The sequence below is a fragment of the Quercus lobata genome, chromosome 1 (genome assembly GCF_001633185.2).
Source record: "Quercus lobata isolate SW786 chromosome 1, ValleyOak3.0 Primary Assembly, whole genome shotgun sequence".
NCBI lineage: Eukaryota > Viridiplantae > Streptophyta > Magnoliopsida > Fagales > Fagaceae > Quercus > Quercus lobata.
The window spans coordinates 6,502,923-6,575,011 of record NC_044904.1 but is presented as its reverse complement, the minus strand read 5'-3'; the positions used below and the strand labels follow the sequence as shown (position 1 = coordinate 6,575,011).

Here is a 72,089-nt window from a genome sequence, read left to right as displayed (position 1 = left end):
TCTCTACGCGTCGCCTGTGACTTCAAATGGAATGGAGGAGGACTCAGCTATCAAATGATGTACGATCCTACGCATGACACATGCACTACTTGTGTTTGGAATCTTAATCCTAAACCTAAAGGTCTTTGTTTTCAAAAACCTGGCGGCGGTGAAACCTGTGTTAAATACGATGGTTAAATGTATGTTTTTCCTTGGTGTGTTGTACGTAATAAAGAAGATTCATCTACAATAATGTTTTCCTTCTGGGTTTTAGAAGATTCATCTACATGGTGTATGATCCTACACGTGACACATGTAGTACTTGTGTTTGGATTCTTAGACCTAAACCTGGTGGTCTTTGTTTTCAAAAACCTGGCGGCGGTGAAGTGTGTTTTCCTTACGATGGTTAAATGTATGTTTTTCCTTGGTGTGTTGTACGTAATAAAGAAGATTCATCTACAATAATGTTCTCCTTCTGGGTTTTAGAAGAAAATAATAATAATATTTGGAGTATTATGAATGTACGGTCTTGTGAATTTAGACATGGCAAAACGGTCGGGTTGGGTTCGGTTCAGGTTGGGTCAATCGGATTGCTGGTCAAAATATGTCATTTTAAGTAGATTAAAAACGGATTCAGGTTAATCGGGTTGCGGGTCGGGTCGGGTTGACCCGTATTTTTCACATGAATTTTTTTATTTATTAAGAAAACAACATGTTTTTGTCATTTGGAAAGTCATGCAACAAATTATTTGATGTAAAATGTATTACTTTGAATTCACCATTTATATCAAGAATGAACTAAATTTATTAATACTTATTCAATAATTTTAAAATTATACAAATCCTAACATTGCTATCTAAAACAAAATAACACAAAGATAAGTAAAACAAATATACAAGTTTTATTTCTACACAATATCAACATCCCAAAATATAAAACAAAATTACAAATGACTTATTGGATAATTCATTCAACAAAAAATAAAAGCATATAAGAAATTTACAATCTTGAAATTTAATTTTATAATCTATTGTCAATTGTAGTGCGCACTCTATTTCAACTAGTTTGTAACCTTATGCATATACATAGATACACTTAAAAATATACAATAAGATGCATAATATGTTTACCAAAAAAAAAAAGATGCATCATATAATTCCTATATTTATAATTTAAATACTATTGATAATCATTTTTATATTTTGTTAACTCTTTAAAAAAATTTGTAAGGATATTATTAGGTATAAAATGTAAATTGTCCATGCTTTTTTTTTTTTTTTTTACGATTCATTTATTCTAGACTATTTGGTTTTTGTACTTAATAACTTACTTGAATGAATATTTATAATGTGGTCCCACATTTGATTCTAGAATTAAGAAATAAAACTATTTAAGAATAAATAATTTATGACACATGGCGCAAAATTGGAATTTTAATTTAAGTTTCTCTCAACTTCTCCTATTATTATATAAATAGATTTGAGATATACACTAAAGTTTGATTGTTTACTTATTTATACATTGTCTCTTTTATGAATATCATATCATTGTTAAGCAACACACACTTTAGAAAATATCATAATTTATTTTGAAAAGCCATTTATTTTGGACATAAATTGTTAAAAAATAGGTCTAAGCATTCGTAATTTATGTTAATTTGATACTTTGACTTCACTATTTTCACACTTGTGAATGTTTCTTACAAATGTCCACAATTTTAAATCTATGTTTTTAACTATACTGTAACCAGATTATCTTGGCATGCACTTTGTTATTTGATATCTAAAAACTTTACTCATTATAGAATGCTCAACCATTCATCTTTCAATTAATTTGCATGCAGTTATATAAATGTCTCAATTGTTTCCTTAAATCTCACAACAAACAATTAAACCTATATTGTCTTAATTTTTTTTTTTTTTACCAAAAAAAGTTTTAAAAAATGGTTCGGGTTCGGGTCGCAGTCACGGTCGGGTTGACCTGCAAAAAACACGGGTTAAGTCACGGGTCAACCCGTTTTTGCTTCGAGTAAAAAAAATGGGTTTGGGTCGAGTCAAAAAATTATGACCCGTTTTGCCATGTACCGAAACAACAATTCCAACAAGATTTTTATAAATATGTATGTTTGAGTTTGGATGAATCATATGAATAAAAGGCCTAAAATAATCGGTAGGGATTGTGCCTCGTGAAATAGTTGTCACGAATTTAAGATTGAGAAGACTAATGCATTTGCGTCTAGGCTGAGATTAGGTTGGTTTGGGTCAAGTTTACTCCCACCCGAACTTTGACCCAATAAAAATCGGGTTTGGCAGGAAGGAAACTGACCCAACCCAAATATTCGGGTATTGGGTTAGGTGATTGGGTCTCTTCTCTCCCAGCATTTTTTTTTTTTAATTTAAATTTAAGTATGTTCGGGTCTTTTCTTTCAAACTTGCCCTTTAAAATCTGTCTTTCTTTTATTATTATATTCAAACTTCCATATATTGGAAGGATCTCCACTCACTATGGTAATAAATATTAATGCATTTTTTCTTTACTAAGTTAAAGCGTGATTAGACTTTTTTTGTAGCTATTTTTATTTCAAAAACTTAACTTTTTAATTGAATGTCATTTAATTTCTAGTCTCCCTTATAAAAAGGTATAAATTTCTAAAACTACACTTAACTGTATTTATCGTTTTCAAGTACACATACACACTAGCCTCATCACACGAGCTTTGCACATGCGATGAGGCTTTTTTTATTTTTTAGGTTTCGTGAAATAATGTTTAAATGTAAGATAGAGGCAGTGTCCTAATTTTTAGGATTTTTCTCTACTTGAGAGTTGATAAAAGTTTGAAAGCCTAAAACTTAGGAAATTTTTTAAAATAGTACATTTCTCTTTTAACCAGTTTGTGTTTTTAAATTTAAAATTATCTAAGTAAAAAGATAGGGGGTATTTTAGAGAGATTAAGAATTTGTGTGAGGATATTTTAGTACGCAAAATGATGAAACCCAAATAAAAAATCCTCTTATTAGTAGTATAAATATATGTATATGTATATAAATATATATATATATATATATATCAAAAAATTGGAATACTAAATCTTCAATAACACGTACAAAAAAGCAGCTCTTAACCACAATTGACTCCTAGCATTTTTGGAATATTTTGATAAGTCAAATACAAATTTGTAACACGTCTTCTCAATCAAATTTGAAAAACTTATGTTGGTAACAGTTTTTGTTTTCTATTTTCAAAAATGTTTTTTTGGGAATATAAAGAAAAAAACAATTTTTGTGTATTTTTGAAATCAAAAAGATGTTTGGTTAGTTGAAATTAAAAAGATAGTTTTTTGAAGAAAAAATAGAAAATACTAAAATCTGTTTGTTACTAGGATTTGTACTCCAATGTTAACTCATTAAATGAGACAGATTCATTAAATTAAATGTGTATTTTTTCACTAACTTTTGAAAATTAGAAATTGAAAACAACCATTTGCATGTTTTCAGTTTCCTTCACAAATTGAGTTTTGAGAACAATTTTTGTTTTCTATCCATTTTGGGTTGCCAAACAAGTTTTTTAATCTCAAAATTAGAAAATAGTTTTTGAAAACAAAAAATAAATGGAAAAAACTGTTACCAAACATACTGTTTCTTAAAAAGTTTTTTTGAAAAACCTACTATTACCACAATACAAAAACTATTGGCTCCAAGAATTTTGAATTACTTTCAAATTCAAATACAAAATCTAGCTTATCTTTTTAATCAAATCTTAAAAAACGTAATACTTCTAAAATACAAACTTTATTGACTCCAAGCATTTTGGATTACTTTCAAATTCAACTGTAAATTCTAGCTTATCTTTTTAATCAAATCTTAAAAACCTACTACTTTCAAAATACAAACTTTATTGGCTCCAAGTTGTGATTTGGATTTATTTATTTATTTAATAAAATATTGTATTTTATTTTTAACAACTTGGTAACTGCTTTTTCCCCTTATTTTCTGTTTTCAAAAACAAATTTCTATTTTTGAGATTAAAAAACTTGTTTGGCAATACGAAATGGACAGAAAACAAAAATTGTTCTCAAAACTCAATTTGTGAAGCAAACTAAAAATATGCAAAAGGTTGTTTTTAGTTTTTAATTTTTAAAAGTCGATGAAAACAAGCATTTAATTTAATAAATCTGTCTCATTTAATGAGTTAGCATTAAAGTTCAAATCTTAGTAACAGCATATTTTAATATTTTCTATTTTTTCCTTCAGAAAACTATCTTTTTAATTTTAACTAACCAAACGTGTTTTTAATTTCAAAAATACAAGAAAATTATTTTTTCTTTATACTCCCCAAAACAAGTATTTGAAAATAGAAAACAAAAATGATTACCAAACAAAACCTTAGCTTTAGCTTCTCCAATAACACTTTTTTTTTTTTTTTTTTTTGTGCTTTGGTGGTAAAAACCTTTTTGCTAATAGTGGGCCCAACTACAAAAATGAAAAATATAATAAGTAAAAAAAATTGTTTTTTGGGCCAGAAGGGCCCGAGCCCTCTTGGGTCTGGCCCTAACTCTTGTGAAGTAACACCAAGTGTAACTTAAACCCATCTATATATATATATATAGAGAGAGAGAGAGAGAGAGAGAGAGAGAGATAGGTTCAAGTTACACCTAGTGTAACTCTCATAAAGTTACACATTTTCTAGACTGTAGATTTATAAGTGATCTAATAGCTAAAAAAAATCATTAAATGCTATTACTTTCCACCTCATTCATAATTAAGAGAAATTATTGTGTACTACCGTAATACTATAAATGCATATTCTTTTTTCTCACATGAATGGTGAATCCCACTAATTAAATTCATGGTGAGACTTACTATTTATGTGAGATAGGAAGTACGCATTTATGGTACTCCGGGAATACCTAAAAATTTTCCCATAATTAATACTAGCATTTTCTCTCTCTCTCTTGATTTATTGTTTTTCACTTGATTAAAAGGCATACTGCCATTTTTAACAACGTGCATTTCTATACTTGAAAAAAAAAAAAAAAAAAAACTATACAAGAAAAATATTTGAGATAGATAATCGGTGAGAAATAGAACAAGTTCAAAATTCTTATAAGACAAAATAAAAAATATATAAGCCAACAAACTAATATTGAAAGAAAAAATTGGGGCGGCATAGCGAATTGAATTATTGAAGAGTGAGGACCAAAGGTGAGGAAGCCATGACAAGAAGCAAAAAATAAAAAATGAAAAAAGAAAAAAGAAGTGCTGAAGTTAATTACATCACAAGTAGGAAGTGCAAGGATTGAGATCTGGTACAATTGCACAATCATGTTTGCCTCTCCCGTGAGAAGGAGAAAAAACAAAAGCAGATAGGTGTCAATTTTTTATTAGTGGTATAAGGAGTGGTGCACAATTTATGGTATAGAAATCGATGAAAATGTCCAACAATCAGTTGAACAACAGCTATGATCTCAAACGTATTCCTGTCCTTTCTCCTTTTTCTTTTTTTTTTTTTAAAAAAAATTAGATTATATAGTGCTTCTCTATTAAAAACACCTAGTGCCACACACACGCACAAAAACTAAAATTAATTATGGCATTTCAAGGCCATCCAGTCTTAGGCCTCCTAGTTCTTCTTGGCTTATTGACGAATGGTATTGCTGTTTCACCAAGCCATGGCATTGCTTCCCTCAACCGGACTAGTTTTCCCAGAGGTTTTACTTTTGGGACAGCATCAGCGGCTTATCAAGTAACTAAGTCACAATTTCCTCTATGTTTATTTATTGTATCATAGTTTTATAGCTGCAAATGTCCAGAGATGTCAAGCATATGATCAATATTATTACATGCACATATGTGCTCTTTCAAATTTCCAGTATGAAGGTGCTGTAAATGAAGATGGTAGAGGACCAAGTACGTGGGACACTTTTGCTCATAGATATACAGGTCTCTTTCTCTCTCTCTCTCTCTCTCTCTCTCCAACAATGTACAACTATCATCTCATTTAAAATTTTGAGTAACATGATTGTCTTATACACTTTTAGATTTATAAAATTTATTATGAATCATTATTATTAAAATTAAAGAAATACAGAATGAGGAGATTCTGTCATTTAAAAAATTAATAAAGGTAGGTAAATAAAGCAATGTAAATTGTGAAATTATATGGTAAAGACTACGAACACAATTCCAAAAATTGTAGGGATTTACAATTACAACAAACGTAGTGCTAGAGATATTTCAACTTTCATTATATTTAGCAAACAAACTTATATATCACTATTCACCAAAACATATTTCAAACATGACGTGGTTAAAGTCTACCGATCATATATATAGTCACATCCCTTTGTAGATTTTATGTTGTAAAAATTTTAGAACCTTTAGCATTTTCCTAAAAAAAAAAAATCACATAAACTATAGGGATTTACAGTTATAGTAATCAACTAAACTTAAGGAATGTACAACTGTTACAAATTAATTCATTGATTTGTAACGGGTGGTTTGGAGAGAATTAATGGCATGATATTTGGTAGCCCATTTTTAGCCAGTAAAGTTAATTTCGTGTACGGCCGGTATTTACCGTGCCGGAACCTTGGCCGGTACAGAAAATCTACTATTTCGTTCCGGCTAAAATACCGGCTTGTTCCGGCCATACCGGAGTAAATTCTGGATTTCGGCCGGTAATTTGATACCGGGCCGAAACCAAAACCTCCAAGGGAGGGCTTAGAAAAAGAATAACAAGAGAAGAAGAAGTTGATGCTTATTAAAATCTTTGAAAAATTTGCTCACAAGTCATTGCAGATCGGCCAAGCTGCTGCTGTTTCTCAGTTCACAGTTTCAAGTTTGTCGCCTCATCCCCATCTTTTCCTTGTTTTTTCCTTCGTGAATATCTATGCACATTTTGAAACTTGTGGTCTGATGGGAAGTGAAAGAGACTAGTCTTCTTGTACACTTTTTACCCATCCGATTGGACACGTGGCTTGGGGAGTACTTGTCTGCCCTCTGTACAATTTGAGAACAAAAGAAGTACTTACACTAGTGTGCATATTCAAAAAAATAAAAAAAAAAACAAAAACAAAAACAAAATCAAACAAACAAACTATGTTAATTGTACAATAATAATTTCTTTTTTAATGTATAAATAGTATACTTATTATTGATATTATAATTATAATTATTATATAATTAGCGATAATTTCAAAACGGTTCACCGATATTGAAATATATCATTCTATTAACAAAATCGGTATATCCTCCGATATAAAATTGACTCCCTTATTTTTAGTTGTACTTGAATTTGAATTACACTCGTTAGTCATTAGTTATCTTATTATCAAGATTGATCCTTTTCAAATGAAGAAGATCATTTTTCTTACCTCACCTCATGAACCAAACAAACAAACAGTGTGCGTGTTGATAAAAGGCTAGGAAATTGAGATAACTATGAGGATTTCAAGAGTTTAATAGGAATAAATCGAAGCATGTGGTATTAGACAAAGCAAAATAGCTGCTCAATTTTATGTACAAGTAGTGGCATTATAAAATTCTTTTTACTTCTTCCTGTTTTACACTGGCCTTAACTTTGTCTACGGAACCAACTCCAAGAGACTGGAGTATACGCTCTTGCTTGCCTGAGCTTCTATATATTGTGAAAACCTGCGGGCAAATTAGTATTGTAAACGTAATGCATATGATCATTTAGCTTGTGAAATTTTTTGTGTAATTTTTGTGTCTGAAGGTTTACTAGTATTGGAAAATGATGAAAAGAAAACTATGAACATGTCAAAATAAGTAAGAAACTTAGAAACCACCTCACACCTTTGGTGTGATAGTTACTCCACAAGTATAAGTGCTTGTGGGGTGTGATGATGAAAAGAAAACTATGAACATGTCAAAATAAGTAAGAAACTTAGAAACCACCTCACACCTTTGGTGTGATAGTTACTCCACAAGTATAAGTGCTTGTGGGGTGTGATGATGAAAAGAAAACTATGAACATGTCAAAATAAGTAAGAAACTTAAAAACCACCTCATACCTTTGGTGTGATGGTTACTCCATAAGTATAAGTGCTTGTGGGGTGTGAGGGGTAAGGGTTGGGGTTCCAGTCTCCTAGAAAGTGCTTCACTCACATATACACTTAGATTAGATTAGAGTAGAATTCTATCTATCTAAAAAATAAATAAATAAGGAGAATCCTAAATGCAAAACCCACTATTTATGTTTTACTAGAATTCATTTTAGTTCTTTAACTTTCCTTTTCATTCATTTCAGTCATCTAGATTTCAAGTTTATTCAATTAAGGCCTCTCCATCAACTTCTATTAAAATTTGTTGTTAATTGTCCAAATTTTTAATTTTTTTAACAAATTTTTTTAAATTAAAAAAATCCAATTAATAATTGAAAAATATTTTTCAGAAACTTTTTTTTAAAAAAATTTAATAAAATTTGATTGAGAGATCTTCATAGAATAAAATTGAAAAATAGAGGACTAAAATGAATGAAAGTAAAGTGAGAGGATTGAAATGAATTGCAGTAAAACTTAGAGGGTTTGTTTTGCATTTCAGCTCATGAGAAACTGCCTTCTTTTCATAGAAAAACTAGGAAAATAAAGGAGTTGAATGTTGTAACTCTTGACTAGCCATTTGGTATGGATGGTTGCCCACCTTTAAATATATAATATTTAATTTAAACCAAGAAATAATTCATTTCAATTTGGGAGAATCTTAATGAGTGTTTGGATCCGGATGAAATGCACGTTTTGCGTTTTGCATTTTACCTTTTTTTTTTTTCCCCTGCACACGTTTCTGTTTTAGGGGACAAGAGCACTATTTACGCATTGTTGAGTACTGTTCATGCATTGTTTAGCACTGTTCACGGGTTAAAAAAATATTAAAATGGGTCCCACAGTACTATTCACACATTTAAAAATTATTTTGTTACAGTGTTTTCAGTTTCAGCAAAAATAAGTTGTATCCAAACGGACCCTTAATGTTGTGAGTTTAGTTAAGACCCTTGTAATTCAATTGGTCGATACTTGCTAATGTTTTCAAATGAGATATTTAGAATTCAAATCCCCTCTCCTCCAACTGTCAAATTATCAAAATAAATAAATTTTTTATGACTGTTTATGTGTTGTAACTCGTAAACCCGATGTTGCAATTTGTCTATATTAGTATTTGTTAGTTTGTGAATAGAGTTTTTTTCTTTCTTTCTTTCTTTCTTTCTTTTGGAAGCAAACACTTTTAGTCAAAATTTTTTTTTTTTTTTTTTTAAATGGGAACTTATAATCTAATTTAGTAAGGCAATACACATGTTTTTTGGGATAAAATTTGCCTGCAAACTTGGTTATAGCCTAAAGCTATAACTCGCCTCAAAAAAATTAGCAGGCTACATGTTTTAAAAATATAACTGATAAATTGCATATTTTTATGCACTTAACACACATGTCAAATTTTGTGTCAATTAAATGTCAATTACTATTCAATCCATAAATGTATTTTTTATGCATAATTTGAAACTACACAATTTATTTTGTTTCAAAAATAGCAAAAAAAGAAGTCAAAGAAAGAAGAAGAAGAACAACAATGACAGCAAGAGCAACGACAATGTAAACAATAAACCTTCACATTCCTATTTTTTGGTATTTAATTTTCTTCATTTTCCCCTATTTCCTTCCTTTCTTCCACAACTGATCTCTAAAGCCTAAACTAGAAATAAGTGTACATGTTATGGTGATCAGGCTCAAGTACTAGTTCCATTTTTTTCTTATGGCTATAATTACTAGTTCCTAAATAGTAAAAAAGAGAAAAAAAAATCCTTACAATTAATGAAATTGCAGGTAAGATAGCGAATGGAAGCAATGGAGACATAGCTATCGATCAATATCATCGCTACAAGGTATATATGTTGTTCCACGTTCATACTAAAAATTGGAAAGAAAACCACACATATTATTCAGCTCCTAATTAACAAGAGTTTTGTAGCACAAATGCATAGTTTTGTTTCCTTTATAAAGAGAATTGGGGTTCTTTTCATCCTTTCTACCGTTGTTATATATATATATATATATATATATGTGTGTGTGTGTGTGTGTGTGTGTGTGTGTGTGTGTGTGTGTTTGCTCCTAATTTGCCATTAACTTTTGTGTTTTGACTTTTTTTACATTTAGGGCCCAAATATGTTTGCCACATGTACTAATATATAATAAAATTTTGGCACATGTTTTTTTCTAATTATTGAGCATATCTAACCAAATACAAGATAATTACAATATAAAAAATTATCATTTCAAATTTTTCTAACAAGTTATATATGCTTTGTGATTAAACATTATAGGGAGATGTTCGGATTATGAAAAAGATGGGCTTAGATGCATACAGATTCTCCATCTCATGGTCTCGAGTACTGCCAAGTAAGATTATCCTTTTCATAATCCCATAAAAGGTTAGAACCATCCAATGAGATGAACATAAAAATGGGTACATCAAGTACACATCTTAGACTGGAATGAAATGACTATTGTTTTGTGACAAATTATGTTCCTAACAATCTCCTCTTTGAGACTAATTTCAGAAGGAAAACTATCTGGAGGCGTGAATAGGGAAGGAATCAAATACTACAACAAACTAATCAATAGGCTCCTTGCCAGAGGTCATGAATGATTCTTAAATTCTATCACATGTCATCAACTTATCATGCGCTATTAATTCATTGTTGTTTGCTATGATTGAATGCAGGTATACAGCCCTTTGTGACCCTGTTGCACTTGGATCCTCCTTAGACACTAGAAGATGAGTACGGTGGTTTTTTGAGTCCTCATATTGTGTAAGTGGTTACCTTATGATTAATCATTTTATTCATCTGAATTCAAATTAGTTTACATTTCACAAATTTTATTGTGATTATGATCTCTAAAATTCAAATTGATGACCCATTTTGAAGATAAGGAATCAAACGGGGGCCCTTTTTTATTATTGTTTTTAATTAATGACTTATTTGTGAAGTTGCTAGCTCATTGTCTTTTAGAATTATTGAGTTTGATATCATTTGTTAAGAATTTATCATCGAATTTTTTTAATGTGAGACCATGATATGATACATTAACGTAATATTAACCCACAATTCCAATCCAATATGTTCCACTAAAATGAAATGCTTTTGAAAAATGAAAAATATTAAAACTAACATTGAGATTGGAAATAATTACAAAGAATGACTAAATTGAAAATATATTAAAGATAAAGGATTGAAATGAGAAACATGGAATTCACATGATTGAATTGAAAATTTGTAAAAGTTAGAAAGTGTAATTTCTATAATTTGTAATTTAGTCATTATTTATATCAATCACTTATAATAATAATAATAATAATTTGTAATTTGTAATTTGTATGTTTCCAATACAGATTGGAGACATACAAATTCAAATCTCCTTTCTCCTAACTATAGAATTATATATATATATATATATATATATATCTTAAATAAAAGATAGCTTTTGCTCTATGGATAGTTAGGCCTTCTAGATCTATAATTGAATCATGCTATAAATGACATGCTCACGTACAAATGCACAATTAATTAGTGTAATGTCAATTATTAAATAGTTTGGATACTTTTGCATGTTTATGTTTAGGAATGATTTTCGGGATTATGCTGAGCTTTGCTTTAAAGAATTTGGTGATCGTGTCAAGCATTGGATCACACTAAATGAACCATTGAGCTACACCAATGCTGGTTATGTTATGGGGACATCACCTCCAGGCCGGTGTTCTAGTTGGCAACAGTTAAATTGTACCGGTGGAGATTCTGGGACAGAACCATATTTGGTATCACATAATCAGCTTCTTGCTCATGCATCCGCGGTCAAAATTTACAAGCAAAAGTATCAGGTTCCACGCACCAAATTGCTTTTATGTTTATTTTACTACTTTTTTCTTTTGCAGTGATGATAAACTTAGATAAATTTACAAGTTCAACTTATTTTCAGTATTAGTAATTGATTAAGCATTTATCTTTCCTGTTAGTGTGCAAGTGGATTAACTCTTTGTATTGAAAACTTATGAATTAATTTGTTAAAAGTAGACAAAAATACAATTCCATTAGCTTGAGTGTGTCTTTATAAATAAGCAAGCTTTCGCTATGTGCAGCAAGTACAGAAAGGCATTATGGGTATATCCCTAAATACAGACTGGTATGTGCCATTTTCTAACGCAAGGCATGACCATGATGCTGCGCTAAGAGCCCTTGATTTCAAGTTTGGGTGGTAAGTATACTAAAACTGCTTGACTCTTTGTTTTGGACATCTATTTCACTGTTTGCTAGTCATTTACAAAGAATAGAAACACCTTTGCTAGTTTAATAAAGACTTAAAATTTTGTGGTTTGTGCTAGGTTTATGGATCCCTTAACCAATGGTGACTATCCACATAGCATGCGATCTCTAGTTGGCGACCGATTACCCAAATTCACAAAAGACCAATCCAAGCTAGTGAAAGGGTCATTGGATTTTCTAGGGCTAAACTACTATACTGCTAATTATGTAGCCGATGCACTTCACTCCAAAGTTGAACACGCAAGCTATATAACAGATTTAAGAGCTAATATTTCTTGTACGAACTCAAACATTTGGACCATGATTCTGATTTTCTTATGTAACTCATACGTACTAACAAGACCTTGCTTTTTTTTTTCTTTTCTTTTGTTGAGGCAGTTGAGTGCAATGGCATCCCATCGGTCCAAAAGTGCGTATGAAATTGAACATACATAAGATTGATACAGATCTTAAGATGATTAAACAGTTTGATTCAATTTTTTTTTCTTTTATATAATTCTTAAATAGTTTAATTTTCTCACAACTTATGGATATATATATATATATATATATAAAATAAAATAACAATTTAGTTATTTATTAGCATCCTTATCTGAGGTAGTATGATAATCAAAGAAAAGTAATTAAGTGAAACAAATGTCATTTATCAAATTTTGTGTGGTTTGCATAGATTTTTAAGATCATTGAGTTTCTAAAAATGTCACGGGTCATATATTATTAAAAATTGAAAAGAATTAAATAAATTAATAAGTCTTTTTTTTTTTTTTTTGAGAAAGAATAAAATAAGTCTTGTAATTCAACTAATTGACACATTTTAATATTTCTTGTGAAAACATCGAGAGTTCAAATGTTAACTATCAATTATAAAGCAAACAAACAAACAAACAAAAGGATTTAAAAGGGAAGATAGCTAAAAGTCTTTGAATCAAAAGGAAAGAACTATGTAATCCAACTTAGAATTTTTTTTTCCAATAAAAATATTTCTAAAATAGATCATTAATATAGGAAATTGTAAGGACACGATTCCTTTGCGGCCCATTAACATTTTTGGGCTCACACAATAAAGGTCCCTCACAATATGATTTGTAGAGAGTGGGCTTGAAAAGCTAGCCGCTGGTCAAGGGGCGATGCCCGGTCATGGTTTTAGAGGAATTCATGTAGAAAAAAGGAGTTGGGCTTGAACATTTAAGCCCTAAGGCGTCGCACCCTCTGGGATGGGACTCCTCGGAGTTGATCCGAGGATCATTGAGGTCTTATCCTGGTTACCCAACGACGGACTTTCTTCAGTGAAGTCCGGTGTTGTTGAGATGTTTTCCCCCATGTAGTCTTTCTTTTTCTGAGGTGGGATGGGACTCCCCTTCAGATTTACTTACTTTCTTCTTTTATACTAGCTTGCATTCGCTGTCCTTCGTCCACGTGTAGGGTCAATCTTTACAAGAACTGACATTTGTCCCATCAGTCCAATCCCGGAATTGTTGGGGATGGTTTGATAAAGCTAAAGAGTACGGCTCTGTCAGGGGCAGCGCATTGAATGGCAATGAGAGCAGCTTTCCCGGATATTCTTAGATTCTCTTTTAAGCTTGGCCCTATACCGGTTTTATCCTTCTTCTTTTGGTGAGGTTTTGGATCTGCCGAGGACTGAGTTGTCCTCGGCTGCACCACAAAAATGTTTGGTGCTCTGCATTGTAGAGCTTGGGCCGTAGTTCTCCTCGGCTCGGGCCTTTGGACTCTCTAAGGACAAATGGGCCTGGTCCATGAATTATTGGGCCCCACAATAGCCCCTCAAAACCCTTCTATCCGACTTCCGGGTTGGAAAGGAGGGTTTTGGCAAACCCGGACCCTTAATATGGCTTGTTTAGTTCAACCCCGCATTTATGTGAGCGGTTTTCCACCTGTCCAGGAAGTTAGCCGGTTTTCAAGGGATTTCGTTTAATCTGCTCGTGATCTACTCCTGCCGCTTGGCTGTCCCAGACGCGCCCTTAATGAATCCCCTTTACGAGGCTCATTTATGTCCGGCGGCTCATCTGATAAGGTGGGGAAATGGAACGGACGCCTCTTTTTCTTCAGATTCTTTTGGAAACTTGAATGCATTTAATACCCTCCGTTTTGCCCTTCCTATAAGAAGGCAAGCAGGAGGCCATCACTTTCGTGCAGACTCCTTTCCTTCCTTCTGAGATCTGAAACCCGTAGCCTCCTTTAGCGTCTGCTTAGCCCGTTTGTTATACACCATATCAGTATACGCCTACCATAACGAATGATGAAGGAACCATGCCCCTCCTCAAAACACCATGTTCTGATAAAGCTTGAAATGGCTCGATCAGGGCAAGGATGGCGCAGACATAAGATCTGTCCCGCCTCTCTTTCAGCCAAAATCCGAAGCAGGGGCTCGTCACGTCGAATTCTCGGCGTGACTGAGTCGAGAACACCTAATACCAGCACCACCCGGCTCCTCACGAGCGTACCTAACATGGCACCAGTGTGTTAGGAGTCAGGGCTGAGGCAGGGGCGAAGTGCTTCTGCTTCTCCCTCTCTTTGCTCACTGGTGCCCTCCTCCGCCTTCCTCTTATAGTCTTCCCAGCACCAGTTCCGCCCTGGTGCTGTCCTTCTCCCTCTTTTGCTCCTCTCTTTATCTTTTCATCTCTCCCCCTCTTCTTCTCCTCCTTCTCTTACTCATGTCCTCCATCTTCTTCATTCATCTCCTCCATCTTCTTCATTGATTTCTTCCTTACTATTTCCTTCTTCTTCATTCTTTTTTTTTTTGAAGTGAGTTCTTCTCTTAGTATGAGCAACAATGAGGCAGAGATTGGAGAGACTTTGAAGACAAGTTTAAAAGGCGCTTGACCGTTTGCTTATCTGTACTGTGGATGTTAGTGCTGCTTCGGCAGCCCCTCTTTTGTATAGGCTTGTTGAAGCCCCTTTTTGTACATTGTAATAATTTTTCATATTAATAAAAGTTGTTTCTATTTCATTTTGCATGTTTTGTCTCTGTTTTATAAATTTGCAAGCGCCGCTCGGCACAATAATATAGCATCTAGATCAATGTCAACTAAGACCAAAATACTTGATAATAAAAAGATGTCGCCATAACTCTAATAAAAATGCTTGGCATAATAAGGCCGACCAGTGAAAAGTAATAATTACCCATGCTAGCCGAGGAGAGAACTGAAGGCTTGATGCCGTGTGAGAAATAACCATTTGAAGACATATCACCCACCAGATGAACAGCCCTCTTAGGCCAATGAATACTGGGGCGTTCTAGCACCTTCCTTACACCTTCGTTGGGCCTAACCCTTTAGGGTGTTTAAGCCGTGGATGAAGTGACCTGACCTTTTTATCAAGTAGCCCATCTTGCGAAATTCAAACCTTTTCTTATCCGAGTAGTTGGTTTCCCCGTAGGCTTGGGTCCGAGGAACGTACAACGCCTTGGTTCCGTCCAAAACTTGTAGTAATAGGAATTTTTGTACTTGGTTTCCCCATAGGCTTGATTCCGAGGACCATACAAGACCTTGGTTCTGTCCAAAACTTGTAATAATAAAAAATTTTGTACTTGGTTTCCCCATAGGCTTGAGTCCGAGGACCATACAAGGCCTTGGTTCTGTCCAAAACTTGTAATAATAAAAAATTTTGTACTTGGTTTCCCCATAGGCTTGAGTCCGAGGACCATACAAGGCCTTGGTTCTGTCCAAAACTTGTAATAATAAAAATTTTTGTACTTGGTTTCCCCATAGGCTTGAGTCCGAGGACCATACAAGGCCTTGGTTCTGTCCAAAACTTGTAATAATAAAAATTTTGTACTTGGTTTCCCCATAGGCTTGAGTCCGAGGACCATACAAGGCCTTGGTTCTGTCCAAAACTTTATGCTCTTTTTACGCACTTGGTCTTTCCTCAAGTATCTCACAAGTTTCCGAGCAGGAGGTTGTCCTCGGCAACGGTTATTCCCCGGCGTGGGCCGTAGTCCGTGGGCCTCCATGTAGAACGGGCCCGGGACGCGAATTTATTAGGCCCACAGATTTAGAGGCATTTCCGTAGTCTTTGGTCACGCGGTACTTTTTGGCGTCCCGGTGTTCGAGGTGCGCCTTCACGAGGCTCCTTTAATCTCAGGGTTGCAGACGACATTGGAAATCGAGCCGGAGACATTTTGTCTGTAGCGTTCCTTGGGACGCTGCGTGAATTAAATGCCATCACCTCATCTTTTAAATAAATAGGAGAGAAAGTTGCTTTACCTTCGCACAAATCCTTCAGTCTCCTCTCCTAGTACATCATGTTTGAGGCGAGGATTGGGGCAAAGGAGCTCTCTCCGCCACAAAGGCGCCGTGTCTTCCTGAGACTCCAGATAGTGAGGTACGGGCAAAGGAGGCATAGACTCAAGAGAATATTCCAGTTCGAGAGAGGGGAAAGGATGTTTCTCCCTCTTTTAGTCAAAATCCGAAGCAGGTTCTGGTCATGCCAGATTTTTGGTATGTCCGAAGAAGGAATTTCCGCCATCAGCGCCGTCTGCCTTGTAGCAGGCAAATTTCTGCGGGGGCTTCCCAATTTCCGGCTCCCTGCATCTTTTCTGTAGATGGTGTTAGCCTGAGGTCAGGTTCTTTGGCTGCCTGAGTTATGGGCATGTAGAAGCGTCGAGGAATAGTTTCCTTAGACGACATCTTGGAACAGTAGCCAATCTCTCCTCTGAGCTATCTCCTCGGCATCATCTTCACTCTTTTGTACTTTTCTTTTGCTTACGCAGTTAACTCTAGTGTAAGCTTGTTTCAGCTTTTATTGTACATTGTACTGTTCTTTTGTCTTAATAAAAGATGTGTTTATTTCTTTATACATACTTTTCTTTTTTTTTCTTTTTTTTCTTTTTTTTTTTTTTTGCAACAACCACTTTGGGCCTGAATATTAAGTCTAAGCCTGCCTTTAACAATATTCTGGGCAGAAGAATACTTTAACACAAATCCTTACTAGTTTAAACTCGCAAATATTATCAAGTATAACAATGGTAATCCTCAATAGATTAAATTCATGGAACTAACCGGGATAGCTGTTGAGTGCTGTGCGATGCACGCTAGACCAATTCCCGAGAACGATAAACTCTAAACAATTCGTCCGAGATGATAGTCGAGTAGCGAAGGACTTTGTGCTTTCGGGTAATATGCTGTACCGTATCGCACCATTCCCTTTGGCACGGGGGATCCGAGGGTAGACCGGGGAACCCGTGCAATTAAGGGATTGACCCAACTGTTAACGAGGAGTTCTCTTCGGATGGATCTTAAGGTTTATGTGCCATAGTACTTGGTTTCCCCATAGGCTTGAGTCCGAGGACCATGCAAGGCCTTGGTTCTGTCCAAAACTTATGATCTTTCTATGTACTTGGTTTCCCCATAGGCTTGAGTCCGTGGACCATGCAAGGCCTTGGTTCTGTCCAAAACTTATGATCTTTCTACCCCATACTTGAGGTTGCAAGGACTTGTAGTCCCCATAGGCTTGAGTGGACCATGCAAGGCTTGGTTCTGTCCAAAACTTATGATCTTTTTATGTACTTGGTTTCCCCATAGGCTTGAGTCCGAGGACCATGCAAGGCCTTGGTTTCTGTCCAAAACTTGTAATTTTTATGTACTTGGTTTCCCCATAGCTTGAGTCCGAGGACCATGCAAGGCCTTGGTTCTGTCCAAAACTTATGATCTTCTTTATACTTGGTTTCCCCATAGGCTTGAGTCCGAGGACCATGCAAGGCCTTGGTTCTGTCCAAAACTTGTAAGATTTTTTTTATGTACTTGGTTTCCCCATAGGCTTGAGTCCGAGGACCATGCAAGGCCTTGGTTCTGTCCAAAACTTGTAAGATTTCTTTTATGTACTTGGTTTCCCCATAGGCTTGAGTCCGAGGACCATGCAAGGCCTTGGTTCTGTCCAAAACTTGTAAGATTTTTTTATGTACTTGGTTTCCCCATAGGCTTGAGTCCGAGGACCATGCAAGGCCTTGGTTCTGTCCAAAACTTATAAGATCTTTTTATGTACTTGGTTTCCCCATAGGCTTGAGTCCGAGGACCATGCAAGGCCTTGGTTCTGTCCAAAACTTGTAAGATTTTTTTATGTACTTGGTTTCCCCATAGGCTTGAGTCCGAGGACCATGCAAGGCCTTGGTTCTGTCCAAAACTTGTAAGATTTTTTTAGTACTTGGTTTCCCCTGAGTCCGAGGACCATGCAAGGCCTTGGTTCTGTCCAAAACTTATGATCTTTTTATGTACTTGGTTTCCCCATAGGCTTGAGTCCGAGGACCATGCAAGGCCTTGGTTCTGCCCAAAACTTATGATCTTTTTATGTACTTGGTTTCCCCATAGGCTTGAGTCCGAGGACCATGCAAGACCTTGGTTCTGTCCAAAACTTATGATCTTTTTACTTGTTTTATTTTTCAACCACCAGCCCCTACACCAGGGCGGGGACAGTTGGCCTGAGGCTGGAAGCCCCTAGAGACGCCCGCGCCCTTAGCACTGTGAGGCGTAGCCCCTAGCAGAAGTTTACGTCGGAGCAACAACTATATGTCGCCGGAGACGGAGGAGATCCCAGAAATTTCTGCTTGCCAATGAGTTGATATCACCGCCACCTGCGCCGGCGCGCAAGCCTTCCCACAGACGGCGCCAATTGTAAGGACACGATTCCTTTGCGGCCCATTAACATTTTTGGGCTCACACAATAAAGGTCCCTCACAATATGATTTGTAGAGAGTGGGCTTGAAAAGCTAGCCGCTGGTCAAGGGGCGATGCCCGGTCATGGTTTTAGAGGAATTCATGTAGAAAAAAGGAGTTGGGCTTGAACATTTAAGCCCTAAGGCGTCGCACCCTCTGGGATGGGACTCCTCGGAGTTGATCCGAGGATCATTGAGGCCTTATCCTGGTTACCCAACGACGGACTTTCTTCAGTGAAGTCCGGTGTTGTTGAGATGTTTTCCCCCATGTAGTCTTTCTTTCTCTGAGGTGGGATGGGACTCCCCTTCAGATTTACTTACTTTCTTCTTTTATACTAGCTTGCATTCGCTGTCCTTCGTCCACGTGTAGGGTCAATCTTTACAAGAACTGACATTTGTCCCATCAGTCCAATCCCGGAATTGTTGGGGATGGTTTGATAAAGCTAAAGAGTACGGCTCTGTCAGGGGCAGCACATTGAATGGCAATGAGAGCAGCTTTCCCGGATATTCTTAGATTCTCTTTTAAGCTTGGCCCTATACCGGTTTTATCCTTCTTCTTTTGGTGAGGTTTTGGATCTGCCGAGGACTGAGTTGTCCTTGGCTGCACCACAAAAATGTTTGGTGCTCTGCATTGTAGAGCTTGGGTCGTAGTTCTCCTCGGCTCGGGCCTTTGGACTCTCTAAGGGCAAATGGGCCTGGTCCATGAATTATTGGGCCCCACAGAAATTATCTTATATTGATTTTAGTTTGATTAGAAAAATCCATAAATAATTTGACAACAAATTGTAGTATTTTGTTGGATATTCTTATAACAAACTTCATTTTCTTTTAAGTGTTTAAATTCAATAAGTTTTGATTTAAATCCTCCTTTTACACCCTATAATAAAATAATGGCACATCAATTTTTTTTTTTAAATGGCAAAATTTGAAATACTACACGCATTTACAAATTACAGATGCTATAGGTTGAAACACTCTCTAAAATAATAATAATAATAATAATAATAAACCAAAAACAACCCAATGCCATAGAAATATAATTGGAGAACAAACCGGGAACGCCAGCTACTAGGAGAAGCCGCCGAAATTCTCTATAGCTCTAGATTTTGATATTAACATAAATTAACGTCTTTTCATTAATCCTAAAAATAGACACATACAGTACGAAAAATGCAACGAAATGTGAATAACTAACAATATCCCATAGCATTTGAAGAAAAAGATTTCAAAGCAAATTATGTAATCCCTAAGGGTTAACAAAAAGACATTAATTTTTTTTTTTTTTTTTCTGATATGAAAAGACATATTAATTCATGATAACTCTGAAGCTTTTGAGAATCTCCAGCTGCTTCTCCTACCGGTTGGTGCTTCTGGTCAGTTCCCTGATGGGTTCTATGGCGTTGGGGTTTTACCCTGTTCTTTCTTGTTTTTTATATTTTTATCTAAAAACTGAACAATCGAGATTAATAGGATTTTCTGTTGTTAACTTGTTATCGTGTGTGATATTCCCTATTCTCCCATTTGAAAAGAAACAAAAAAAAGATGTGGCATCATTTCATTAATTAGAGGCTGGAAAAAGAGAGTTTTATACCAAATCTTTACTGAAGTTTAACTTTTTTATTATAATCACATTCAGGCTGCTTCAGAATGGCTCCGTCTCTATCCAAAAGGAATTCGAGACCTTCTATTATACATAAAGAGAAAGTACCATGACCCACAAATTTTCATTACCGAGAATGGTAATTTTCTTTTGAACTTTTTAATTATGATCACATAAAGTTATGGTGCTAGCCATAGAAATATAAAATTTGAAAGGAATGGTAGTTTGATTTACATCTGAAACTAAAAATCTACCACAATATTATAGGAACTGATGAGTTCAATGATCCTACATTATCGCTTGAGGAAGCCCTAGCAGACAACTATAGAATTGATTATTTCTATCGCCATTTTCAGTATATTCATAGAGCTATCAAGTAAGTAAAGAAGACCGCTCTCTTTCAAATCTAACACTAATATGACTTTATTACTACTAATATCAATATGTCATATTAACAATTATGAATATTATTGTGTCTAAAGTCCAATTGATCCTTTTTTTTTCTTCTTTTTTTCTAATGTAGGGATGGTGTTAATGTGAAGGGATATTTTGCATGGTCATTATTGGACAACTTTGAATGGAATTTAGGTTACACCATTCGGTTTGGCATCAACTATGTAGACTACAAAAATGGATTGAAAAGACATCCCAAACTGTCTGCCCTCTGGTTTAAGAAATTCCTCAAGAAATAAGATGAAAAATTAATGACTATTCTCATTTCTTTTCTATCATACCATCTCCAAATATAGACTTGAAGTTCATTTCTTTTCTATCTTCTTTTTTTTTTTCTTTATTCTTTTTAAGAAATTTTTTTTCTATCTTCTATAGTGTCTGTAATTTATAATAAAAATAAAATAAAATAAATGTCTCCATTTTCAAACTCGAATGTTTCTTAATTAAATTACAACTTTAGATCATGTAAAAGTCCAATGTTGCACTTATTGTTTCCCAAATTTTTTTTTTAAAAAATATTAAATGTAATTACTTCTTTTTTTCTAGAAACTAAATGTAATTATTAAGATAGTTAGCTATAAATGAAACTTATAATAAACATTTCAATTAACTAAAAAAATTCCTCCGATTAAAATTATATTATTAAACTTTTTTTTAAAGATCTAATAAAATTTTGATTATTTACTTTTACAAATTTTTATTTTTATTTTTTTCATACTCTTAGTATTTTTCGTTCAAATTATGTGGTACTCAAAAATGTCATGTATCTTGGTATGTACGTCACTTTTTATTGTTCCTTTTATATTTTGTAGTTATAACTACGTATTTGGTCTCTATTATTTATATCAAATTTCAATCTGGTATCTAACATTTCAGTGTTGTATTTATTTAGTCCTATTGTTATTTCTTGTGATAGTTTTTAGACCCCTTAAAAACACAATTGGATAATTAACCTAGGTAATTAGCCAAGTTGTTACTTAGTCCAAATTAACAATCCTAGGTTATCACAATCAAAACAATTATATCATGCAAAGCAGCGGAAAGATAAATAATACAATGATGTGATGACCAGGAAAACCAAACCGGTAAAAAACCTAGGGAAGATTTAACCTAGTTATCCTCAAGGTAAACCTGAATCCACTATGAAAGAATCGAATTTGTTCAACAGGACTTAGACCACTAACATCCTATTGCTACCCACCAGTAAAAACTTACTAACACGACCACGTGCAAGTTCCGAAATCACGGACTTCTTCTTTCTTGGATTTTCCAACAAGTACAAGCACACTCGCTTGTGTTTCTTTAAATTCTTATGGAAGCAACTGAATGATCATCAAGCTCTTGAAGAAATCTTCTTCTTGATAATCTAAAGCTTGTGTAAAGGAAGGCTTCTCACAAATCTCACAAGAGTTTTACACAAATAGCAATATGAGTAACACTAAAACGTGGCTAGAGTTTGCCTTATATACCTAGGGCAAATTAGAAAATCCTAAACGTTTTAAAACAAAACTAGGGCTGAGTTGAAATCTGTAGAAAACGCATCTAACCTGATTTTCAATTAATTGAGCCTAAACTTCGATAGATCGAACTAGGCTGAGAAGCATAAATAAATTCAGCAACAGCTTATTCCAACTTTACATAAATGAACCAACTTTGAGCAAGTCTAAACACGACTAAATATCTTGTTTTGATCATGGTTTGCCAACAATACACATTAGAGTCTAAATACATAAAATCCTAAGTCTTTAGAATCTAACAAACTCCCCATTTGGCAATCTGTGACAAAACACAACTAGAAGCTCAAAGTTTACAAATAAAAGCCCTTTACAAAAATAATGCTCATGAAAACAAATTCAATCCTAACTACTATCCATCAGTTGCAAGTGTAGACAACCGCTCAATTGAATCAACCTGTATATTTCCTGAAACACTAAACAAAATGCATAACCGCATGTGTGGAAAATACATGTAAACAAAATAAATTCTTAATTTCAAACAACACACAATAAAGACATATATCAATGAAAAACTCATAAATATAAATCAATAAGCAATTGAAACAAGAAACATATAAAGCAATAAAACATATTTCCCCCTAACATGATATGGCAAGAGCTAAAAAGGTAAAATGCAATGTGAAGCACCTAGATACAATCTAAATTCCACAAGAAAACAAAAACTCTACAAGCTCAAATATGTACTCCCCTTTTTTGTGATGGAATGCCAAAGGGCAATCAAAATCCATCATCAAAAGGAGGTGGCGGTGAAGATCGTCGAAACTGTGCCAACTCAACGTGCAAAGCACGGATCTCAACTACAGTCCTCTGCGGTGAAGATCGTCAAACTAGGCTGAGAAGCATAACTAAATTCTGCAACAGCTTATTCCAACTTTACATAAATGAACTAACTTTGAGCAAGTCTAAACACGACTAAACATCTTGTTTTGATTATGGTTTGCCAACAATATATATTAGAGTTCTAAATATATAAAATCTTAAGTCTTTAGAATCTAACATCTTGAATGGAAATTGCTGACGTGACTAACGACTAAATTGGTCATTAATCTAACACTTTCCCTTCATGTGTGGGTCATTTGAGTTGCCATTGAGTGAGGGCCCAACAGATGGAAACTTAAATGGGAGCTAAGGTGGACATATGGGATTGAATTCATGATCTTTTGCTCTGATACTATTTTAAATTATTAATTTTTCCAAAAACTTGGGGAAATTATACCTTGGACCCCATCCCATAAATAATTTTTTAGAGAAGTAAGGGACAAAATGGCCTTATGCCCTTTTCCCCCAAATTATATAACTTTATGCCCCCCATCCCAAACTAATTAGGGAAATGCCCCTCTTTTGTAACTCAATTTTCTCAAAATCGAGTTTAAAAAAAAAAAAAAAAATTCTAGAGTCCTATAGTGACGTTTTGATTTTATGGAGCTCGAGTTACAAAATGCCACTATAGATCCTTAAAAACGTTACTTTAAGGCTTAACTCGATTTTAAAAAAGTCGAATATCAAAAAATAGGCATTTTCCTAATTAGTTTGAGAAGGGAGGTATAAGGCTATATAATTTGGATGAAAAGGGCATAAGGCAATTTTGTCCGAGAAGTAAGTGTGTATTCTCATAGTTTAGGGGATAAGTGTAAAAGTAGTATAGTTTAGGGGGGGGGGGCAAGTGAAAACTAGTATATAGTTTATGGGGGTAAAGTGTGCATTCTTATAATTTAGGGGGGTACGTGTAAAAGATTGTATAATTTAGAGGGATAAGTGTGCATTTAGATAGTTTAAAGGGATAAGTGTAATAACATGTATAATTTAAAGGAATAAAGTGTAATGGCTTAATCTATTAGTTAGGAGATAGTGAATCTATTCATTTAATCTAACACATATATTGTTTGGTTTCTCCCTCGAGCAAAGCCACGCAATCATCACTAGTAAAGAGCAATTTCACAAATTATTGTTGGGTTTTACCCTTCTAGCGGGAATGAGATTTTTTTTTTTTTTTTTTGATAAGTAGGAATGGGAATTTTAATTGTTGGTGGACAAATATGTTCAACCAAAGCATAGTATTCCATAGCTTTTATCGAACAACTTTTGATACCTTCAAGTAATTTTTATCTGTATGATTGAGGATAGCCATGGATTGAAAGTTGATCTTCATCCAAGAACGGTAAAAAGAATTTATATAAGTGAATGAGATCCAAAGGAAATTCCAGAAACAGATTGGAAAGGGCAATCTTGAATGTTAGTTTAAGACCCCTGTCAAAAACAGTAATTAACTAGTTTGAAGGCCAAGTTGTTAATTAGATCTGTTATGAAAGCCTTAGATTAAATAACAATCATCAATATCATGCAAGTGCAGAAAATTAAAAGAGACTCGATATGATCATCTAGGAAATCAATGAAACAAAACTAGTTTCTTAGGAAAAACTTAGGGGGACCAATTCCAAGATGACAAATCCACAATCAGATAGAGATTTATAGTCAGATTTAATGTTAAAATTTTTAGAATTTTGAAATATAAAAACCTGTTTTTGAGAGCGGTAGGGGGAGAAGGAAGAAAATAATAGAATTATTTTTTAATAAATATGAAAGATTAAATAAATATTATTTAATTGATATATAAGCATTTTAAAATATATATAATTTAATTTTGTTTTCTTAGACCTTAAACTCTATTGAACCGCACTCTGCCTTAGTCAAAATCTTATCATCTACCTCGCTCCTCAACCTTTAAATTATAAGAACAAATTCTAATTGACAAATCATATTCCACAGCCACCACTAAGAATCCTCTCCTTCATCTCTTAATATTCTATTCCCTCAACAACAAATCAAACAAGTTTTTGTATCGTTGGAATTTGGAAGAAAGTGGGGGTACAATGATTTTGGTTGACAAACAGAGGAGCAAAGCATCTTTGGGGGACACTAAGGGAGTCCTGCCTTTAGATGGAATAATAATGTAAGAACTCTTTTTGGAACTTGTACACTCACAGCTAGGCCTATAAATATGCTAGCAATGTGGCACAGACATAAATGAATTATAGGAAATCAAATTTTCCCTGATCAAAATCATTCGTTCAAGTGTCTTGCTCTTGCATGAAGGAGATAGAGAGTGGATTTGAGCCAAGTATGACTTACCGCCATTTGCTTTCTACAAAGCAAAATGCCCACACTATACTGTATCTTGCGGGAAGTCATCGTTGACTCACTTTCGTTCCCTTTTCTAATCAGACACAGTTAATGACCAAGACCATGGTGAATGCATTATTGCGAGATCCAAGTGTCTACGGAAGATTTGTTGCGTTAGGTCATATGTTTTAGTCTTGACAAACCAATAACCATAACATGTGTCAAATTATGAACCTAGTCATGAGTTTAGATGTGTTGATTGTTCAAAACTGTTGGGTGCACGTGACCGTTAGTTTCCAGCAAACACAAGTCAAGAGCTCATTTAATGCTTGTCACTCTTGTCTACCAAGACTTTTGAGAAGTCTGATTTCTCATTTATTGAGAAATGACTTTGGGCGTGTCTAACACGCTAAGAGCTGAAGCAAAAAGAGGCCATTCGGCCAGTGTGTGTGTTTCGCAGAGTGAGCAAGAAACACAGAGAAAGTGTTTCAGGAGGAGAGGCGCAGTCCGAATAGAGAGAAACACAGTAAGAGTGTAAGAAAGTGAAAAAAAAAAAAAAAAAAAAAAAAAGGGAGATATTTTTCTTTACTTTAAGTTACATACAAAGAAAATAAATCAGTAGAGTTTTCTTGGAGATTTTGAGTGCTACATCTCTGGAAAGTTGAAGTGTTCAGAAGAATGATTTTCTTATTAACTTTATGGTGAGATTGTATTTATTTTTTAAGATTTATTTGTTGTATATTCAATTTATTGAAACTCAAGTTTAACATAAATTTGAGAATTGTAAATTCTATTTTATAGCGAATATTTTTTGAAGCTACTCATGGTTTTTTCCTCTGCAATGGAGGATTTTTCACGTAAAATTGATGTTTTTTTCTATTAGTGCTTGTTGAAATTTTTGTTTCCATATATATATATATATATATGTATGACGAAATCTAATTACGGTGTCTTAATTGCTGTTTTTTAGGGTTTTTTTTTTTAAAATTCAGCCAGTAATTATTTAAGTAAAAAATACATTTTCATCCCATAAGAAATTTACGTGACAAAATTTATCTTATAAGGATAATTTAAAAAACAACAGCAGCTAAATACTTATATATATTTTGCTTAATAGTTATATATTTTAATTCACAGGGGATTTAGGATTTTTTTTCCCAACAAGAACAGCTTAAGAAAAATGAAGTTTCAAGAGCTCGACTCTACCCTCGACTCTCTTGATTGATCAAGCCTCGGAAGTGAAGTTTATGTTTCCTCAACTGCTGGTGGATTTATTGAGGTGCATAATTTAACAAATATGAACAATGCAAAAAAGCCCATAACTATTCATTTAAAGCCTGTTTTGAACCCTATTTGTTGTGTTATTTAAAGGACATAAGCCATCCCTAGAGAGGGTTACATGATAGAAAAAAGCTTTGTTTGTCAAAGATCAACAGAGAAAGAAGATAATGGTTAAACGACAGCCGTGTAGTCTTTTCCTTACTTAAATTCTTTGTAGTTTTAGATTTATTTATCCTACAGGTGAGAGGCACATGTTATATTAATAGTTTAATACCCGTGGTTCTAGGCTGTTAAATTTGTTAGGATTTGCTGTTTGTAACAGCTTAGAGAGATAATCAGGGTTTGCTCTGTTTTCATTGTATATAAACAAAATCTTTGTACAGACTAATTAATCAATTTATTCAGTTAGAGTAATTTTCTCAGTCTTATGGATTTTGACAGGGGAGAATCTATTTTGGGCGATGTCAAACAGTCAGTTGAAGGACAACTATGATGACTAACAAATTGACCAACGGATTGCTCTGGATTTTTTTTTTTTTATCATCTCTGTGTTTATCTTTTCTAAATAAATCAGATTATGCAGTGCTCCTCTGAAAAAAAAAACTGGCAGATTATACCTTTTTTTTTTTCTTTTTTTTTTCTTTTGAGAAATAACTGGCAGATTCTAACTAGTGCTACACACCCAAAATCAATTATGGCGTTTCAAGGCTATCTAGTCTTAGGCCTCCTGGTTCTTCTTGACTTATTGACTAATGGCATTGCTGTTTCACCAAGCCATGACACTGCTTCACTCAACCGGACCAGTTTTCCAAAAGATTTTATTTTTGGGACAGCATCAGCGGCTTATCAGGTAACTAAAAGTCACAATTTCCTCTATGTAAATTTGTATCATAGTTTTACTGCAAATGTCATATGATTAATATTATTACGTAAACATGTGTGTTTTCTCAAATTTCCAGTATGAAGGTGCTGCAAAAGAAGGTGGTAGAGGACCAAGTACATGGGACATTTTCACTCATAGATATCCAGGTCTCTCTCTCTCTCTCTCCATCAATGTACAAGCTGCCATGCTATTTAAAATTTTGAGTAACATGATAGTCTAAACACTTTTAGATTTAAAAAATTTGTTATGAATCATTATTATTAAATTTAAAGGAATACAAAATCAGGAGATTGTGTCATTTAAAATAATAGTAGATAATAAAGTGATACAAGTGGTGGATTTAGATGAAAATTTGTAATATCTTACCTTCTTGGTTTCCTTGTGAAATTGTATAGTATATATTAGATATAAAATTCCCTAAATTATAAGGATTTACAATTTCAACAAAAGTAATGCTAAGGATACTGCAACTTTTTTTTGTTAGGGTTGAAATCTACTGTTTATTGGTGTATCTGGGTTCGGAGTCAGCTATGCCTCCAAGAATTGGGAAAAGAAAAAGAAAGACTGTATTTAGATTCACAATTTGCTTAGTTGACCATTGTACAACTCCTTGGTCTTTTGAACCACACCTCACAGCTGTCACCCCACTAGTCTCTGTAACTAATTACACTGCTAACTCAACTGCCCTTGCACAGTTTCCTAACCACTGTCACTAACCCACCCGTATACTCTACACCTGATATGCCAGCCTTATAGGAATTTTTTACAATAATAACAAATCAACTAAACCTAAGGAATGTACAACTATTACAAGTTAAATTATTGATTTGGTGGCCTATTTTTAGCTGTATTTGAATTTGGATTGGACTCATTAATTGTTGTATTTGAATTTGAATTGGACTCATTAAACATCTTATTATCAAAATTGATCCATTTAAAATGAAGATCATTTTTCTTATTGAAGAACCAAAAACAAACAAACAAACACTGTGCGTGTTGATTCAAAGCTGAAAAATTGAGATAATTTCAGGAGTTTAACCGGATTTAAATCAAAGCATGTGGTATTAGGACCAAGCAAAATAGCTGCTTAATTCTCTGTACAAGTAGTGGCATAATAAAATTCTTTTTACTTCTTCCTGTTTTACGTTGGCCTTGACTCTTTTTCCGTAATGAGCTCGGGGAGGCTAGAGTATACACTTGCTTGATAGAGCGCTTTTTTTTTTTTTTTTGGATAGGATTGATAGAGCTTCTGTATATTGTTAAAATTAAAAACGTATATTTAAATATTGTTAAAAATTTTAACCATAAGTTATTTGGATTTTGCTACAATATTAATAAGTTAAATAAATAAATAAGTATTAATAATGTTTATTTAAATATTAATGACCTAACAATATCTACAGATTCTACGCCTAGGTTGCACGGACACGCCATTTTTGGCGTCATGTCGGTGTTGGACACCGGAACGGGTACGACTCGCCGGATTCCGGTGTCCGGCGAGTGTCCTCTTTTTTTTTCGTTTCTCCGACACAGCTCCGACGCATCCGACACGCCAACAGTGAAGAAAAAAAATAAAATTTCGGTATATTTCGGGTCATTCCGGCTATTCTGGCCAATTTCGGCCGAAATGAAAATTTCGTCCGGTACAAGATTTTGACTAGAAAAAAAAAATCAAAATCAAAATCCTACCTCCTCCTTCTGGGTTTCGTGCTTTTCTTTCTCCTCTTCTTCTTCTTAATTTCGGTCTCTTCTTCTTTTTCTTTTTCTTTTTTAATTTTTTTTTTACAAGATAGAACTCTACTCTAACCTAATCTAAGTGTATATGTGTGTGAAGCTCCCTCCTGGAGACTTGAACCCCGGCTCTTACCCCCCACACTCCACAAGCACTTATACTTGTTGTGGAGTGACCATCGCACTAAGGGAGTGCGGTGGTAAATTTGTTGTTAATTGTCCAAATTTTTAATTTTTTTAACAAATTTTTTAAATTAAAAAAAAATCCAATTAATAATTGAAAAATATTTTTCAGAAACTTTTTTTTTAAAAAAAATTAATAAAAGTTGACTGAGAGGTCTTAATAGAATAAAATTGAAACATAGAGGACTAAAATGAATGAAAGTAAAGTTAGAGGACTGAAATGAGTTCCAGCAAAACTTAGAAGGTTTGTTTTGCATTTCAGCCTATGAGAAATTGGCTTCTTTCCATAGAAAAACTAGGAAAATAAAGGAGTTGAATGTTGTAACTCTTGACTAGCCATTTGGTATGGCTAGTTGCCCCCCTTAAAATGTATAATATTTAATTTAAACCAAGAAATAATTCATTTCAATTTGGGAGAATCTTAATGAGTGTTTGGATCCGGATGAAATGCACGTTTTGCGTTTTGCATTTTACCTTCTTTTTTTTCTCCCCTGCACGCGTTTTTGCTTTAGGGGACAAGAGCACTGTTCACGCACTGTTGAGTACTGTTCATGCATTGTTTAGCACTGTTCACGGGTTAAAAAATAGTAAAAATTGGTCCCACGGTACTATTCACACATTTAAAAATTATTTTGCTATAGTGTTTTCAGTTTTCAGTTTTTAGTTTTGAAAGTTCAAATAGTGTAAAAACACCTTTGAACGTTTAGACCTCCAATTTACAAATTAACCAATTCAAGTTTTATGTCAAACACTTAGTATGCGGAAAATGAACAAAAACTATAAAACAGAATTGGAAAACTGTCTAAGTCAAATTAAAAACACAATCCACAACAGATAATAAAAGGCAAAGATAAAAGGGAAGGAAGATGCAAACATAAAGACAACATGCGATGTGTTATCGAAGAGGAAACCGAAACTCTCGGCGTAAAACCTCTCCGCCATCCTCCAAGCGGTAAACAATCCACTAGAAAATATAGTTGGGATACATGGACAGCAATAGACCCTCCAAGCCTAATTTACCCAGTGCACCTAAGCCCTTCAAGTTTCTTGCTCCAACGAGGTTGCGTCAAACCTTTTTCTTTTCTAGCTTCCCAGATTCTGCTACTTGACCATAGCATCAACCAATATAAATTAGTTCCTTTCTAACTGCTTCCCAGAACACCAAATAGCCCTCTCACAGTAATGAATATGGTGAGAACAAGGTTTTGGTAAAATGCCTCTCAAGGATTTGACAATGGAGAGGAAGAGAGTTGAGGAATTTGAAGAGACTCTTATGTATAGATTGTAGATGAATCGATCTTGTTTTACTCTAGGGTTTCTCTCTCAAAATTCTCTCTGGAAGCTCTCTTTCATTTGTGGGTATAAGGGGTATTTATACTGGGGTGAGAAGAGAATGTGAAACGTCAGGTTTTTTCAAAACAGGGGTGGCTCGCAGCTTGGCTTTGCAACTTAATTGAGTCGCGAGATCCAATCGCGAGATAACCGTATGGCCAGTTGTCCTATTTTGTTCTATAGTGCTCCAGCTAGCATGACTGTTCACCTTCTGGCATGTTTGGCACGTGTGCTACATTTGGCGGCTTGAAGCTGCGAGTCACCCGCGAGATCAAGCTGCGAGTCTCTGTTTTCTTGCACACTCTTGAGCATTCAACACTCTATCTCACTCACTACCCTTACAACAAACCAACCTAAATACAGGATTACTAAATGCTGAAATACAAGCAAATTTGGCACGGAATAAAGTCAATAAGATGGTTGATTAAATTCAACCTTACAAGTTTTAACAAAAATAAGTTGTATCCAAACGGACCCTTAATGTTGCGAGTTTAGTTAAGACCCTTGTAATTCAATTGGTTGATACTTGCTAATGTTTTCAAATGGGATATTTAGAATTCAAATCCCCTCTCCTCCAACTATCAAATTATCAAAATAAATGATTCTTTTATGACTGTTTATGTGTCGTAACTCGTAAACCCAATGTTTCAATTTGTCTATATTAGTATTTGTTAGTTTGTGAATAGAGTTTTTTTTTTTTTTATTATTTTAATGGGAACTTATAATCTAATTTAGTAAGGCAATACACATGTTTTTTGGGATAAAATTTGGCTGCAAACTTGGTTATAGCCTAAAACTACAACTTGCCTCAAAAAAATTAGCACGGTTACATGTTTTAAAAATATAACTGCTGAATTGCATATTCTTATGCGCTTAACATACATGTCAAATTTTGTGTCAATTGGATGTCAATTACTATTCAATCCATAAATGTATTTTTTATGCATAATTTCAAACTACACAATTTATTTTGTTTCGAAAAGAAGAAAAAAAGAAGTCAAAGAAAGAAGAAGAAGAACAACAACAACAGCAAGAGCAATTGCAATGTAAACAATAAACCTTCACATTCCTATCTTTTGGTATTTAATTTTCTTCATTTTCCCCCATTTCCTTCCTTTCTTCCACAACTGATCTCTAAAGCCTAAACTAGAAATAAGTGTACACGTTATGGTGATCAGGCTCAAGTACTAGTTCCATTTTTTCTTATGGCTATAATTACTAGTTCCTAAATAGCGTAAAAGAGAAAAAAAAAAAAATCTTTACAATTAATGAAATTGCAGGTAAGATAGCGAATGGAAGCAATGGAGACATAGCTGTTGATCAATATCATTGCTACAAGGTATATATGTTGTTCCGTGTTCATACTAAAAATTGGAAAGAAAACCACACATATCATTCAGCTCCTAATTAACAAGAGTCTTGTAGCACAAATGCATAGTTTCGTTTCCTTTATAAAGAGAATTGGGGTTCTTTTCATTCTTTCTCTAGTTGTTATATATATATATATATATATATGTGTGTGTGTGTGTGTGTGTGTGTGTGTGTGTGTGTTTGCTCCTAATTTGCCATTAACTTTTGTGTTTTGACTTTTTTTACATTTAGGGCCCAAATATGTTTGCCACATGTACTAATATATAATAAAATTTTGGCACATGTTTTTTTCTAATTATTGAGCATATCTAACCAAATACAAGATAATTACAATATAAAAAATTATCATTTCAAATTTTTCTAACAAGTTATATATGCTTTGTGATTAAACATTATAGGGAGATGTTCGGATTATGAAAAAGATGGGCTTAGATGCATACAGATTCTCCATCTCATGGTCTCGAGTACTGCCAAGTAAGATTATCCTTTTCATAATCCCATAAAAGGTTAGAACCATCCAATGAGATGAACATAAAAATGGGTACATCAAGTACACATCTTAGACTGGAATGAAATGACTATTGTTTTGTGACAAATTATGTTCCTAACAATCTCCTCTTTGAGACTAATTTCAGAAGGAAAACTATCTGGAGGCGTGAATAGGGAAGGAATCAAATACTACAACAAACTAATCAATAGGCTCCTTGCCAGAGGTCATGAATGATTCTTAAATTCTATCACATGTCATCAACTTATCATACGCTATTAATTCATTGTTGTTTGCTATGATTGAATGCAGGTATACAGCCCTTTGTGACCCTGTTGCACTTGGATCCTCCTCAGACACTAGAAGATGAGTACGGTGGTTTTTTGAGTCCTCATATTATGTAAGTGGTTACCTTATGATTAATCATTTTATTCATCTGAATTCAAATTAGTTTACGTTTCACAAATTTTATTGTGATTATGATCTTTAAAATTTAAATTGATGACCCATTTTGAAGATAAGGAATCAAACGGGGGCCCTTTATTATTATTGTTTTTAATTAATGACTTATTTGTGAAGTTGCTAGCTCATTGTCTTTTAGAATTATTGAGTTTGATATCATTTGTTAAGAATTTATCATCGAATTTTTTTAATGTGAGACCATGATATGATACATTAACGTAATATTAACCCACAATTCCAATCCAATATGTTCCACTAAAATGAAATGCTTTTGAAAAATGAAAAATATTAAAACTAACAATGAGATTGGAAATAATTACATAGAATGACTAAATTGAAAATATATTAAAGATAAAGGATTGAAATGAGAAACGTGGAATTCACATGATTGAATTGAAAATTTGTAAAAGTTAGAAAGTGTAATTTCTATAATTTGTAATTTAGTCATTATTTATATCAATCACTTATAATAATAATAATAATAATAATAATAATAATTTGTAATTTGTATGTTTCCAATACAGATTGGAGACATACAAATTCAAATCTCCTTTCTCCTAACTATAGAATTATGTATATATATATATATATATATATCTTAAATAAAAGATAGCTTTTGCTCTATGGATAGTTAGGCCTTCTAGATCTATAATTGAATCATGCTATAAATGACATGCTCACGTACAAATGCACAATTAATTAGTGTAATGTCAATTATTAAATAGTTTGGATACTTTTGCATGTTTATGTTTAGGAATGATTTTCGGGATTATGCTGAGCTTTGCTTTAAAGAATTTGGTGATCGTGTCAAGCATTGGATCACACTAAATGAACCATTGAGCTACACCAATGCTGGTTATGTTATGGGGACATCACCTCCAGGCCGGTGTTCTAGTTGGCAACAGTTAAATTGTACCGGTGGAGATTCTGGGACAGAACCATATTTGGTATCACATAATCAGCTTCTTGCTCATGCATCCGCGGTCAAAATTTACAAGCAAAAGTATCAGGTTCCACGCACCAAATTGCTTTTATGTTTATTTTACTACTTTTTTCTTTTGCAGTGATGATAAACTTAGATAAATTTACAAGTTCAACTTATTTTCAGTATTAGTAATTGATTAAGCATTTATCTTTCCTGTTAGTGTGCAAGTGGATTAACTCTTTGTATTGAAAACTTATGAATTAATTTGTTAAAAGTAGACAAAAATACAATTCCATTAGCTTGAGTGTGTCTTTATAAATAAGCAAGCTTTCGCTATGTGCAGCAAGTACAGAAAGGCATTATGGGTATATCCCTAAATACAGACTGGTATGTGCCATTTTCTAACGCAAGGCATGACCATGATGCTGCGCTAAGAGCCCTTGATTTCAAGTTTGGGTGGTAAGTATACTAAAACTGCTTGACTCTTTGTTTTGGACATCTATTTCACTGTTTGCTAGTCATTTACAAAGAATAGAAACACCTTTGCTAGTTTAATAAAGACTTAAAATTTTGTGGTTTGTGCTAGGTTTATGGATCCCTTAACCAATGGTGACTATCCACATAGCATGCGATCTCTAGTTGGCGACCGATTACCCAAATTCACAAAACACCAATCCAAGCTAGTGAAAGGGTCATTGGATTTTCTAGGGCTAAACTACTATACTGCTAATTATGTAGCCGATGCACTTCACTCCAAAGTTGAACACGCAAGCTATATAACAGATTTAAGAGCTAATATTTCTTGTACGAACTCAAACATTTGGACCATGATTCTGATTTTCTTATGTAACTCATACGTACTAACAAGACCTTGCTTTTTTTTTTCTTTTCTTTTGTTGAAGCAGCTGAGCGCAATGGGATCCCTATCGGTCCAAAGGTGCGTATGAAATTGAATATACATAAGATTGATACAGATCTTAAGATGGTTAAAAAGTTTGATTCAATTTTTTTTCTTTTATATAATTCTTAAATAGTTTAATTTTCTCACAACTTATGGATAAATATATAAATATATATATATATATATATAAAATAAAATAAAATAAAATAAAATAACAATTTAGTTATTTATTAGCATCCTTATCTGAGGTAGTATGATAATGAAAGAAAAATAATTAAGTGAAACAAATGTCATTTATCAAATTTTGTGTGGTTTGCATAGATTTTTAAGATCATTGAGTTTCTAAAAATGTCACGTGTCATATATTATTAAAAATTGAAAAGAATTAAAGAATATAATAAGTCTTTTTTTTTTTTTTTGAGAAAGAATATAATAAATCTTGTAATTCAACTAATTGACACATTTTAATATTTCTTGTGAAAACATCGAGGGTTCAAATGTTAACTATCAATTATAAAACAAACTGTAGGGACACGATTTTTAACGACTCAGGGATGACATTGGGCTCGTATGTAATGGGCCCGAATAATATAATTCATAGAGAGTGGGTTTGAAAGGCTTGCCCTTGGTCGCCGGACAGCAGTCTGGTCATGATTTTTATGGAAGCTCATACGGAGGTAGGTTTGGCCTGAATAGCTAAGCCTTACATCGATGTAACTTGGAGAGTTTGAGTCCTCGGACTTAGTCCGAGGAGCATCATATTCTTCCCATTCTCCTTTTTTTTAGGATCCCCCTCCTCCCTTGGCTTTCGTTTCCTTTTATACTCGTGTTTACTTCCCATTTAGTGTCCACGTGTAAGTTTTGCTTTTTGAGGTATAGACTCGTCCTATCAATCCATACATCCGAGTGGTTGGAGGTGGTTGGGAAAGGTTAAATAGCATGGTCTGAAGTTTGGGCCTGTCAGATGCAAGGCTCCATATTGCGATGTTGGCAGTTTTCTCCCTTGTCCTGCCCCTGTACTGAGTTTGTCCTTTTCTTCAGGCATTTTGTGAGGTGTTGAGCGTGAGATCATCCTCGGCCACATCCTTGGGCCTTTGTGGGGCTTTCACCATACGTCCTCGGTAATAGGGCTCCTCGGCCTGGGTTTTGGGCCCTGAATGTAAAGTGGGCTGGGACCTCAGATTTCGGGCCCCACAATAGCCCCTCAAAATCCTACTTCCCGACCTTGTGGTTGGGAGGAGGGTTTTGGTGATGTTAGGCCCAAACCATGACTTGCTCAGCTCTACATTTCATTAATGTCGGGGTTTCTTCGTTTGCATGAGGGGCGCGCCAAATTGTGAGACATCCTTCTAGGTCTTCTCACGCGGCATCCTCGACGTTTCAGTGTCCGAGGCGCGCCATTAATATGTTTCCTTCACGAGATTATTCAAACCTTACGGTTGCAGATGGTGTTGGAAATTGTACCAGGACCGTCTTGTCTGTAGCACTTCTTGGAAACCTGCATGGATTAAATGCCACCAATTTGCCCTCTATATGAGTAGGATAGGGGGTTACTCCCCTTACATATAAACCCTTCGGCCCCATCTCAATTCATAATCCTCCAGCCATACTCACAATCTCCATCTCCAGTGTCATCCATCCTCCGAGCAATATGTTTGAGGCACGGGTGGGGATGAAGGATCTACACCCGCTTCAGAGGCACCGAATCCTTCCAAAACTCAAGGTGTTGCGGTCTAGACAGGGAAGACACAGACTCAAGATAATCCTCCGTTTGGTCGAGGTGGGGATGATATCTCTACCTCTTTCAGTCAAAATCCGAAGTAGGGACAGGTTGCATCAGATTCTTGGTGCAACAGCAGTAAGGTTTTCCGTCATCAGCGCCATCTGCTCTATCGCGAACGTGGCTAACATGGAGGCTCATCAACTTCCTACTCCCTGCACCTTTTCTTCAAAGGTGCTAGCCCCATGTTAGGTTCTTTTGTTGCCTGAGTTATGGGCATGTAAAAGTATTGAGGAATGGTTTCCTTAGACAACATTTTTGAACGGCTGCATCCCTCTTCTCTGCACCTCTTCTTTTGCTTTTTCTTCACTCCCTTGTATCTTTTCTTTTCGCTTATGTAGTTAGTTTTTAGTATAAGCTTATTCAAGCTCTTTCATTGTACGTTGTATTATTTCTTTGTCTTAATAAAAGATGAATTTGTTTCCTTCTAAATACTTTTCTTTTCTACAGCAATTATTTTGTGAATGGGTGTGCTACATGTGTATTTTCCTTTAAAGATACTTAGGACAGGAAACCTTGTAACAAAAAGCTACTAATTTGAACCTATTGAAACTATCAAATATAATAATACCAATCAATAGCAGATTAAACTTATGAGACTAACCGAGATAACAGTTGAGTGTACCGTAACGCGCGTGAGGTAGTGGCCCGAGAATGAGGAACCCAAAATAAACCATCCGAGAGGGTTGCCGAGTAGTGAAGAATTTTGGCCGTGTTTTCGATAACACCTGGCCTCTGATCCGAGGACCGAGGTATGATTGTACCGGGTTGTGTCCAAAACTTGTATTTTTTCTTTTAAGTCGTTGGTTTCCCCATAGGCTTGAGTTCGAGGACCATACAAGGTCTTGGTTCTGTCCAAAACTTGTATTTTTTCTTTTAAGTAGTTGGTTTCCCCCATAGGCTTGAGTTCGAGGACCATACAAGGCCTTAGTTCTGTCCAAAACTTGTATTTTTTCTTTTATTGGCCCCTCGACCAAGGTTGGGAGGGTTAGCTTGAGGTTGGAAGCCCCTAGGGCTGCCCGTGCCATTGGCACTGCGTGGCGTAGCCCCTAGCGGGAATTTATGTCGGAACAACAACAGCGTGTTGCTGGAAATGAAGGAACCTTCGCAGACCCTTGCTTGACAGGGGCTTGATCCCACCGCCACCTGTGCCAACGCGCAAGCCTTCCCACAGACGGCGCCAATTGTAGGGACACGATTTTTAATGACCCAGGGATGACATTGGGCTCGTATGTAATGGGTCCGAACAATATAATTCATAGAGAGTGGGCTTAAAAGGCTTGCCCTTGGTCGCCGGATAGCGGTCTAGTCATGATTTTTATGGAAGCTCATACGAAGGTAGGTTTGGCCTAAATAGCTAAGCCTTACATCGATGTAGCTTGGAGAGTTTGAGTCCTCGGACTAAGTCCGAGGAGCATCACATTCTTCCCATTCTCCTATTTTTTAGGATCCCCCTCCTCCCTTGGCTTTCGTTTCCTTTTATACTCGTGTTTACTTCCCATTTAGTGTCCACGTGTAAGTTTTGCTTTTTGAGGTATAGACTCGTCCTATAAATCCATACATCCGAGTGGTTGGGGGTGGTTGGGAAAGGTTAAATAACATGGTCTGAAGTATGGGCCTGTCAGATGCAGGGCTCCATACTGCGGTGTTGGCAGTTTTCTCCCTTGTCTTGCCCCTGTACTGAGTTTGTCCTTTTCTTTAGGCGTTTTGTGAGGTATTGAGCGTGAGATCATCCTCGGCCACATCCTTGGGCCTTTGTGGGGCTTTCATCATACGTCATCGGCAATAGGACTCCTCGGCCTGGGCTTTGGGCCCTGAATGTAAAGTGGGCTGGGACCTCAGATTTCGGGCCCCACACAAACAAACAAACAAAAGGGTTTAAAAGGGAAGATAGCTAAAAGTCTTTGAATCAAAAGGAAAGAACTTTGTAATCCAACCTAGAAATTTTTTTCCAATAAAAATATTTCTAAAATAGATCATTAATATAGGAAATTATCTTATATTGATTTTAGTTTGATTAGAAAAATCCATAAATAATTTGATAACAAATTGTAGTATTTTGTTGGATATTCTCATAACAAACTTCATTTTCTTTTAAGTGTTTAAATTCAATAAGTATTTGATTTAAATCCTCCTTTTACACCCTATAATAAAATAGTGGCATATCAAATTTTTTTTTAAATGGAAAAATTTGAAATACCACACGCATTTACAAATTACAAACGCCATAAATTGAAACTCTTTCTAAAAAAAATAATAATAATAATAATAAATTAAAAAAAAAAAAAAACCCAAAACAACCCAATGCCATAGAAATATAATTGGAGAACTAACCGGGAACGCCAACTACTAGGAGAAGCCGCCGAAATTCTCTATAGCTCTAGATTTTGATATTTACATAAATTAACGTCTTTTCATTAATCCTAAAAATAGACACATACAGTACGAAAAATGCAACGAAATGTGAATAACTAACAATATCCCATAGCATTTGATGAAAAAATTTTGAAGAAAAAGATTTCCAAGCAAATTATGTAATCCCTAAGGGTTAACAAAAAGACATTAAATTTTTTTTTCTTTTTTTTTTTTTTCTGATATGAAAAGACATATTAATTCATGATAACTCTGAAGCTTTTGAGAATCTCCAGCTGCTTCTCCTACCGGTTGGTGCTTCTGGTCAGTTCCCTGATGGGTTCTATGGCGTTGGGGTTTTACCCTGTTCTTTCTTGTCTTTTATATTTTTCTCTAAAATCTGAACAATCGAGATTAATAGGATTTTCTGTTGTTAACTTGTTATTGTGTGTGATATTCCCTATTCTCCCATTTGAAAAGAAACAAAAAAAAGATGTGGCATCATTTCATTAATTAGAGGCTGGAAAAAGAGAGTTTTATACCAAATCTTTACTGAAGTTTAACTTTTTTATTATAATCACATTTCAGGCTGCTTCAGAATGGCTCCGTCTCTATCCAAAAGGAATTCGAGACCTTCTATTATACATAAAGACAAAGTACCATGACCCACTAATTTTCATTACCGAGAATGGTAATTTTCTTTTGAACTTTTTAATTATGATCACATAAAGTTATGGTGCGAGCCATAGAAATATAAAATTTGAAAGGAATGGTAGTTTGATTTACATTTGAATATAAAAATCTACCACAATATTATAGGAACTGATGAGTTCAATGATCCTACATTATCGCTTGAGGAAGCCCTAGCAGACAACTATAGAATTGATTATTTCTATCGCCATTTTCAGTATATTCATAGAGCTATCAAGTAAGTAAAGAATACCGCTCTCTTTCAAATCTAACACTAATATGACTTTATTACTACTAATATCAATATGTCATATTAACAATTATGAATATTATTGTGTCTATAGACCAATTGATCCTTTTTTTTTTTTCTAATGTAGGGATGGTGTTAATGTGAAGGGATATTTTGCATGGTCATTATTGGACAACTTTGAATGGAATTCAGGTTACACCGTTCGGTTTGGCATCAACTATGTAGACTACAAAAATGGATTGAAAAGACATCCCAAACTGTCTGCCCTCTGGTTTAAGAAATTCCTCAAGAAATAAGATGAAAAATTAATGACTATGCTCATTTCTTTTCTATCAGACCATCTCCAAATATAGACTTGAAGTTCATTTCTTTTCTATCTTCATTTTTTTTTTCTTTTTTTTTTAAGAAATTTTTTTTCTATCTTCTATACTGTCTGTAATCTATAATAAAAATAAAATAAAATAAATGTCTCCATTTTCAAACTCGAATGTTTCTTAATTAAATTACAACTTTAGATCATGTAAAAGTCCAATGTTGCACTGATTGCTTCCCAAATTTTTTAAAAAAATATTAAATGTAATTACTTTTTTTTTTTCTAGAAACTAAATGTAATTATTAAGATAGTTAGCTGTAAATAAAACTTATAATAAACATTTCAATTAACTAAAAAAATTCCTCCGATTAAAATTATATTATTAAACATTTTTTTAAAGATCTAATAAAATTTTGATTATTTACTTTTACAAGTTTTTATTTTTATTTTTTTCATACTCTTAGATTTTTTTCGTTCAAATTATGTGGTACTCAAAAATGTCATGTATCTTGGTATGTACGTCACTTTTTATTGTTCCTTTTATATTTTGTAGTTATAATTACGTATTTGGTCTCTATTATTTATATCAAATTTCAATCTGGTATCTAACGTTTTAGTGTTGTATATATTTAGTCCTATTGTTATTTCTTGAATGGAAATTGTTGACGTGACTAACGATTAAATTGGTCATTAATCTAACACTCTCCCTTCATGTGTGGGTCATTTGAGTTGCCATTGAGTGAGAGCCCAACAGATGGAAACTTAAATGGGAGCTAAAGTGGACATATGGGATTGAATTCATGATCTTTTGCTCTAATACTATTTTAAATTATTAATTTTTCCAAAAACTTGGGTAAATTATACCTTGGATCCCATCCCATAAATAATTGTTTAGAGAAGTAAGTGTATATTCTCATAGTTTAGAGGGATAAGTGTAAAAGTGGTATAGTTTAGGGGGGCAAGTGAAAACTAGTGTATAGTTTATGGAGGTAAAGTGTGCATTCTCATAATTTAGGAGGATAAGTGTAAAAGATTGTATAATTTAGAGGGGTAAGTGTGCATTTAGATAGTTTAAAGGGATAAGTGTAATAACATGTATAATTTAAACGAATAAAGTGTAATGGCTTAATCTAATAGTTAGGAGATAGTGAATCTATTCATTTAATCTAACACATATATTGTTTGGTTTCTCACTCGGGCAAAGCCACGCAATCATCACTAGTAAAGAGCAATTTCACAAATTATTGTTGGGTTTTACCCTTCTAGCGGGAATGAGAATTTATTTTATTTTATTTTTTTTGATAAGTAGGAATGGGAATTTTAATTGTTGGTGGACAAATATGTTCAACCAAAGCATAGTATTCCATAGCTTTTATCGAACAACTTTTGATACCTTCAAGTAATGTTTATCTGTATGATTGAGGATAGCCATGGATTGAAAGTTGATCTTCATCCAAGAACAGTAAAAAGAATTTATATAAGTGAATGAGATTCAGAGGCAATTCCAGAAACAGATTGGAAAGGGCAATCTTGAATGTTAGTTTATGACCCCTGTCAAAAACAGTAATTAACTAGTTTGAAGGCCAAGTTGTTAATTAGGTCTGTTATGAAAGCCTTAGATTAAATAAACAATCATCAATGTCATGCAAGTGCAGAAAATTAAAATAGACACGATATGATCACCTAGGAAACCAATGAAACAAAACTAGTTTCTTAGGAAAAACTTAGGGGGACCAATTCCAAGATGACAAATCCACAATCAGATAGAGATTTATAGTTAGATTTAATGTTAAAATTTTTTAGGATTTTGAAATATAAAAACCTGTTTTTGAGAGCGGTAGGGGGGAGAAGGAAGAAAATAATGGAATTATTTTTTAATAAATATGAAAGATTAAATAAATATTATTTAATTGATATATAAATATTTTGAAATATATATAATTTAATTTTGTTTTCTTAGACCTTAAACTCTATTGAACCGCACTCTGCCTTAGTCAAAATCTTATCATCTACCTCACTCCTCAACCTTTAAATTATAAGAACAAATTCTAATTGACAAATCATATTCCACAGCCACTACTAAGAATCCTCTCCTTCATCTCTTAATATTCTATTCCCTCAACAACAAATCAAACAAGTTTTTGTATCTTTTAGTTTTTAGACCCCTTAAACAATTGATTAAACCTAGGTAATTAGCCAAGTTGTTACTTAATCCAATTTAACAAGTCTAGGTTATCACAATAACAATGATCAAATCAAGCAAAGCAACGGAAAATAAATAATACAAAATATGATCACCCAGGAAAACCAAACCGGTAAAAAACCTAGGGAGGATTTAACCTAGCTATCCTTAAGGTAAAAAGCAAATCTACTAGAAAGAATCTAAGTTCATACAATAAGACTTATAAGCCCCCACGCTCGACTTCTTATTGCTACCAACCAGTAGAACTTACTGACATGACCACATGCAAGCTCCGAATCCACAGACTCCTTCTTTCTTTGGCCTTTGCAAAATACAAACACTCCCATTTGTGACTTTGAGATCCCACTCAAAGGTTTAACAACACAAACTCTCCTGTTTGTGACTCCAAGACCACCCTTAAAGGTTTAGATCATCAACACCTTTAATAACAAGAGAAGACAACAACTTCTACAATACCGGATCTTGAGATTCTTCAAGGAATAGCACCGGTAGAAGACATAAGAGAGCATTTTAGGAACAAAACCCTAAATACAAAAGAGGCACACTTTTTTCTCTCTGAAAAGCCTTACAAAAACGTGCTTAGGGTTTCCTTTATATATTGGGAGAAGTAGATTAGAAACTCTAATCCTAAATGGGCTTGAACTACTGTTTGGGCTTAATTAAAATTCTGCAGATACGACTTTCGATCAATCGAGCCTGTCTTTCAATCGATCGAACCAGACAGATTATGAAATCTTCTTCCTGGTGCTTATATGTTCTTGAATCTTGACTTGAATCACCTTAAGCATTGTCTAATAATACCTATAGACTCTAAGATCTATATCTAGACAAGTTTATGTTCACGATTTGCCAATTGTTCTAAACATTTAGAACCTAACAGTATCATTGGAATTTGGAAGAAAGTGGGGGTAGATATCTTCAGCTTAGGATAACGTTATACACATGCCAAATTGGAAAATGATACCAAAATTACAATGATTTTGGTTGACAAACAGAAGAGCAAAGCATCTTTGGGGGACACTAGGGGAGTCCTGCCTTTAGATGGAATAATAATGTAAGAACTCTTTTTGGAACTTGTACACTCATAGCTAGGCCTATAAATATGCTAGCAATGTGGCACAGACATAAATGAATTATAGGAAATCAAATGTTCCATGATCAAAATCATTCGTTCAAGTGTCTTGCTCTTGCATGAAGGAGATAGAGAGTGGATTTGAGCCAAGGATGACCTACCGCCATTTGCTTTCTACAAAGCAAAATGCCCACACTATACTGTATCTTGCGGGAAGTCATCGTTGACTCACTTTCGTTCTCTTTTCTCTCATTTGAGAGCTTAAAGGGCATTACTTTAATCAGACACAGTTAATGACCAAGAGTGCATAGAGAAACATAGTTCATTTTGAAAAAGTGTTTCACTATCCCTATCTAAAGGGCAAAAGGTTTTGCTGGTAATTATATTTCACTGTTGTAGTCTCTCTCTTGTTAGGGTGAGGTTTGGTCTAGTGTCCAGTTTCACTGGACCCGATGAGATTATAACACGTGTCCACTTTTGAACACATGTCATCATCTTAACGAGTCCAGTGCACTATATGCACTGGACCTAAGCCTCACCACTCTTGTTAAACATTCTAAATGTTTTCAAAACCACCCTTAAAGGTTTTCTCCAACATAAACCTCTAGTGTACAACTCCAAGATCACATTTGAATGTTTAGATTCAAAACCTTTGATAATTGGTTTGCAACAACTTCAAACCTACCAATTCTGATAATATGTAAATTAATTTCTAATAGTGACTTTGAAATGAGAAGATACAAAACCTTTTAGATCTCAAATGCGTATCTCCAAAGTCTTGGAAAACATGCTTTAAGATTTCCTTTATATACTTAGTGAAGTAGGTCTGAAACCTCTAATTATCTGATGGGCTAGTGGGTTGAAAATCAATTCTGAAATGCGACTTTCAATCAGTTGAACATAAGTTTTGATCAGTCGAAACTATTAAAAATTTTAATCTTTGAATCGAATGTTTTTTTGTTCCTGCAGACTTGAAGCTGTACCTTAGTATTGTCTAATCATTTTTACAGACTCTATGAGCTATATCTACACAAATTTATGTTTACGTGTTTGCCAATAAAGCAATGCAAATATAGGACCTAATGTTGAAATGGGGTGGGTAAATGATGAACAAGGTGTGCAAGAGTTGAAATTGTTTGTTTGTTTAGACCCCTTAAAACATATTGTTTAACCTAATGAATTAGCCAAATGTTTACTTAGGTTAATTATGTGATTTAGGTTAAACAGTAAAAAATCATATTATGCACAAGTGAAAAAGTAAAGAACACAAAGATATGATTACTTAAGAAAACCAATGAAACGAATCGTTTCAAAGTAAAACCTATGGAGGATTTGACCTTACTATTCTCAAGGTAAAACAAATCCACTAATAGAAAATTGAAGTTTTTACAAAAGATTTTACCCTAAATCTATTGCTACCTCTAGTAGTAATTTACTGACACGACCACATGCAAGCTCTAAATCCACGGATTCTTCTCTCTTGGATTTGCGGCACACAAGCTCCAACGCTTATGACTTTGAGATCTCACTTAAAGATTTCAGATCACCAGTTGTTGATCTTGTACCAGTAACTAGATTCCACCAACATTTGATTGTAGATCTTATTTTGGCAGACACTTGTAGAGTTAGAATGTACACAACCTCTCAGATCTCATAGGAGTAACTCACAAGTCTTCCAAGAGTCTCTAAAACGTAGTTAGGGTTTTCCTTTTATACTTAGGAGTGCTGGATTGAAACCCTAAACGTTTTCACAGGCTTGGGCTTGATTTAAAATTTTACAGAAATTGCTTTATTGCGATTTTTGATCGGTCGAGCTTCACTAAAATTCAGTTCTTTTTCTTGCAGCTTGAATGTTCGTGAGACTTGATTTGTACCACCTTAAGCAATGTCTAACACTCATTGTAGACATGTTTTTGTTCTCGGTTTGCCAACATAAACAAAATAGAATTCTAAAAGCCCGTTTGGTACATGTGTTGAAACACATGTTTTCAATTTTTAAACAACATTACACATATTTCTACACGCTTTCTCACCCACATATATTTCTAAAAAATACAAACAATGTTATTAGAACAATGTTACCAAACGACCCCTAAATATTTAATCATAAATCTTTAAAACCTAACAAAAATAGTTTTTAGATCACCAATTCAAACTTAAAGACTTAGAAAACTTGAAATATTTCCTTGGTCTTGTGGCAGCAAGGTCAGCCAAGGTTATTAGTCCTAGAGATCTTACAAAATGCTGGGGTTCATTGGTTGTAAACTATCAAAAACACCAATGGAGAAAATTTTGAAGTTGGACAATGAAAGTTCAAAAATATGTATAAACACCCTTGAATGTTTAGACCCCCAATTTACAAATTAACCAATTTAAGTTTTATGTCAAACAACTAGTGTACGGAAAATGAACATAAGCTATAATATGGAATTGGATAAACTATCTAAGCCAAATTAAAATCACAACCCACAGCAGATAATAAAAGGCAAAGATAAAAGGGAAGGAAGATGCAAACACAAAGATAATATGCGATGTGTTATCGAAGAGGAAACCGAAGCTCTAGGAGTAAAACCTCTCCGCCGCCTTCCAAGCGGTAAACAATCCACGAGAAAATGTAGTTGGGATACAAGGACAGTAATAGACCCTCCAAGCCTAATCTACCCAGTGCACCTAAGCTCTCCAAGCTTTTTACTCCAACGAGGTTGCGCCGAACCTTTTTCTTTTCTAGCTTCCCGGATTCCGCTACTAGACCATAGCATCAACCAATGTAGATTGGTTCCTTCCTAACTGCTTCCCAGCAAACCAAACAACCCTCTCACAGTGATGAATATGGTGAGAACAAGGTTTTGGTAAAATGCCTCTCAAGGATTTGACAATGGAGATGAAGAGAGTTGAGGAATTTGAAGAGTTTCTAATGTATAGATTGTTGGTGAATCAATCTTGTTTTTCTTTAGGGTTTTTCTCTCAAAATTCTCTCTGGAAGCTCTCATACATTTGTGGGTATAAGGGGTATTTATACTGGAGTGAAAGAGGAATGTGAAACGTCAGGTTTTACAAAACAGGGGTGGCTTGCGGCTTGGCCTCGCGACTTGACTAAGTCGCGAGACCCAGTCGCAAGATAACCGTATGTCTAGTTGTCCTGTTTTGTCCTGTAGTGCTCCAGCTAGCATGACTGTTCACCTTCTAGCATGCTTGGCACGTGTGCTGCGTTTGGCGGCTTGAAGCCACGAGCTATCCGCGAGAGCAAGCTGCGAGCCTCTATTTTCTTGCATACTCTTGAGCAATCAACACTCTATCTCACTCACTACCCTTACAACAAACCCACCTAAATACAGGGTTACAAAATGCCAAAATACAAGTAAATTTGGCATGAAATAAAGCCAATAAAATGGTTGATTAAATTCAACCTTACAGACAAAGACCATGGTGAATGCATTATTGCGAGATCCAAGTGTCTACAGAAGATTTGTTGCGTTAGGTCATATGTTTTAGTCTTGACAAACCAATAACCATAACATGTGTCAAATTATGAACCTAGTCATGAGTTTAGATGTGTTGATTGTTCAAAACTGTTGGGTGCACGTGACCGTTAGTTTCCAGCAAACACAAGTCAAGAGCTCATTTAATGCTTGTCACTCTTGTCTACCAAGACTTTTGAGAAGTCTGATTTCTCATTTATTGAGAAATGACTTTGGGCGTGTCTAACACGCTAAGAGCTGAAGCAAAAAGAGGCCATTCGGCCAGTGTGTGTGTTTCGCAGAGTGAGCAAGAAACACAGAGAAAGTGTTTCAGGAGGAGAGGCGCAGTCCGAATGATAGAGAGAAACACAGTAAAAGTGTAAGAAAGTGAAAAAAAAAAAAGGGAGATATTGTCCTTTACTTTAAGTTACATATAAAGAAAATAAATTAGTAGAGTTTTTTTTGGAGATTTTGAGTGCTACATCTATGGAAAGTTGAAGTTTTCAGAAGAATGATTTTGTTATTAGCGTGAGAATGTATTTACTTTTTAAGATTTATTTGTTGTATATTCAATTTATTGTAGATTCAAGTTTAACATAAATTTGAGAATTGTAATTTCTATTTTATAGCAAATATTTTTTGAAACTACTCATGGTTTTTTTCTCTGCATTTGAGGATTTTTCATGTAAAATTGATGTTTTTTTCTATTAGTGCTTGTTGAAATTTTTGTTTCCATATATATATTGTGGGGCCCAATAATTTATGGGCCAGGCCCATTTGCCCTTAGAGAGTCCGAAGGCCCGAGCCAAGGAGAGCTACGGCCCAAACTCTACAATACAGAGCACCAAACAGTTTTGTGATGTAGCCGAGGACAACTCAGTCCTCGGCAGATCCAAAACCCCACCAGAAGAAGAAGGGTAAAACTGGTATAGGGCCAAACTTAAAAGAGAATCTAAGAATATTCGGGACAGCTGCTCTCATTGCCATTCAATACGCTGCCCCTGATAGAGCCGTACTCTTCAGCTTTATCAGCCATCCCCAACAATTTCGGGATTGGACTGATGGGACAAATGTCAGTTTTGTAAAGATTGACCCTACACGTGGACGAAAGACAGTGAATGCAGGCGAGTATAAAAGAAGAAGTAAGTGAACCTGGGAGAGATCCCATCTGAAGAGGAGGGGGCTCCGGGGGTGGAAGTATCCTAATAGCACATGCAGATCATAAAAAAAGACTCGCCGTCGGGGAACCAGGAATGACCTCAATGGTCCTCGGACCAAGTCCGAGGAGCCCAATCTCATTGGACGCGACGCCATAGGGCTTAAACATCCAAACCCAACTCCTTTTCCTATAGGAATTCCTCTAAAATCAGGATCGGAACATCGCCCCGGGACCAAACCCAAGTTTTTCAAGCCCACTCTCTACAAATCATATTGTGAGGGATCTTTCGTGTGTGAGCCCAAAAATGTTAATGGGCCGCAAAGGAATCGTGTCCTTACATATATATATATATATATATGTATGACAAAATCTAAGTACGGTGCCTTAATTGCTGTTTTTTAGGGTTTTTTTTTTTTAAATTCAGCCACGTAGCTATTTAAGTAAAGAATACATTTTTATCCCATAAAAAATCTAGGTGACAAAATTTATCTGATATGGAGAATTTAAAAAACAACAACAGCTAAACAGCTAAATACTGTACTAAAGTCTTGCTTCTATATATATATATATATATTGCTTAATATATATACATTGCTTAATAGTTATATATTTTAATTCACAGGGATTTAGGATTTTTTTTTTTCCAACAAGAACAGCTTAAGAAAAATGAAGTTTCAAGAGCTCGACTCTACCCTCGATTCTCTTGATTGATCAAGCCTCGGAAGTGAAGTTTATGTTTCCTCAACTGTTGGTGGATTTATTGAGGTGCATAATTTAACAAATATGAACAATGCAAAAAAGCCCATAACTATTCATTTAAAGCCTGTTTTGAACCCTATTTGTTGTGTTATTTAAAGGACATAAGCCATCCCTAGAGAGGGTTTCATGATAGAAAAAAGCTTTGTTTGTCAAAGATCAACAGAGAAAGAAGATAATGGTTAAACGACAGCCGTGTAGTCTTTTCCTTACTTAAATTCTTTGTAGTTTTAGATTTATTTATCCTACAGGTGAGAGGCACATGTTATATTAATAGTTTAATACCCGTGGTTCTAGGCTGTTAAATTTGTTAGGATTTGCTGTTTGTAACAGTTTAGAGAGATAATCAGGGTTTGCTCTGTTTTCATTGTATATAAACAAAATCTTTGTACAGACTAATTAATCAATTTATTCAGTTAGAGTAATTTTCTCAGTCTTATGGATTTTGACAGGGAAGAATCTATTTTGGGCAATGTCAAACAGTCAGTTGAAGGACAACTATGATGACTAACAAATTGACCAACGGATTGCTCTGGATTTTTTTTTTTTTATCATCTCTATGTTTATCTTTTCTAAATAAATCAGATTATGCAGTGCTCCTCTGAAAAAAAAAACTGGCAGATTATACCTTTTTTTTTTTTCTTTTTTTTTTCTTTTGAGAAATAACTGGCAGATTCTAACTAGTGCTACACACCCAAAATCAATTATGGCGTTTCAAGGCTATCTAGTCTTAGGCCTCCTGGTTCTTCTTGACTTATTGACTAATGGCATTGCTGTTTCACCAAGCCATGACACTGCTTCACTCAACCGGACCAGTTTTCCAAAAGATTTTATTTTTGGGACAGCATCAGCGGCTTATCAGGTAACTAAAAGTCACAATTTCCTCTATGTAAATTTGTATCATAGTTTTACTGCAAATGTCATATGATTAATATTATTACGTAAACATGTGTGTTTTCTCAAATTTCCAGTATGAAGGTGCTGCAAAAGAAGGTGGTAGAGGACCAAGTACATGGGACATTTTCACTCATAGATATCCAGGTCTCTCTCTGTCTCCATCAATGTACAAGCTGCCATGCTATTTAAAATTTTGAGTAACATGAGAGCATTTGCAGCAGTGTAGCTATATTGCTATATTGCTATATTTTAGCTACACTGCTGCTAAAATGATGCTCCAACAGTGGAGCTAAATCTAAAAATTTTAGCTCTACTGCTACAGTGCACATCTAAAAATAGATGTGCACTGTTCATGAGGAGCAAAAAAAAAAAATATTTTAATCATCCAGGCATTAAAATAATGGCACTCTCTCTCTCTCTCTCTCTCTCTCTCTCTCTCTCTCTCATCTCTGAACATCACTCTCTCTCTCTCAATCCGGTCTCTCCAACTTGCCGCGATTCCACTTGACGAAAATATCGGCGATTCCACTCGCCGTATTCCAACTCACCGCGATTCCACTCGTCGTATTCAATTCCGTTGTGTACCAACGAAGGACCGTATTGGGCATCAACGAAGGACTGTATCGGGCACCTTCTTCGCTACCCGATACACCCATGCCAAGATACAGCAAGCCTTGCGACGAGGCTTGTTCGATACGACGCTCAGTGTTTAGGTACCATTCGTTGCCGCCGTCGATGATGGAGTCGCCTGGCTCCATGAAAGAGGAGACGACGGCGATGGTTTGATCAACCGAGGAGTCGGCCTTAACGAGGATGATGATGGATCTGGGGAGCCGGTCTCCGATTTGTGCTGGGTTTGTCTCCGGTTGGTGATTTTGTTTGGTCTGGATTGAGGATTTGGATTTTTTTTTTTTTTTTTTTACTGTGAACTGGTGGTGGTGGTGGTGGTGGTGGAGGATGTTTGTGCTGTGTGGTGGTGGTGATATATTATTTTAGGGATAATTACACATAACCCACCTGTGGTTTGGGCGAAAATCACTTTGCCTACCCGTGGTTTGAAAAGTATCACTTAACCCACCTGAGGTCTGTTTCCGTCACTCTCCGTAACCCACCTCGGTCTCTGCCGTTACAAAAACACATTTTAACCCCAAAACAGAACATAACGCGAATCAAAACCCCCAAAACTCAAACACTTTTCGAGAGAGACACCCAAGGTGCAATCAGGCTTGTTCTTCGCGGTTTGGAGCGTGTGGAGAGGGAGAAAGCACTTGTTTTGCATCATCGAACCTGGGCAAGGTATGTGTGATGTTTTTTCATCTGCATTTGGGTTCTTGATGTCATTTTTTTATGGTGACCCACCCACGTAGTTAGGTTTTGCTGTTCATCTGCACAGTAAAATTTTTTTTGTATGTTAAATTAGCATTTTGCTATTTATGTGTAGAATCGCTTAGGATATGCATTTTGCTATTGTTGTTTCTATAATGCATATACCTGAAGGAATCAAGTTTATTTGTCAATGATTGCACTTGTTTGTGAAGTGTGGGTAGTGTGGTCCCTATGAATTTGTTGGGAAGTCTGGTTTTGCATGTGCTTTATGTGGTCCTTTGTCCGTGTGTTGTTGTCAATTTGTTGGCTTGTTGTCTCTTTTGGCTTCTTCTCACTTTCTGCATGTCAGTGTGTGTAAACAAAATACTTATTTTAATTGCAGATGGATGATGTCACATTTGACCTTGAAATTCATGTTGGGGGATGTTTTGTGGAGGAGCCAACCATACAATATGTGGGTGGGTCTGTACGTTTACTGACAGAGATTGACCCTGACAAGTTGAGTTACTTTGAAATTCGGGATTTATGCCATCTAGTTGGTGCTCCTAAGGAACACAGTAGATATAAGTATTTAATTCCTGATGGTGATCTACAGCATGATTTAAGAGACATAGAAACAGATACAGATGTCGTAAACATGACTAACCTTCATAAGGCATGGTATGCTGAAAAAATCATAATCTATACTGACATAGATGTGGAGCCATTGGCAGTTGAGTATTCTGATGCAGGGGGAGTGGCAGATGGTGGCGTAGGTGGTGATGCAGGGGGAGTGGCAGGGGGAGTGGTAGGTGGTGTAGGTGGTGATGCAGGGGGAGTGGCAGATGGTGTAGGTGGTCATGCAGGTGGTGATGTAAGTGGTGATGCAGCAAGGGTTGAAATAGAATTGGATAGTGATGATGATGAAGATGATGAGAATGATGATGAGAGTGATGATGAAGAAGATGTTGAGGATGTTGACATTGATGCAAGAGATGAAGAATAGAATGTTGAAGGAGATGATGATGATGATGATGATGATTGGCTAAATGAAGGCCTAGAGGGGGATGACTTTGGTGATGATGTATTTGCTGCTCAAAACTCAGCTCCACAAGGTTCTGCTCCCAATACAAACCCAGAATCAAGCAATGCACCCCACACAGCCCCAGAATCAAGCAATGCACCCCACACAGACCCTGAGTGGGCTGAGCCAGCCCTTGAGGATGACCTGGTAAGCATGGATGAGTCTGATGATGAGCAGGTACCTGAGCAAGTAGAGTTTAATGCTAAGAGTGACATGAGAAATGTTATATTGAAGAAGGAGATGAAGTTCCCTAATGCAAAGGTGTTCAGAGCTGCTTTGAGGGAGTATGCAATCAAAAAACCTATTGACATCAAATTCAAGCTTAATGAGAAGACCAAGATATCAGTTCATTGCAAGAATGGGTGTGGGTGGAGATGTTATGCATCTCAAATAAGTGGAGAGCTAACATTTCAAATTAAGACCTTGATTGATGACTGTACTTGTCTCAAGTCTTTCAAAAACAACCAAGCAACATCAGCTTATGTTGCTAAGAGGTTCATTGAGGATTTTAGCAAAAATCCAAATTGGGAGGTGAGTGGTGTACACAACCATGTGATGCAAAATTTATCTGTTGACCTAAGTGTAAACCAAGTGTATAGGTCAAAGAGAAAGGCAAAGGATTTGATAAATGGAGATGAGCAACTGCAATATGGTGTCTTTAGGGACTATGCACAAATGATAACCACTGTAGACAAGGGGAGTAGGGTTATATTGCAGACAGAAATGGTTGAAGAGACTTCCCAGCCAAAATTTAAGAGGATGTATGTTAGGTTCAATGCTCAGAAGGTAGGATTTTTAGGTGGATGCAGGCCATTTATAGGTTTAGATGGTTGTCACATAAAACACAGATTTGGTGGGCAAATCTTATCTGCCACTACCAAGGATGCAAATGACAACATTTTTCCAGTAGCCATGGTTGTTGTGGAACAAGAAACCAGGGAGTATTGGATATGGTTTTTGGAAATTTTTGCTGATGATATAGGGAGGCCAGAGGAGTTTCAGTTGGTCTTCATTTCTGATTGGCAAAAGGTATGCAAGTTTTGTTTTGTTCAGTTACACTTGAATAGTTGACTTTGTTTGCTGAACTAACTTGTTTTGTTTGTTTGTTTGCTTGCTTATTTACAGGGGCTTATACCTGCAATAGAGACACTATTCCCTACCGTGGAGCATAGATACTGTGTGAAACACATCTACAACAATTTCAAAGTTGATCACAAGGGATTGGAGCTGAAGGATGCATTGTGGAGGTGTGCTGCTGCCACAACAGTAAGGGAGTTTGAGAGATGCATGCAGTACATAAGGGATTTGGATGAAAAGTCATACGAGTATCTTGCAAACATTGCACCTGCACAGTGGACAAGGTCACACTTCACTCCTAGGGCCTTAACAGATTGTTTGGTAAATAATTTGAGTGAGTCTTTTAATGCAATGATATTGAAGTCTAGGGACAAGCCTATCTTGGCAATGTTGGAGTGGATTAGGGTTAGACTTATTACTAGGCTTTACACAAAAAGGGAAGGGATACAGAAGTATGCTGGAAAGTTGTGTCCAAGCATACAAGATAGGTTGGAGAAATTGAAAGTTGAAAGTAAGGCATTTAGTGCTACCCCAGCTGGTAGTTTCCTTTATGAGGTAGGCAGTCAGTATGAGAGGCATGTAGTTGATTTGGTGAAGAAGACATGTAGCTGTAGGTCTTGGGATTTAAATGGCATTCCCTGCAAACATGCCATAACAGCCATTTATACAAACATTGAGACACCAGAAGACTATACCCACCCATGCTACTTCAAAGAAACTTACATGGAGATATACAAGGAGGTACTTTCTCCCATGCCTGGCCAGTCAGAATGGGCTGAGACTGGACAGCCTGCTCCCCTGGCACCTCACATACACAAACCACCAGGCAGACCACCCAAGCAAAGAAAGAGGGCTTCTGATGAGCCTAGGAATCCTTACAAAGCAAGTAGACAGAACAGACCTGTAAGATGTGGGAAATGCAAAAAGGAAGGGCATAACTCAAGAGGGTGCAAGGCTGGCATCACTGGGGGGACACCATGGCAGAGGAGACAGAGACTTCAAAGAGAAAAAGTTGTAAGTAATTAGGATTTAAATGGCAAAAAACAAAAAAAAACAAAAAACTTGTTTTTAAACTTACAATAGACACTGTATTGAAACTGGGTTTTGTTGCAGGCAAGGGAAGGGGTGCCTGCACCTAGATCTGCACCTCAGCCTGCACCTCAGCCACCATCCCAGCAGCCTACCCAGACCTACAACATGATGTCTGCCACTTAGCCTTCATCCTCACAGCAAGGAAATCAACATAGGCCATTTCACAAGAGAGCAGGATGGTTCTCTTCCTCACAACCAGAGTTTCACACACCTAGGGAGACCTGGGATACCTTACCAAGTTCTTCACAGGTAACTTAGTCCTGGATGGTTGTGTAGCTTGGGATATTTTTTAACAAGTGGATCTATTTTTTATTTTGTAGCCTTCACATGCAAGTGGGAGCACTGGTGGTGTGAGGACTAGAGGACAGCTTGCTGCACAAAGGCCACCAAAAATGAATCTAGTGGGTGGAAAGAGGAAAGAGTAAAGGCAAGAAATGAATGAAGCTAGTGGGTACGCATGCCAGCATTGGGAGTAAAGCTAGTGGGAACATGTGGGCCTTTTTGGTTTTTTTTTTTTTTGTGAAGACCACTGTTGGCCTTTTGTAATTATCAATTAGTGTAAAAAACAGTCACTGCTGGCCTTGGAATGTGCTTTTTTGTAATTACTAATTAGTGTAAAAAAACAATCACTGCTGGCCTTGGAATGTGCTTTTTTGTAATTAAAGTACAATACACTCCAGGTTGTTATATGGAAGTTGTGATATTACAGTTTGTATGGAACAATATTTGTCCAAACTAGATTATATGGAAGTTTATTTATTGCTACTACAAATTGTGTCCAAATATATTATTTTTATTGTGGAATGGTATGCACAACCAAATTATATGAAAGTTTATTTATTGCTACTACAAATTGTGTCCAAGTATATTTTTCTAATAGAGTGTATGTGAAGTTTTTATTGTGGAATGGTTGTTATGGTATGCACAGCCAAATTATATGGAAGTTTATTTATTGCTATTACAAATTATGTCCAAGTATATTTTTCTAATACAGTGTATGAAAGTTTTTATTGTGGAATGGTTGTTATGGTATGCACAGCCAAATTGATAATTGACCATTACTTCTTCCATTGAATGGTTGTTATGATATGCACAAAATACTCAAGAATTGACCAATTCTTCATTCATTGACACATCAAAACATTACATCAGTAGGCTAGTGCTATTACAATGCAAATTCATTAACACCATTGCCATAACTATCTCTACTAACCAATTAACTACTTCAGGGGCAACAATCTAGGTCTCTTCACTCCAAAGAACTCAATTGAGCCAAAACACAACAACATAACAATAACAAAAAAGATCCATGACAAAATGCATGCAGACTTCCATATTCTTTGCTTCTCTTCAGCAAGAATGGTTTTTTCCTTAGCTTTTGCATAGACAGCTCGAGCCTTTCTCTCCCTTTCCTTGGCTTTGGCTTCGGCTTCGGCTTCCTCTTCAAGAGCCTTTTCTGCCATTTGCCTAGCTTCTTCTGCCGTTTCCAGAGCTGTCCTTTCCCTCTCATTTGCAAGTTGGAGAGCAGTCTGAAACCTAGACATCTTCTCTAGAGCCAAAGGTGCAGCTTCATTCCCACGAGGGCAGGTTGGGTTATCAATCCAAACAAAGAAATGACACTTAGGTCCAACCTTATAACGGCTACAACCCAAGAACCTCCTCCCAAAATTGTGCAAACTCAAACTTGTTCTCAAAACACAAGTCTACTCATTGCACATATGTCCACATGAACCCGAGAAATTACCACTTGATGAAGACATCTCAACATAACACGATTCCTGGATTTAGACTTTCACACAGTAAGTTCACACTTGAACAAAATCTGAAACCCTAAATCAGGAACAGACCCAAATGCAGATGAAAAAACATCACACATACCTTGCCCAGGTTCGATGATGCAAAACAAGTGCTTTCTCCCTCTCCACACGCTCCAAACCGCGAAGAACAAGCCTGATTGCACCTTGGGTGTCTCTCTCGAAAAGTGTTTGAGTTTTGGGGGTTTTGATTCGCTTTATGTTCTGTTTTGGGGTTAAAATGTGTTTTTGTAACGGCAGAGACCGAGGTGGGTTACGGAGAGTGACGGAAACACACCTCAAGTGGGTTAAGTGATACTTTTCAAACCACGGGTAGGCAAAGTGATTTTCACCCAAACCACAGGTGGGTTATGTGTAATTATCTCATTATTTTATTATAGTAGAAATATTATTTTATTGTGATGAATATATTATTTTATTGTGTTGAAAGCTAAAATAGATCCACTACTGCAGCATGTGTCTAGGTAAAATAGATAAAGTAACTTTTGGTGGAGCTAAATTGCTAAAAATTTAGCTCCACTGCTTTTAGATTTAAAAAATTTATTATAAATCATTATTGTTAAATTTAAAGGAATACAAAATCAGGAGATTGTGTCATTTAAAATAATAGTAGATAATAAAATGATACAAGTGGTGGATCTAGATGAAAATTAGTAATAACTTACCTTCTTGGTTTTCTTGTGAAATTGTATAGTTTATATTAGAGATAAAATTCCCTAAATTATAAGGATTTACAATTTCAACAAAAGTAATGCTAGGGATACTGCAACTTTTTTTTGTTAGGATTGAAATTTACTGTTTATTGGTGTATCTGGGTTCGGAGTCAGCTATGCGGCTATGCCTCCAAGAATTGGGAAAAGAAAAAGAAAGACTATTTTGATTCACAATTTGCTTAGTTGACCATTGTACAACTCCTTGGTCTTTTAAACCACACCTCACAGCTGTCACCCCACTAGTCTCTGTAACTAACTCCACTGCTAACTCAACTGCCCTTGCACAGTTTCCTAACCACTGTCACTAACCCACCCGTATACTCTACACCTGATATGCCAGCCTTATATGGACACGTAGGCAGTTACACTACACTAACCGGTCACTACCATACAACCCATCATACAACTGATATAACCACCATAGATACAACTCTACAAAACAACCTACAAAACTATGCTTAACACTTTTACTGCATGAAGTCAAAAAACTTATCTGTCACCAATTTCCAAAACATATTTCAAATATTCATATATTATTGAAGTCCACTAATTCATTTGTAAATTTTAGATTGTAAAACCTTTATCATTTTCCTACAAAAAAAAAATCAAATAAATTGTAGGAATTTTTTACAATAATAACAAATCAACTAAACCTAAGGAATGTACAACTCTTACAAGTTAAATTATTGATTTCGTGGCCTATTTTTAGCTGTATTTGAATTTGGATTGGACTCATTAATTGTTGTATTTGAATTTGAATTGGACTCATTAAACATCTTATTATCAAAATTGATCCATTTAAAATGAAGATCATTTTTCTTATTGAAGAACCAAAAACAAACAAACACTGTGCGTGTTGATTCAAAGCTGAAAAATTGAGATAACTATGAGAGTTTCAGGAGTTTAACCGGATTTAAATCAAAGCATGTGGTATTAGGACCAAGCAAAATAGCTGCCTAATTCTCTGTACAAGTAGTGGCATAATAAAATTCTTTTTACTTCTTCCTGTTTTACATTGGCCTTGACTCTTTTTTCGTAATGAGCTCGGGGAGGCTAGAGTATACACTTGCTTGATAGAGCTTTTTTTTTTTTTTTTTTTTTTTTTTTTTTTTTTTTTGGGATAGGATTGATAGAGCTTCTATGGGGACCGGCCCAAAATAATAGGCTGGGCCCTAGGCCCGTCTGAGGACGCAACCCATCCGAGGAGCCAACGTGACCCAAGTAATCCGTATTCATGGCCATTGGGGCAAAAAAAAACATGTCCGAGGAGAAATCATGTCCACTGGGGCAAAGAAAACATGTCCGAGGAGTAATTTCTCCTCGGATACTGCAAAAACCGGAGCAAAGGTACATCCAAGCCACTACAGTCCATCTTCTAAATACGTAAAAAGGAAGGAAACTTGAAATATCTCAGCAAAGGCTGCCACCACCACATTAAATGCATTACAACTACTCTCCTGACCGCATTAATGTGGAGAAGACCCCTAAATAGTGCTACCTTGGCTACCGCAACTCACAAAGAACTGAGAGAGGTGTCTGATGGGACAGGTGTTCAAGTGGGGGTTTGGATGATCAACAAGTGTAAAGCTCAGATAATTGGAAATGGCCTATATAATATGTAAAAGTCCCCCAAGAGAAGGGGACGAGAAAAAAAAAGAGAGAATATTGTAGCATGGAAAGGAGTCTTACTGCATTGATCTGTATCTATTAATCAAGTTTTTAGCTCTATCATTCCGGGTGACCTTTCAACACAATAGCATTTGTTCTTGTTCTTGTGTTCCCTTAACCCATGCAACAATCCGTTTAAACTTACTTAAACCGAGTTCTTTAGCCCATACTCTACAAGAATTCATTGTGTTGGGCTTTTTAGACCAAGGCTTGTAACAACAAGAATTTGGTTACTAAATTGTGCCCCTACAGCTTCTGTATATTGTTAAAATTAAAAACGTATATTTAAATATTGTTAAAAATTTTAACCATAAGTTATTTAGATTTTGCTACATTATTAATAAGTTAAATAAATAAATAAGTAGTTAATAATGTTTATTCAAATATTAATGACCTAACAATATCTACAGATTCTATGCCTCTTGTTTTATTAACAAGAGCTATGATGGAGTTTGAGAGCTTATCCCCAATTGACGTTTTAAAAAGAATAAAAAAAAAGAAAGAAACAACAACAACAACAACAACGTAAACAGTAAACATTCACATTACTATATATCTTTAAGATATTTATTTTTCTTCATTTTCCCCCCTTATTTCCTTTCTTCCATAACTGAACTCCAAACAAGAAATAAGTTTTATATGTTCTGGTTGGGAGTCTTAAGTACTAGTTCCATTTTTCTTATGGCTCTAATTAGTAATTACTAATTCCTAAATAGTAAAAGAAAAAAAAATAAATCCTTACAATGAAATTGCAGGTAAGATAAAGGATGGAAGCAACAGAGATGTAGCTGTCGATCAATATCATCGCTACAAGGTATATATATGTTGTTCTGTGTTTGTGATGAAAATTAGAAAGATAATCATTCATTAGCTCCTAATTACTAAGAGTCTTGTAACACAATTGCATAGTTTTGTTTTCTTTATAAGGAGAACCGGGGTTTTCATCATCCTGTCTCCACTTGTTATATATATCTGTTGTGTTATCTCCTAATTTGCCTCTAATTAACTTTTGTGTTTTGATTATTATTATTATTATTTTACATTTTTAGGGTCCAATTATGTTTGCCACATGCATTTTTCTAATTATTGAGCATATCTAACCAAATACAAGATAATCACAGTATAAGAACTCCTCATTTTAGGTTTTTCAAACAATTTTTATATGCTTTGTTATTATACATTGTAGGGAGATGTTCGGATTATGAAAAAGATGGGCTTAGATGCATACAGATTCTCAATCTCATGGTCTCGAGTATTGCCAAGTAAGATTATCCTATTCATAGTTCCATAAAAGGTTAGAAACATCCAAAGACATGGACATAAAAATCGGTACATCAAGTACACACCTTAGGCTGCAATTGAATGGCTATTGTTTTGTGACCAAATTATGTTCCTAACAATCTCCTTTTGGGACTAATTTCAGAAGGAAAACTATCCGAGGGTGTGAAATGTGAATAAGGAAGGAATCAAATACTACAACAAACTAATCAATAAGCTCCTAGCCAGAGGTCGTGAAAATTTCTTAAATTCCATCACATGTGATCAACTTATCATGCATTATTAATTCTCTGCTGTGGCCCTCTTATGAATGCAGGTCTATAGCCCTTTGTGACCCTCTTCCACTGAGACCCTCCCCAGGCACTGGAAGATGAGTATGGTGCTTTTTTGAGTCCCCATATTGTGTAAGTGGTTAATTTACATTATGATCAACCATTTTATTCATCCGAATTCTAATTAGCATACTTTTTACAAATTTTGTCACTATTTTGATGTTTAAAATTTAAATTGATTACCCATTTTGAAGATAAGGAATCAAAGAGGGGCCCATTTTGATTATTATTATTGTCAATAAATGACTTATTTGTGAAGTTTCTTGCTCATTGTCTTACAGAATTATTGAGTTTAATATTATTTGTTAAGAATTTATCATTGAAATTTTTTTATGCGAGTTCATGATATGATACATTAGCGTATTATTAACCTACAATTTCAAATAAGACATTTAACTTCCTCTTGTTTTTAATAGTCCTATAATGAGATTTATTTTATTATTATTATTTTTTTTTTCAGTATTACTGTATAACTCTTTGTGTCCAATATGCTCCACTAAAATGATGACTTTTTGAAAAATGAAAAATATTGAAAGTAACAGTGAGATTGGACAAAATTAGATAGAATGATTAAATTGAAAATATATTAGAGAGAGGATTGAAATGAGAATTGTGGAATTTACAGGATTGAATTGAAAATCTGTAAAAGTTGGAAAGTACAATTTCAGTAATTTGTAATTTAGTCATTATTTATACCAATCACTTAGTATCATTATTATTATTATTATTATTATCCATTTACAAATGTATTACACTAACAAAGAAAATTTTTATCTACATAAAAGTTTTTTTTTGCTAACAGATTTATAGTTCAACTAGTTTGTATCTCCTAGTATTTCCAATTGAGATTAGAGACATTCAAGCTCAAATCCACTTCCCCCAACTACTGAATTAAAAAGAAAAAAGAAAAGAGAGCTTTTTGCTATTTGGATAGTTAGGCCTTCTAGATCAATAACTGAATCATGCTATAAATGACATGCTCAAATACAAATGCAGAATTAATTGGTGTAATGTCAGTTATTAGATAGTTTTGATACTATTAAATGTATATGTTTAGGGATGATTTTCGGGATTATGCTGAGCTTTGCTTTAGAGAATTTGGTGATCGTGTCAAGTATTGGATCACTCTAAATGAACCATCGAGCTATGTCAAGTATGGTTATATTAATGGGAAATCACCACCGGGTCGATGTTCTAGTTGGCAACAGTTAAATTGCACTGGTGGAGATTCTGGGACAGAGCCGTATTTGGTGTCACATAATCAACTTCTTGCTCATGCATCTGCTGTCAAAGTGTACAAGCAAAAGTATTAGAGAAAGAGGTTTCTGGAAGTTTAGAGAGAAAATATTTGAGAGAGAAGATATTTCTCATTCATCAAAATCAGAAAATGTACAAAGTAAGTAATTAGATGAGTCCCTGTTTCTATATATACAGCAACAGAGGAGCTAAGACTGAAAACAGAAAATTAACAAACTCCCTAATCTAACGGAAATGCAACTGAACCATTAGATGCTTGACAGGTGGACCACTAATACAATTAACTGGAATTAAATTACTTCACATGCTAAGCACGTGATCTTATTAATCAACACGCAGTCGTTTTGTTCTTCAGCTTGCTCTGATCTTTTAACCTCACGTGTGTCGTTTTGCCTTGCACTTGATGTTTGGCTTTGTCCCTTTTATGTGATTCAGTTCCAGCTTCAACACTCCCCCTCAAGTCCTGAACCTCAAGTTCTGAGACTTGACCTTCTTGAACTGAAACTTGATCTGTGATTTGTGCCTTCACAATCCTGGGAACAAAAATGTCCTTCAAACCCAACTTTCCAGAAAGTCTTGTAAAAGCTGAGAAACCAAGTGCTTTGGTAAAAAATATCTGCCACTTGTGAATTAGTAGCAACATGAAATGTTTTAATCATACCCTCCATGATCTTATCCCTTACCAAATGACAGTCCACCTCAATATGCTTTGTCCTTTCATGGAAGACTGGATTTGTAGCTATATGCAAGGCTGCTTGATTATCACAGAATAACATAGCTGGTTTTGTATGATTCACCCTTAAATCTTTAAGTATTTGCAGCACCCAAGTGACCTCACACGCTACACTTGCCATTGCTCTGTACTCAGCCTCAGCTGAGGACCTTGAAACAACACCTTGCTTTTTAGACCTCCATGAAATTAATGATTCCCCTAAGAAAACAGCATAACCCGTTAAGGATCTTCTAGTGTCAGGGCATTCAGGCCAATCCGCATCACAAAAGCTCTTAATATGCAGGTCAGATTGGCTTGGCAAAAAAATGCCTTTTCCTGGTGAGCCTTTTATATATTGAAGTACTCTATTAGCAGCTAGTAAATGGGGCTCTCTTGGCTGTGATACATACTGACTTAGCCTATGTACAGCATATGTGATGTCTGGTCTTGTCAAAGTAAGGTATAAGAGTCTCCCAATAAGCCTTCTAAACTGAGAAGGATCTATCAATGGCTTTCCCTTATACTTGGACAACTTTAAGTTTTGCTCCATGGGAAACTTGACTGGTTTGGAACCTAGAAAACCTGTATCTTCCAAAATTTCCAAGGCATACTTTCTTTGGTTCAAGCTTATACCTGCATCAGTTCTAGCCACTTCAAGCCCTAAGAAGTACCTTAAGGACCCCAGATCCTTCAAACCAAATCTGTCATCAAGAACCTTCTTCAAATGTTGAACACAAGTTGGATTATTACCAGTCAACAATATATCATCTACATAAACCAAGAGCACTGTGAATGAAGCTCCTTGTGTGTGTGTGTGTAAACAAAGAATAATCTGATTTTGATTGAATGAAGCCCATTTGCAAAATGGTGGATGAAAACTTCTCAAACCATTTTCTAGAGGCTTGTTTCAATCCATAAAGGCTCTTATTCAATTTACGTACCAGATGCTCCCCCTTGCTGTGAAAACCGGGTGGTAAACACATGTAAACATCCTCAACCAACTCACCATGGAGAAAAGCATTATTGACATCCATTTGGTGAAGAAACCACCCATTCACAGCAGCCAAAGATAAGACAATCCTGACTGAAACGGACTTAGCAACAGGACTAAAAGTTTCGGAATAATCCAAACCAAGCTTTTGGGTAAAACCCTTGGCAACCAAGCGAGCTTTGTACCTCTCTATAGAACCATCTGAGTGATACTTAACCCTATAGACCCATTTACAGCCAATGGGAGACTTACCTGCAGGTAAAGGGGTTAGTGTCCAAGTATTATTAAGCTCCAAAGCTGCAATTTCCTTGTCCATGGCAGCTTTCCACTCAAGAAACTGAACTGCCTGAGAAAATGAAACAGGTTCACATGGGACAGAACTAACAGCCATGACAAAGGATGCAAACTGAGGTCCAAGATGTGAGTAACTGAGAACATTTGAAATGTCATAAGGCAAACCAGAAGCAGGCTTGGTACTAACTGCTTTACAAGAATAATCAGCAAGGTAAGAAGGTGGGTGATGGGTTCTGGGTGATCTCCTTAAGGCAGGTAAGGAAGAGGATGAGGAAATAAGCAAAGATTGATCAAGAGAAGGTGGTGAAGGAGGAACAACAGGGTCCAAAGCAGAAGGTAAAGACACATCAGGTTGGTAATCACAATGAGAAGTATTAGAAGTAGAAGGAGTAGGATCAATGGGTGAATCAGGTTGGGAAGTGGCCAAGATTGAATCAACCAAAGGAAGGTTAAGAGGATCAGAAACATAAGGTGCATTAGAAACACAATGGGGAAACACAAAAGAATCAAGATAAGAAGTGGAAGGATGATCAGATGAGACAAAAGGAAAAATATGTTCATAGAAGATGATGTCCCTGGAAAAATGAATAGAATTGGATTCAAGGTCAAGAACCTTGTATCCTTTAACGCCATGAGGATAGCCTAAGAAGACACATTTTCTGGCCCTAGGTGCAAATTTGTGCCTATTATGTGGTAAAGTGGATATGTAACACAAACAACCAAAACACTTTAAATGCTTATAAGATGGAGAAGACTTAAAAAGCAATTCATATAGACTTTTGTTATTTAGAAGTTTGGAAGGCAATCGATTAATAAGATAGACAGCAGTGAGAATGCAATCACCCCATAAACACAAAGGCACATTGGATTGAAATTTTAGTGCTCTTGCAACATTGAGAATGTGTTGATGCTTCCTTTCAACAATTGCATTTTGTTGTGGAGTATCAACACATGACAATTGATGCAAGATGCCTTTGGAATGAAAAAATTCCCTTAAGAAAAATTCTGTACCATTGTCACTCCTAATAGTCTTAACAGAAGCATGAAACTGAGTATGAACCATGTTAACAAAATTAGGAATGAAAAACTGAGTATCAGATTTATTCTTGAGAAGATAAACCCACGTACAACGAGAGAAATCATCAACAATTGTTAAGAAATACCTAAAACCTTCAACAGTACAAGTGGAAAAGGGACCCCACAAGTCACAATGAACAAGCTCAAAAGGCTGAACAGATACATGACTACTAGAAGGAAAAGGTAACCTCTTTTGCTTAGAAAGGTGACAAACTTCACAACAATCTAGATTATTGAAAGCTTCAGAACTTACAATCTTATTTAACAAAGAAAGCTTTGAAAAAGAGGGGTGTCCCAATCTGCTGTGCCATAAAGTAGAAGAGGTATGGCCAGCAAAAGTAACCAAGGCAGTAGGAGCAATCTGAGAAGCAGGAGCTTGCAGCAGATACAGCCCTTGACACTCTTTACCCAGACCAATCATGCTCCATTGAGCTAGGTCCTGGATAAAACACCAATGTCCAAGAAAAATAAGACAACAAGAAGATTGTTGTGTAAGTTTGCTAATGGAAATAAGATTGAAACTGAAAGTAGGAACACATAAAACATTTGTGAGTGTCAAAGTGGGTGAAATCTGCACAATGCCTATATGTGTTACTAAGGCTTGATCCCCATTTGGCAAGAAAACATAGGAATGGACAGTGGAAGTGATGGTAGTAAGTTGTGACACTGAGTGGACCATATGGTCAGTAGCACCAGTGTCCAAAATCCAAGCTTTAGACTTAAAATGAGGTCTATCAACAATATGGGTAGAGAAAACAGAATGTGTAAAATTGGGAGGAATCCAAAAAGGATTACCTGAAAAGTTGGAAGCATCAGTAGTAAAGGAAGAAGTTGAGTTAGGTGGTAAGGCAGGTTGAATAATGGGAGCAGATGCCATGACAGTAGCAACTTGATGAGCAGTAGAAGTACCAATACCAGAACCAGAAGCTGTGACTGCTTTCAAATAGTTAAGGAGTTGCTCACATTGAACCTGAGAGATGGGACATTGAGGCTGAAAATTTTGGATAGAAGTCTGTGGAGAAGCAACCGTAGCACCAAAGGAAGGCTGTGGAAGAAAACCAGCTTCAGATTGAAAGTTGTGATTAGGAAAACCAGCATTATTTTGGATCAAATTTTGATTGGCTGAGGCAAAACCATCCATATTGCCAAAATGTCCAGAAGGCAAAATTGCTAAAACTTGATTTGCCATAGCTTGATTGCTTCCCTTGTGCTTATAGCCTGGAGGATACCCATGTAACTTATAACACTTGTCTGCAATATGACCACTAAGGCCACAGTAAGTACAAATGGGTTTATCCTTCTTGAAATGACCTTTGGTACCACGATTGCCTTGATTCTGTCCTTGATTGCCATTAAAACCCTTAGCATGATTAGCAAACATAGCAGTAGCCTCAGTAGGATAAACTATATTGACTCCATGCCCAAAACTCCTTCTCTTTTCTTCTTGCAAAATCAAGGAGCAGACCTTGCTAATAGATGGAAAAGGTTCAAGCAATAAGATCTGACCTATTATGTTCCCATAACTATCATTTAATCCCATCAAGAAATGGAAAACATGCTCCTTATGCTGTGCTTCCAATTGAGAAGCCTTAGAACCACATGTGCAAGTACAATTGCATACAGTGAAAGGTTGAAAATTGATAAACTCATCCCACAGAGTCTTAAACCTAGTGAAGTATGAACTTACTGTGAGTGTACCTTGAGAAAGACGAGCAATTTCCTTTTGCAGCTCAAATTGCCTTGGAGTATTGCCCTGTGAAAGTCTGTCTCTGAGGTCAATCCATAAATCCCTTGCAGTGTTGATGTACATCACACTTGCCTTGAGATCCATGCTGAGAGAGTTGGTCAGCCATGAGAGCACAGTGGTATTACACCTACTCCAAGAATTGTACAGTGGAGAGGTAAGATCTGGTTGTGGAATAGAACCATTCACAAAACCAAACTTGTTCCGTGAACTTAGAGCCAAGAACACTGATCTCGCCCAACTCAAATAGTTCTCTGGACCGGTTAAAGGTTGCGAAGTAAGAACTATTCCTGGACTCTCAGTGGCTCGAAGAAAATAAGGATTGTTAGCAAATTCATCTGCCATTGTTGTGCTTGGAGAAGGCACGGATTGAGTGGAAGATTGTGCTTGATTGGCTGTTGAATCAGAAGCCATGAAAAAAAAAAACTAGAATTTCAAGCGAATCAAGAAGAAAAGAAAGAAACTTTGAAAACCAAAACTGTTTCGCAACTAGAATTTCAAGCGAATCACGAAGAAAAGAAAGGAACTTTGAAGACTAAAACCTGTTTGGCAACAGATGAAAGAAAATCAAAAGAATCTTGCTCTGATACCATATTAGAGAAAGAGGTTTCTGGAAGTTTAGAGAGAAAATATTTGAGAGAGAAGATATTTCTCATTCATCAAAATCAGAAAATGTACAAAGTAAGTAATTAGATGAGTCCCTGTTTCTATATATACAGCAATAGAGGAGCTAAGACTGAAAACAGAAAATTAACAAACTCCCTAATCTAACGGAAATGCAACTAAACCATTAGATGCTCGATAGGTGGACCACTAATACAATTAACTGGAATTAAATTACTTCACATGCTAAGCACGTGATCTTATTAATCAACACGCAGTCGTTTTGTTCTTCAGCTTGCTCTGATCTTTTAACCTCACGCGTGTCGTTTTGCCTTGCACTTGATGTTTGGCTTTGTCCCTTTTATGTGATTCAGTTCCAGCTTCAACAAAAAGTATCAGGTTCCACGCCTAAATTGTTTTATGTTTATTTTTTTTTTACCTTTTTTTTTTATTGAAAATTGTACTACATTCAATAATAAGTTGGATTCCACTCAGGGCACACTTATTAGCTACAGTTCCCATGGTTGACATGCACTTGATACAGGACAATCTTAGGTAGTTCATTTAAAAAATATTTTCAGAGAAAATAAATTTGCAAGTTAAACTTGTTTTTCAGTATTAGTAATTAAGTAAGTATTATCTTTTTCCATTAGTGTGGGATTGGATTAACTTTTTGTTGAAAGCTTATCGATTGATTTGTTAAAAGTTGCCAAAAATACAAATTCCATTAGCTTGAGTGTGTCCTTATAAATAAGCAAGCTTTCGCTATGAGCAAAAAGTACAGAGGCTCTATTGGTATATCCCTAGTCTCAGACTGGTATGAGCCATTCTCTAATGCGAGGCATGACCGTGATGCTGTGCAAAGAGCCCTTGATGATTTCATATTTGGATGGTAAGTATACTAAAACTACATGACTCTTTGTTTTGGACATCTATTTCACTATTTGCTAGTTATTTTCAAAGAAAAGAAAAACCCTTTGCTAGTTTAATATAATAGGTACAATAAAAGCTTAAAATTTTGTGGTTTGTGGTAGGTTTGTGGATCCCCTAACCAACGGTGACTATCCACATAGCATGCAATCTCTAGTTGGTGACCGATTACCCAAATTCACGAAAGAGCAATCCAAGCTAGTAAATGGGTCATTTGATTTTCTAGGGCTAAACTTCTATACTGCTAATTATGCAGCCGATTCAGATCACTCGAAAGCTGATAACAAAAGCTACTTGACAGATTTGCAAACTAATACTACTAGTATGAACTCAAACATTTGGAGCCATGATTCTCTTTTTCTTATATATGTAAGTCATATGTACTAACAAGACCATGCTTTTTCCTTTTGTTGTGGCAACTCATGAGCGCAATGGGATCCCCATCGGTCCAAAGGTGTGTATGAAATTAAACATACATAATATTGATACAGATCTTAAGATTGTTACAATAGTTTGATTCTTTTTTTTTTTTTTTTTTTCTTTTATGCAATTCTTAAATGGTTTAATTTTCACACAACTTGAAGATAAATATATATATATATATATATATATAAAATTTTAGTTGTTTATTAGCATCCTTCTCTAAGGTAGTATGATAATGAAAGTAGAGTAATAATGTGAGACAAATGTCATTTATCTATAATCAAAAATTCCTATTATTGTTCAGTTTTAAATATTAAAAAAAAAATGAAATAAAATAAAATAAAAAACCAAAAACAACCCAATGCCATAGAAATATGATTGGAGAACTCACCAGGAACGCCAACTACCACCAGAAATTCTCTAAATAGACACACACAACGAAATATGCAACGAAGTATGAAAAGCCTTTCAGTAATCTTAACCGGATTTCTCAGTCTTCTTTATTCTCGAAACTCAATGCCTTGGACTAAATTGAAAAGCTACAAATATCTTCTAACTAAACCCTTAAATTCCAAGGAAAAAAGAAAAAAAAAAGGTGGATGAAAAATATTTCGGTTGATGAATATAAGATACTAATTAAATTGATTAATAAAAGCAAGTTCTTTGAAGGGATTGAAGTTGATGAATAAGTAGTATTCGATGAAAAAATTCTGAAGAAAAAGATTTCCATGGCAAAATATGTAATCCCTAATGGTTAACCCTAGAGCTTTTGATAATCTCTGGCAGCTTATCGTACTGGTTGGCGTTTCCGGTGAGTTCTCTGATGGCTTCTATGGCATTGAGGTTTTAACGGGTTCTTTCTTGTGTTTTTTATTTTTATTAAAAAAAAAAAAAAACTGAATAATCTGGATGAATAGGATTTTATGTTGTTAAGTTGTTCTTGTGTATGGTATTCCCTATTCTTCCATTTGAAAAAGAAAAAAAATGGTGTGGCACCATTTCATTAGAGTGTGTAAAGAGATTTTAATATTGAATCCTTACTAAATTTAAATTCTTTCTCTAAAATGACATTTCAGGCTGCTTCAGATTGGCTCTATGTCTATCCAAGGGGAATTCGAGACATTCTATTATACACAAAGAAAAAGTACAATAATCCACTAATTTTCATTACCGAGAATGGTAATTTTCTTTTGAACTTTTCAATTATGTTCTCATAAAGTTACAGTGCTAGCCATAGAAATATAAAATTTGAAAGGAATAGTAGTTTGATTTCCATTTTTTTTTTTTAATGAATCTAAAAATCTACCACTATATTATAGGAATTGATGAATTCAATGATGCTACATTACCGCTTAAGGAAGCCCTTGCAGACAACTATAGAATTGATTTCTACTATCAACATTTTCAGTATCTTCATAGGGCTATCAAGTAGAGAAGATGTCTCTCTTTCAAATCTAATACTAATATGACTTTATTACTACTAATATCAATATGCCGTATAAACAATTATGAAAATTGTTGTTGAAAGTCCAATTGATCCATTTTTCAATGTAGGGAATGTGTTAACGTGAAGGGATATTTTGCATGGTCATTATTGGACAACTTTGAATGGAGTAATGGTTACACCGTTCGGTTTGGCATCAACTACGTAGACTACAAAAATGGGTTGAAAAGACATCCAAAATTGTCTGCCCATTGGTTTAAGAAATTCCTCAAGCCATAAGATGACAAATTTATGACTATACTCATGTTGAACTATATATATATAGATACTATGGATATACTCATGTTTAAATCATGTCTATAATCTGTATTCAATAAATTAAATTAAAATAAAATTAATGTCACTGTTTACAAACTCGAATGTTTCTTTTTTGAATAAAATTAAAGATCATTTCTTCTCTATTTTAAATAATGACTGTAATTTGTATTCAATAAATTTAAATTATTGTCACTGTTTACAAACCCAAATGTGTCTTAATAAAATTAATGTCACTATTTACAGGGAAAAATATTTTGACTGTTTGGCCTTTTGTATTAGGCACAACCATATTGCCAACCTAAATTTCATTTAATGGAAAAGTAAATTTCAAGACAATGATTTGGTTAAGATGAGGAAAACCCTAATGGAAAAAATCTCACAAGTGGTTTAAGGTAACCACCAACTTTAAGAATTTGGTAAGAAAGTTTGAGGTTACAAATATAAAGAATATACATGATCCCAAAGTACCTATTTACAATAAAACTTACAGATCTATCCAGCCCCACCCAACCTGGTTGGACTAATCTTCTTAGTGAACTTTGTTGTGCAAAAATGTGTCAAATTATGAATCATGACTTTCGATGTGTTTTAAAGTGGCAATTTAAAATCTAGTTGAAAACTCAAAGATTGCTCAAGAACAACTCAAGAAAAATGGAGTTTCAATAGGCTCAACTCTAGCAGCTATTCCTCAATAGATCAAGCCTCGGAAGTGAAGTTTATTTTTCCTCGACTCCTACTCGATCGTTCCTTGGAAATTGCAGTAATTTTTTAGATAAGAAAAATATCTTACAAATTTTGAGGGGTTTGTATCAAGTGGATTCAAGATAATCATGCAAACTTGAGGTCATTTATTTATTTTTGATAACAACTTTTGGTCATTTATTGATTCTAATACTCATTATGTGTTTGTTCTAATATAAAGTTTTCGGTGATAAAGCAAAAAATCTTCATGCCTTGCGATATTGGTTTTCATTATGTCAAGTTGGCAACATTGAGAGTTGAAGTAACGTATAAAGTAATGATTAAGTCTTTCTTCTCCTTCACCTTGCCACCTTCACCATTACAAACTCTCCTTTAATGATGAACTATCTCCCCCAGTCTATAATCCAATGCTCCATATCAGAGCGACATTGAATTCAGCATCGATGACATATCCAACCTAAGAAATCTTAAGACAGAACAATCTCACAGAGTAACGAAGAAGAAGAAGGAAAATTATCACTATGAACAAGAAGTAAGGGAGAGGGAGAGAGAGTTTGTGATAAACTGAATAGTTCTTCTATCTTTTTATTTATTAAACTTATCACTAACGAGTGCAATGCATGGGAAAACGTTTAAAGATGACCAAAATATCCAATAATGAATGAAGAATTTAAAATTATCACTTTTGCAATGTTGTTGTCATGGTTTTCTTGGCCAAACCATTCAAAGAGCAGTAGAAGGGAAAGGTTCAAGATTTTTGAGGTCGGACTAAAGTAGAATTGAGTATGAATCATGATGAAGTCATAATTAATTTAATAATTATTTAAAATATAAATAAATATATTAAATTGCTATAAATTGAACGATTAAATAAAATAGTCCAATTAAATAAGAGATCTATCTTTCAAATGTATTTTTCATATCCTAAGCAAACATAAATATAGTATTTCTTTAAATATACTTATAATATACATTATTATATGTTCATTAATTTAATTATTTAGTAAAATTTAGCTAACTTTATAAATTAATAAAATATATTAATATAGGAGTAGTAAGTTAGAGCATCAATATTGGT

General features: G+C 35.1%; 1 protein-coding gene, 1 long non-coding RNA gene and 2 pseudogenes across 3 annotated transcripts; all 4 read left to right on the top strand.

The window, feature by feature from the left end:
- The first annotated feature begins 5,553 nt into the window (after nucleotides 1–5,553).
- On the top strand, nucleotides 5,554–21,281 carry LOC115994347 (annotated as a pseudogene).
- Nucleotides 21,282–25,593: 4,312 nt separating this feature from the next.
- LOC115976363 lies at nucleotides 25,594–27,481 on the top strand. Its single transcript, XR_004088303.1, has 3 exons — nucleotides 25,594–26,368; nucleotides 26,805–26,946; nucleotides 27,390–27,481. It is a non-coding gene; the product is annotated as an uncharacterized LOC115976363 (long non-coding RNA).
- Nucleotides 27,482–27,583: 102 nt separating this feature from the next.
- On the top strand, nucleotides 27,584–40,669 carry LOC115976350 (beta-glucosidase 12-like). Of its 2 annotated transcripts, none has more exons than XM_031097587.1 (13): nucleotides 27,584–27,798; nucleotides 27,908–27,977; nucleotides 32,358–32,416; nucleotides 32,847–32,922; nucleotides 33,084–33,161; nucleotides 33,248–33,335; nucleotides 34,152–34,407; nucleotides 34,666–34,781; nucleotides 34,909–35,126; nucleotides 35,228–35,259; nucleotides 39,944–40,046; nucleotides 40,175–40,283; nucleotides 40,423–40,669. In XM_031097587.1, the coding sequence occupies exons 1-13, from the start codon at nucleotides 27,643–27,645 to the stop codon at nucleotides 40,589–40,591; spliced, it is 1,530 nt and encodes a 509-aa protein (XP_030953447.1). In that variant the 5' UTR covers nucleotides 27,584–27,642; the 3' UTR covers nucleotides 40,592–40,669. The 2 variants fall into 2 exon arrangements, with proteins under 2 accessions (XP_030953447.1, XP_030953438.1); XM_031097578.1 differs by having other exon boundaries at nucleotides 35,225–35,259.
- Nucleotides 40,670–49,175: 8,506 nt separating this feature from the next.
- Nucleotides 49,176–70,186, top strand: LOC115976341 (annotated as a pseudogene).
- The last annotated feature ends 1,903 nt before the right edge of the window (nucleotides 70,187–72,089 follow it).

Bases quoted from the DNA above. Each gene is read 5' to 3' on its own strand.
- LOC115976350 (XM_031097578.1), top strand. From the start codon at position 27,643: ATGGCGTTTCAAGGCTATCTAGTCTTAGGCCTCCTGGTTCTTCTTGAC. The intron at 40,047-40,174 runs GTAATTTTCTTT...ACAATATTATAG, and splicing joins AATTTTCATTACCGAGAATG to GAACTGATGAGTTCAATGAT. The intron at 40,284-40,422 runs GTAAGTAAAGAA...TTTCTAATGTAG, and splicing joins TATATTCATAGAGCTATCAA to GGATGGTGTTAATGTGAAGG.